This window comes from Solanum stenotomum, chromosome 8 (genome assembly GCF_019186545.1).
Source record: "Solanum stenotomum isolate F172 chromosome 8, ASM1918654v1, whole genome shotgun sequence".
Taxonomy (NCBI): Eukaryota; Viridiplantae; Streptophyta; class Magnoliopsida; order Solanales; family Solanaceae; genus Solanum; species Solanum stenotomum.
Window position 1 is genome coordinate 1,681,792 of NC_064289.1, and position 52,317 is coordinate 1,734,108.

The window sequence follows — 52,317 nt, forward strand, 5'->3', positions numbered from 1 at the left end:
TGGAGAAGACCTTAATAGGTCTTTTCTTTGCCATTTTAATCGCTATTATTGTCTCTAAACTTCGTTCCAAGCGATTTAAACTACCCCCAGGTCCAATTCCAGTCCCAGTTTTTGGAAATTGGCTTCAAGTTGGTGATGATTTGAACCATAGAAACCTTACTGACTATGCTAAAAAATTTGGTGATGTGTTCTTGCTTAGAATGGGGCAAAGGAACTTAGTTGTTGTGTCATCCCCTGAATTAGCTAAAGAAGTTTTACACACACAAGGGGTTGAATTTGGTTCAAGAACAAGAAATGTTGTTTTTGATATTTTTACAGGGAAGGGTCAAGATATGGTTTTTACAGTGTACGGTGAACACTGGAGGAAAATGAGGAGGATTATGACTGTACCCTTTTTTACTAATAAGGTGGTGCAGCAGTATAGAGGGGGGTGGGAGTCTGAGGCTGCTAGTGTGGTTGAGGATGTGAAGAAAAACCCTGAATCTGCTACAAATGGGATTGTTTTGAGGAAAAGATTGCAGCTTATGATGTATAATAACATGTTTAGGATTATGTTTGATAGAAGATTTGAGAGCGAAGATGATCCCCTTTTTGTTAAGCTTAGGGCTTTGAATGGTGAGAGGAGTAGATTGGCTCAGAGCTTTGAGTACAACTATGGTGATTTTATCCCTATTTTGAGGCCTTTCTTGAGAGGGTACTTGAAGATTTGTAAGGAAGTTAAGGAGAAGAGGTTGAAGCTATTCAAGGACTATTTTGTTGATGAAAGAAAGTAAGTTCAGTTCACTTTATCTCCTTTATGCTCAATTATTAATTTTCCTTAGTTTTATTCTCTTGATGTAAATGTGTAGGACATAGGATCAATCTAAAGAACCAATCTTTACTCAAGTCTCTTTTATAAATTAGGTGTATTGTTGGTAATGATCTTTGAATGTGAGAATCAGTGATCACATCACAAAGTGTTGTCTTATTGTCTAGGATTATAGGATCAATCTAAGGAACCAAACTTTACTCAATCCTGCATCAATGAGGGATGGTGTGACTGGACTTTTATGTGGTTTAGACAATTCTCAATGAGGGGTGATGAGATAACTTTTGGGTTTAGTTAGGTTCTATGTCTGTACTTTCTTATCATGGTATCCGAGCCAAGCTATTCTAATTCTTCGTTTACCCAATGTTGTATGTGTTGTCCATGCTCTAGATAGTAGGCCTGTGTGCAGGGGTGGTGTTGGAAGTCCCATTTGGTGTGGAATGGTGTGATTGAACTCTTCATATGGTCTTTGGGAAATTGAGCGCTTTTGAGGTTGAGTCAAGTTTGCGGTCTATTTTCGTACTCCCTCCGTTTCACAAAGAGTGACCTGGTTTGACTTGGCACGAAGTTTTAGAAAATAAAAAAGACTTTTGAATCTTGTGGTCCTAAATTAAAGTTATATCAAATGTACAAAATTGCCCTTCAATCTATGGCTTTAAACATACCATGTGGAAAGCTGAAATTAAAATGTTATAAAAAAAGGAAAGGAGGTCATTCTTTTTTAAACGGAAGGAGTACTAGATTTTGAATAAATTAATTAGACGTTAACTTGTATTATGGACCAAATTTGTTTGGTCAAAGCTGTAAATAAAAAGGATTGGAGGGAGAAATTCCTCTAGTTTAAATTTGAGTTGTTGTGGCGACTTAAATTTGCTTCAAAACATTTGATATTAGGGGTGTGTTAATTACGCGGTTTTCCTTTAAAGAGAGATAAAGGATAGTTTAGCCAAATATTGTCTGTAAGGTCTGGCTAGATGAAGTGCTTTGAGGTACAATTAGTTTTTAACATTTTTTTTTGCTTTGTGCAGGAAGCTTGCAAATACCAAGAGCATGGACAGCAATGCTCTAAAATGTGCCATTGATCACATTCTTGATGCTCAACAGAAGGGAGAGATCAACGAGGATAACGTTCTTTACATTGTTGAGAACATTAATGTTGCTGGTATGTTTCAAAATACTTTTTAATTCTCTCTGAACATACTTTGTTCTAGTTTGGTTTAATATGTGCATCTCCTTGTGAAAATGTTGAAAATAACTTTTAACGGTACTTGGTTTGGTATCCTCACGAGTTCCTTTTGGATAAGAATAACAGAATGGTGTGTTTGACTGGTAAACCAAGAATGACAAACATATTTTTTTTGTACGGTATTTGGATTTGCACCAAAGTTTAAGGAACTTATTTTATCAGTTGTTACATGATTTTTAATCATCCTAGTCAGAAACTAAGAAAAGTAATTTATAAGTGAATGCATTTGGGTGGGGAACAGCAACTAATTGCTAAAGAAAAGGAGGAATCCACCCGAGGGGCTCGCGTGTGGTTAGCTAGTTAGTGTGACAATCACTTTGCAGAGGGATGATCAGTAGCTGATCTTAGAGGATGATCAACTGCACTAGGACTGAGACATGGCTCAGATTCCTGTGAGGGGCAGCAGTGGGGAACTTTCCGGAATGGGTGAAAGCCTGACGGATCCCTGTTCCGATTTACTCTGTTTTTTAATCAATAGTAGTAGGTGAGAAGTTCCAAATAAGGGGATAGGTAACAGTTTGATATGGTTGGTGTACTTGCCAATTTTCTTGATGGGGGTTAGGTAGACAGGGTTGTTGGTGCACATTTTAAGGCATCTAACTTTCCATAAGTAATGACTTGAAACAACTCGTGTTAATTATGATCATGATAGTGGAGTAATGTACTAAAAGATCTTTAGTATCATTATTTTGTCTACAAAGAAAAGCACTGATGTAATTTTTGAAAATAAACTGTTATGGTAACATTCAAGTAGAACCGTAAATAAGTAACAAAGTGAACTGTATGATATACTATAAGGCCAAAGTCTCAAACAAAAATGGATTTAAGCGGTTTTCTGAGTTTTACTGAACTCACTGCTTTTGGTCTGTAGTGTGCATGCATATGAAAGAAGGATCTATTATATATATATGACAAAATCATACTCATTTTGAGCTCACTAATTGTAGATCTTGGAATTGCCTCTGGTCCTAAAGTAGTTTCGTCGCTTTGTCTTGTACTGAGCAATAAGTGAGCTTTATTTGAACCATTGAAGCATGTTTAGTTGTTTATATCGTTCATAAACTTCTTGGTTAGTTGATTATTCGGCTAATATGCTTAATTATTGTCATGAACAGCAATCGAAACAACATTATGGTCAATTGAGTGGGGTATCGCGGAACTAGTCAACCACCCTCACATCCAAAAGAAACTCCGTGACGAGATTGATACAGTTCTTGGACCAGGAGTGCAAGTAACTGAGCCAGACATGCCCAAGCTTCCGTACCTTCAGGCTGTGATCAAGGAGACTCTTAGACTCCGGATGGCAATTCCTCTCTTGGTCCCACACATGAACCTTCATGATGCAAAGCTTGCTGGATATGATATTCCAGCTGAGAGCAAAATCTTGGTCAATGCTTGGTGGCTAGCTAACAACCCCGCTCACTGGAAGAAACCAGAAGAGTTCAGACCCGAGAGGTTCTTCGAAGAGGAGAAGCACGTTGAGGCCAATGGCAATGACTTTAGATTTCTTCCTTTCGGTGTTGGTAGGAGGAGTTGCCCCGGAATTATCCTTGCTTTGCCAATTCTCGGCATCACTTTGGGACGTTTGGTGCAGAACTTTGAGATGTTGCCTCCTCCAGGGCAGTCGAAACTCGACACCTCGGAGAAAGGTGGACAGTTCAGTCTCCACATTTTGAAGCATTCTACCATTGTGATGAAACCAAGATCTTTCTGAAGTTTGTAACACTATCAGTAAAGGGCTTCTGAAGAAAACTGATAGAAGTATGATTGTTATTTTGATTGAAAAGTGAAAACCTTGCAAGTTTTATAGAAAACATTTTTCTTCTTGGACTAAAATTCATTATAAGATTTACATTTATCTGAAAATAATGATGTTCTCTTCATGTACAATAGCCATGGTACAAAATGAACTTTGATTTTCCCATAAGAACATTATTGAAGAATTAATTGCATTGTTTGGGCTAAAATTGTCATTCCATTCAACTTTTGGATTATACCTCCTTGGATGAGCAGGCATTGAGGAGGATCGATTTCGAATCATCCTTTTCAAACCAACTGAACCATTTTAATGAAAAAAATATGTTACTTGACGATAATGATGCTTAAAGTTTATTTAAGAAGGCATATGTCACATATTTTTCAATTATTAAAATTTTGTGTCAATCAAATATCACCGTATAAATTAAGACGGAAGGAATATTAGCTAAAGAATTGGTGAACGATGAACATGTTTGTGCCATTTGGTTAAGTTACATTATTATTCATCTAACCATGGATCTCTATATCATCTAGTAGACCTTAATCACCATTAATGCCTTGTCATTTACTTTCAATGAACAATTAATTTTTCATATGATTACTCTACTACTTTTTATTAATTCAGAAAGTCATATTTTTAAATAAATAAGTGACTTTCTAAAATATTTATAATAGTAATTAAATGATCACATGAGAACTCTAACTCAAATTTTTACATGGGTTCTTTGCATTATCATCTATTCATTACTTTTGATTATCATTTACATTGGGTTTCTCAGACCTTATAATAGTATATGCATATCATAGAGATTGAGCTCAACGAAAAAGGTGTATAAAGGAAATTTCTCACGACACCTCCTCAAATAAGTTAGGAATCGATTATATAAATTCTTATTTTTTTCATTTAACCTCCAATAATAATATCACTATAATTTTTGTATCATGAAAATTCATCATAAACTAGCATGATTTACATTGATTATCAACCTACTACAATACTCCTCCTTTATCCGAACTAAATCAATAATATAAATAACTCACGTCGATATTAATTAAGTAAAAACAAAAGATGTTGGAAAGAACAAGAATATAGGGATATGTAGGCTGAATGTTCGTTGAATGTTATACATCCGACAAATATTGCAGCATCGTAGAATGTTTGCATTCGGTGGATATATATCGAAGAGAGGCAAATTAATGTGTCCACTTTTGATAAATAAAAATTACTACCATGAATTAGTATTTTTACTAAAGATAACTAAAATATACAAAAAAATATTCACGAGAAAAATCAAATGAATTTAACATATACATAAAAAGAATCAAGAAAAATAAAGTTTCTTTGAAGCTGGCGGATTTGAATCTGCCTAGGAAAGATTTGAATTAAGTTTTGTTTGATACTATTTTTTAATCAATAATAGGTGGCATTATAAGAATTCGTTTGATTGTAAATAAATTATTATATCATGTATAAATAATAACTTACTCTAACACTATAATATAAATAATAAAATAAATAATGCAATAATTACTTGATACCTTCAATAAGATATCGAATAAAATAATTTTATATTTTATCTCAAAGTTATTACATCTTATAACCAGACAGGAAGTCGCATGTTAAGGAACCAGATGGAGTGGCAACAATAATTGATTTCGAGATTTACAAAAATGTGTCAGCCATGTAGTCCTGTCCCCACCACCCAACCCTCTTTGCCCCCTCGATTCACCTAAATCGTTTGTTTACATCTATTTTGATATGTTGTATTTGAATCGATTGAGGGTTATTTAAAAATAAATATTTTTTTTTATGGAATAAAAATAACATATATTCATATATTTTATCTTCTACAAAATTAACTTATGAAGCTATACAAAATATATTATTATAACTTGAAATTATTATACAAAACATAAACTTTAAAATTCAAATTCGCATCGTTCTATAAATTAATAGCATTTGAATTACAGTCGGTTTCCTCTATCTCCCTCTCATTTAGACTATTGTTCTTTTATATTTTGGAATTTCTCTTTTTCCCAAGGTGAGCCCCAGCTAGCTTGTTTACTCATAATAAATTGTAAACACTTATCAAGAAAATATAATTAAGATGTCATTATAATATATAGTGTAGACAAGCTAGCTGGTACATGCTTATAAATAGACTTGAAACGGACGAAAGCTTACAAAGTTATGAGCTATACATGGGAAATAGTACATGATTTTTTTATTTTTTATTTTTTTTGTCGATCTTCATAAAAGTTGATGATATATTTTGAAACAAAGTTTGACTAAAAATTAGCAAAAGTTATACTTGGAAATGATTCTAGCTAGGATAGATAATATGAGCTCATGAAAGAAGCAAAATTTTAAACGTTTAAATAAAATAAATAAAAAGAATACGCAAAAGAAAATACGATGCTCACATCAGGTGTGGGTAAGTTTCATCATGCTTACATGTTTAGAAGGTAAGAAAGACCTAATAAGTGCCCCCTTTTGGAAACAAAAATTTTTTAGCTACAAAGTTGCCTAAATTAACCTAGATGCACAAAGACAAATAAAGTAAAGTATATTCTTACCATAGATAAAAGTTATTTCCTTTGTCTCAATTTATATGACACATTTTTTATTTTTCACCAATTACAAAAAAAAAAAACACATTTTTTTATTCAATAAATATTTAATCACACTATAAAAGTGTACTCTTTTGTTTAAAAAAATTGATTTATCTTAACAATCATATGAAAAGATAGCAAAAGTGTTACCATATTTTTAAACTCTAAATTCATTAAATTACATCATATCATATAAATTGAACCGAATCGAACAAAGAAAGCATATAATCGACCAAGGGCAGAGACCCAAGTGGCAAAGAAAGTGAAAAAGCAATTTTATCATCCATATGATAGACCAATTGTAAAGTCCCAACTCCCAAGTGCCAAATTAAAAAATTATGTAGGAAAAAAAAGTTAACTTTATGACCCACTTTAAAGAATCAAAATATATAAAATTCCCCTATAACTCGTCGAAGAACAACTGGAGTATATATTATTCTCTCTTATATAGTAAAAAAAATAAAATATAGTACTACTTTGTTCGATTTATATGATTTATTTTTTTTTAATTTTTTTTTTTTAAATGACATTTTTATATTAACTAACCATTTTTTAAAAATATTCAATCAAACAAATATCTGTCGGTTATTTTAGATTACAAGTTTAAAAAATCTTTCTTTTTTAAAATTCCTATCAAATCAAAGTAACTCGTATAAAATGAGACGGAGGATTTAGTTAAGTAATATATATCTGTGTCTTCATCAAGAATCAACATCCACTTCACAATCCCTCAAAAAAATATTTTTTCTATGATGAATACTAGCTCCCATTTCCCAGGTGATCATAGATCATCTGATGGATTTGAATTCTGTCATCGCTTTGGTGGCGGTGGCGGTGGCGGTGGAGGAGGAGTTAACGATGTTCTCTGTTTTTCGAGCAGACGATCATCGGAGGAGGAGGTTGTTATTGGAAGTGGTAGTGATCGTACAGTAGTCCAAGGAGATTACTTCGATGGAGTTTTTAAGTATATACATCAGATGCTTATGGAAGATCAAGAAGATTTGGAAAATAGGCCATGTATGTTTCAAGATTGCATAGCTCTCCAAGCAGCTGAAAAATCGTTTTATGATGCGTTGAATCCACCTCCAGTTCATGGCGATTTCATTGATGATAGTGGTAATCAATTTCAAGACGATTACTGCGATGCTGTGAATCAATTTGTTGAGACAACTTTCAATTCTGATTTAGATGCTGACCAATGTTCCCTTTTTTATAATACTAATATCTGTCATGGTGTTGGTGATGGTATTAGTGTTGTCAATGGCGGTGCTGCATCGAATACAATCAATTATCATCAAGTCAATGATGTTAATCAAGGTGGGATATCAAGTTCAGATGGAAACAAAAAGCATACTCGAGATGAAAATAATGACAGTTCAAAAGGGCGAAAATCGAAGCAGTTAGCTAGTAATGGAACAGAGGAAACAGAGGATGGAAAAACAGAGGAGCACTATGATAAGGCGCTTCTTTGTCCAGGCTTGAATCCTTCCTTCTATGAAAATCGATCAAAATCAGCAACAGCATCAGATAATGCAGCATGGGATAAACAAAAGAGCTCTCATATAAAGCAGTCTAAACGTGGAAGGCCTCGTGGGAGCAAAAAAGGCGTTAAGCCGAATGAAGTAGTAGATCTTACTAGTCTCCTAACGCGTTGCGCGGAGGCTGCAGCAACCTACAACAGCAAAACATTCATAGAGGTTCTCAAGAAAATTAGGGAGCATTCTTCTCCTTTTGGTGACGCTACTTCAAGGCTGGCCTATTGCTTCGCCAATGCCCTCGAAGCTCGTTTTGCTGGCGGAGATGCAACATTGATCACAAGTAAGAAAATATCAGCTGCAGATTTCTTAAAAGCTTATCAGGTCTACATCACTGCTTGTCCATTCAAGAGGATGTCAAACATATTCGCAAACAAGTCTATCGCGAAGCTAACAAGTGAATCATCGAGGATACATATAATAGATTTTGGTATTCTATATGGATTTCAATGGCCTTGTATAATACACGGGATTTCCCTAAGGCCCGGGGGACCTCCAAAGCTTAAGATCACAGGAATCGATTTCCCTCAGCCAGGTTTTCGACCAGCTGAGAGAGTTGAGGAGACAGGACGACGTTTGAAGGACTATTGCAAGAGATTTGATGTTCCATTTGAGTATAAAGCAATAGCTAAGAAATGGGATGAGATTACACTGGAAGATTTGGACATTGACAGAGATGAAATAGTCGTGGTGAATTGTTTGTACAGGCTAAAGAATGTCCCTGATGAAACAGTAGTAACACACAACAACAAAAATCCAAGAGATGCCGTTCTCAACTTGATAAAGGAAATAAATCCTCATTACTTTGTCCATGGGATCGTTAACGCTATGTACAATGCATCTTTCTTTACTACAAGATTCCGAGAGGCTTTATTCCATTTCTCGTCCCAATTTGACATGTTTGAAGCCACGATGCCACGAGAAGATGAAGGAAGGATGACGTTTGAGCAGGAAGTATTCGGAAGAGATATAATGAACGTTATAGCTAGTGAAGGGGCGGAGAGAGTTGAGAGGCCGGAAAGTTACAAGAAATGGTCAGTGAGGAATCAGATAGCGGGGTTTAGACAACTTCCATTGGATCAAGACATCGTCAAGGAAGTAAAAACCAAGGTGAAAATGTTCTATCACACGGATTTTCTAGTGGATGAAGATAGCAATTGGATGTTGCAAGGCTGGAAAGGAAGAATCATGTATGCACTCTCAGTTTGGGAGCCTATTCATAAATAAAATCTTGCATTCATTTCTTGTAACAACATAAATCAATGGAAATTCAACAAATATATCGTCCTCTTTGACTTTCCAAATAGCAATAGTGTAACATAAACTGAAACTGACGAAATGCTAACTTGCTGTGACCACATGGCCTTAAAACTCTGACATAAGCTTCGTACGACGTAAAATATATTACAAATAAGCATAGTTGCCCCATATTCTAAAATTAAAACAGATCAAACAGCGGAGAAAGAGAGGAAAAAACTGACATTAAAACTTAAACAATATGACCAACATCAGATCTGTAGCAGAGTATACTAACATGTAAGTCACGTAACAATTGTGTCACAACATAAATTGAAACAGAGAAACAACGAATTTTAACAAATACATTTTTAACATATTGTAACAGCTGATCTGTCTTATTATTTTATTAGTTGTAAGTATATTTGTTTATGGACTTGGTTGACTTTCATTTAGACCTTCAAAACAATCCCAACTCCAAATGAAAGTCAACCAAGTCCATAAAGAAATCCTAACAAAACATTTTGCTGGGATTCATCCACACCTAACAAAGGTCTTGGGTTCGTTCCCTAGTAAAAATATCTTGATAAAGAGCGTTTTCCTTAGGTTTTACTACGGTTCAAATTCGGATTAATCGAGACCCCAAAACACAAGTGGAAAAACCTTAGAAAGAAAACAAAGCATACTTATCATGATCTATGTACTCATGAATAATAAGTGATTCACAAATGGGCTTGTTGTTACATTTAATTGCACGATTTGCTATTTAAATGGGCTAGTCTTTTATTTTTGTCCTTAGAAATCGAACTTTTATTTGGTGGGGTATAATTTCTTTAAGGCTGCGGGACGTAACTTGTGAGATACATGATGCAAAAATTTAAACTTATGTTCCGCAAAAAAGTTATTTGGCCTGAGGGACAGATATTAAAGACCGACACAGCTAGAGGAGAAAGTGCAAATGACAAAAGATGAAATAATTGTTCAGTGATATGGGCTCATCTTTTATCAGCCCATGAGCAAACCGAAGCCCACTATCCACGGCCCGTTATTATATCTTCTCTTACTTTCTGTGCCTTTTTATTTCTTTTTGGAAAAACAACACAAATGAGCCATAAAGCTCAAAATAATTATATGTTCACACCCCAATTCAAAATAATTCAAGAAATACTTATTCTCACAAAAAAATATTACTTCCTCCGTTTAAAAAAGAATGATCTCCTTTCCTTTTTAGTCAGTTTAAAAAAGAATGACCTTTTTCTTGTTTTGGTAACATTTTAATTTCAGTTTTCTATGTGGCATGTTTAGGGTCACAAGATTAAAGGGCAATTTTGTACATTTGACATAACTTTAATTTAGGACCACAAAATTTTAAAATCTTCTTTATTTTCTTAAACTTCGTGTCAAGTCAAACTAGATCATTCTTTTTGAAACGGAGGGAGTACATCCTATACCCCCTCTCTTATTCACTAAGGCTGACAATTTTTGCTTAATTGATATTAAATGAGTATCAGATATTATATTGGTATTATTAAGGCTGATAATTTCGCTTACCTGATACTAAATCTCTCTCTCTCTCTCTCTCTCTCTCTCTCTCTATATATATATATATATATATATATATATATATATACTAATTTAGCATCGCGAAATTAATTTTGGGATATATAATGTAATTATTCAGTGAGGTATGAATATAAAGGGTATATGTTTGTAATTATTTTATTTTTATGGGTATTTGCTTAGTTTCCCTTTTCCTTTACGTTGCTTCAAAATTTGATTTATTTGTCATTTCTGAATATTGTTCAATATAGTATAATAAAAAATACAAATTATTTCATATTTTGTTTTTCCTAAATAAATGTCATGGTGTCGTTAACACATTGCGATCAACGAAATATATTTTACTTATTTTCCTAAAAATATATATGAGAATGTCCGGCAGCTTTTGTTTCATTTTTATTTTCATTTTCATTGTGAACTTTTAGTTTTGCAATTTTCCTGAAGTTTTTGTTATTTCATCTTATTGACATTTGACACAAGGATTCTAGCTCAGGCAGAAAAAGATATTTGACATCTATTAAATATCTTATCTGACCAATATACTTTACGAAAGTTTTGGATAATTAAACAATTTTTTATTGTTGGGAAAATCTATTCACTCTAATTTCCTAATTAATTAATTGGAAAATTATACTATTTTTTTCTTTTCTTTTATTAGAAATTTTAATCATATAATTATTGTATAATGCATTTTTTTTAAAAATGGAAATAACGAAAGTCTCAAAGACGACTATCATATACTAGACGTGTTGGAAACTTTCAGATGATTATAATTTTATTTTTGTTATTACTATTTACCGTGTGTCTGGTATTTATTGAGGTTCAACTAAATTTGAATTTACGCATTGCATGGCTTATTTCTAGAAGCGACACTTCGAACAAAAAAAATTCATTTTCAAATGCTTAACCTTAAAATCTCTAGTTAATATACCTCTAGTTATAAGATGGAGAAATCTCAACCATCTAATCATAATCCACGTCGAAAAAGTCTTGTTTTATGTGTGCACAAAACAACATGTTCAAGTTTCCCTAACCTAGCCCTGTTGGATAATATTTCACAATGGGATAAATAAGATCATTGCAATAAAAATATCTTTTAGCGACAATAAATATTCACATTAACAAAGAGTGTTAAAGCCTTTACCAAAATTAGTTAATTGTTATTGGATTCAATATCGCTAAAGACTTTATGGACATATATAAAGAGTGCTAATTGTTGCTAAAAATACATATTTAATGGCAACTAAATTATTGTCATTAATTAATTACCGTTAAATATTTTTTTTTTACTCAATTGATAGATAGTGAATAAGTAAATTATAAAGTAGGTCTAGTCTGAAAAATTTTATTATGGTAGAGGCCCAACCAACAAAAGTTGGAAGAGGCTCCACCCATTTTTTGACATGTGGATCATGGAGCCAAACTTTTCTTTTTATACACATCTTTACTAAAGAAATTGTGAATAAGTAGAAAAATAATTACTAATTGCCTTGTAACTCTTCTTAATACACTCTATTTTAATTATCTAAAATAAATAATAATTCCGGAAAAATATTTTTAATAATATGAGACGGAGGGACCACAAGTTTGTATAGAACCTTTTCTCAATTAATAAATGCTAACATAATGTACATTCTCACTAGTCACTACGATAAATAATTTAACTAATGAAATAATTTATATTTTGTGTAAATGAAACGCAACATGATAAAATTAAACCAACAATCATTTAATGAGATTTTCGAGTTTTCAAAACAAACGATATCACTTTCTTTTTTTCCGCTCTTTTTTCATAGTCCTCCATTTCTTCACCCCATTGCTTTAGTAGCATTAAAGGGTTTATTTAATAGGTTATTANAAAAAAAAAATCGAGACCAAACCAACCCAACATTATATATATAATTTTAAAATTTTATTTTATACATAAAAATATTTACTTTGATATAATTTTTAAATATTTCTTATACATTTTCATGGTTTTTATCTTTTAATATATTATTTCAAGTTTGAAACTTAGAATTATGAATGAGCCAATAAAGATTATAGTCCACAAATGTGGGTAATTATAATAAAGCTTAAATTAAAATCAAATTAATATTAATGCAAAAAGAAAATCAATTCAACACTAAGAATGACAATCATATTGAATATTTGTTCTTTAGTTTTACATTGGTTTAGACAATTAAAATACATAATCTAATTTTAATTTCCTTTAATATTTAGTCATGTAACTAATACTTATTAAACTTAATTTTAGCATGATTTAGTACTTTTAAATTATGATCATTCTCATTATGACTTGTTAATTTGCAATATTTATTTTACGCAATTTTATTATTATTATTTTTGTTGGATATTTCAGTGTCACTAATTATATCATATTGTCATATATTTTTAAGAAACATCTTAGATAGTTATATTTTGGTAGGACTAAAGAAATATTTATATGTTTGTATAAATACTTTACCGGAAAAATCCGAAACAATCCGAAAAACCCGAAAAAAACTAGAGGTTGAAAAACCTGAGTTTTATTGGTTTGGTTTGGTTTATAAATTTATAAATCCGACACAAATGATTTGGTTTGATATTTGAAAAATCCGAACCAATCCAACCATGTACACCCCTATTTTTCACTTTCAATATAATATTTTAATTTATTTAATTGAAGTTCACACGGACCCCACAATTATCTTGCAATTCCCACTCAAACTTTACATTCTCTCTCCTTACGGTTTCATTTTTCAATCTTAACTAATGGTTTAGGCCCCATGATCCACATGTCAAAAAATGGATGAAGCCTCTTCAAACTTTTGTTGGTTGGGCCTCTACCATAATAAAAAATTTCGGTCTAGAATTAGGAATTAGTTATCATGCCATGCACATGAATGACTTTTGGCAGGCTATTAAATTGTCTTTTTCCCTAGACTTATTATTTTGCCAAATCTATTACCAATACACCATACACATGCAAGCAAAACAAAAATAATAACAAGAATAATAATATTTCATGCATAGGAAATTCATCAAACCTCATACTTGGATTTTACTAAAAAAACAAACACATTCAATTTCGTAAATATGGAGAGCACTACTAGTCTTATTGTTCTATTGGCAATAAAACAGAAAATAATGGGACCAAATATTTATTTTCTTTCCATAATTTACCAGGCTCTTAAGAAAAAAATTGAAACGAGGATAAGCACCATTTAAGGTATACCGACATATTACACGTGGCCAGCTACCTACATTGTAAAAATAAATATTTAATTTTACTCATTCAATTTAACAAATCAAAAGAATTAGAAACGCTCGTTGGAATTGATCTCTATTAAGGAATTTAACATTAGATACAACATAAGCATCTGAAGTACTAAACGGAGTAAGTATTAGTTTGATTGTAATTAGAGCAGCAAACTCAATAATAATAGTCAAATCTAGAAAGATTAGTTTAGGATATATTATATACGAGTTACTATATATTAATCAGTCTGAATTTAAATAAATTAAGTGAATTATATTTTTTATAGACTAATTTTATCACGTCAATTATGTTTTACCAAATTTAGGAGAACCTATGGAAGGTAGACATGAATCCATGTTGGTGAATGAACATGTTGCAACATAATGTAACAACACCATATGTCATTCTCCTAAATAATCGTAACGTGCGTACCATGCATGATAAACCAAACCCTAGTAAATATAGATAGAATAAATGTTACTCCTATATAAACCTAGAAATTAACATGCATACATACTTACTATTGTTATAATTTTCACAAATTAGTAAGCCATGCACCTTTCACAAAGATATATTATTATTTTATTTTTATGACAGCTATCAATTCTCGTTTCTACATTTATATATATTCTAACCTAATGAATTCATGAAGAAAAAAAAAAAAACTGTTTCATAGGCACTTGGTAGGTAAGTTATTAATTGAATCGAAATTCTTGATCAAATTCTTCATTATTATTCTAAATAATTGAGATAATTATCTAAAACTCGATCAAAACTAGTAGGTCAGCTGATCGATTGTATTTGGAAGATTATTCCTAAAATCACCTTTGTCTTACGTTTTTTATTTATTAGGAGCTAAACTTATATTGGGCTCGGTTTTGTTATCTTTGTAACTTTGTTTCTATTATATATAATTAGTCCTACCCGGACCAAGTCCAGTTAGAGAAAAAGATCGTTGGGCTTTTGATTTTAATACTGAAAAGTTAAAATTCCATTGATGTTAAAATGTTTTTAAATATTTAAAATAATAGGTAAGTTATTATATTGAAATCGAAAGTGAATGAATATAAAAGTTCCAATTCGAGCGAAGTTCAAATGAGTAAGAAAATTTTGATCGAAATCTTCACTATTTTGAATAGATGGGTCAACTATTTAAACTTGTATCATCTATTGGATGGGCCAAACGACCAAACAATCGAGTTGGGCTAATATTTATTTTGCATAACTTTTTTATCAATTTGGGACGAATAAACATGAATAGTACTGTTGTTGTAAGCTTTCCCATGACGTGAAATAAACTTTTAATTTATATATGTTAAATCCCCAAAGCATATATACCTCACTCTTTAGTATAATTGAGAATATGTTCATATAGGCTTCTAATATATATGTTAATCCCTAAAGCAGACCTCACTCATTTAGTATAATTGAGATTATGTGCATATAGGTTGAGAAATAATAAATTTTCTATACAATATATACTTTGAGATTATTTACAAATAGTTTTAAAATATAAACATTGTGAACTTCCATTATTTTTTCTAATTGTAGTTATATGATGACAAACTAAAATAATACATAATACGATCAAGTCAAAAACAATAACACAACAAACTAATAATTGACTAGTTAAAGATTCTTCAAAATATTTCAATAATTTTTTCTATGTTTGACTCATACAAATATATCTAAATTATTACTCCTCCTAGAATATAAACTAACTAGTAAACCTTAAATGCTATAATAATCTCATGATATCTAAATGTATAAAAAAAAAAAAAAACTTGCAAAGGGTTGACATTTAGGGTTCGTTTGGTAGGAAGTAAACCATGAAAAATTCATGAATATATTTTCCTTGATGCCAATTTTAGTGTTAAATTAATTAATCAGTCAAAGTTAATATAACTATTCTAACAATTTTACTATCACATTATAATCAACATTCATACATAAATAGAAGGATTGAAATTATATACAACAATAATTAAGATACAAATCTTTTTAGACTATGAATAAATTTTAATTTATTATATAATATATTAAATATCGTAATATTAATTAATACTTATTAATTAAATTTATCTATAATTATCTTATACGTCAACAAATATGACACTAGTCAATTTTATTTCATGTCATGAATATTTAAGATATCATGATTATCAGAATTGTTAATAATCAGATTTTGTTTTAACTGAACATGCACGCGGCTTGACTTATTTAGCTTAATACTAACACATTTTTTTTAAATAATTAAAAAATAAAATAAAATTCATTATATGATATTTGTCCCTTTTCAATGTGTTAAACAAACACATTTTGATATTTAAAAATTCTTTTTAACTTTTAATTTTTCAATTTTATCTTTATAATAACATGCTTGATCTTTTAGCAATATAAATACCATAATAGTGAAAAAATTCGACACACTGTATCATCATTATCTATAAACAGTCACAAAATGATATCATATATGATCCCTACAAATTAAATCTAACAAAAACTCCTACAAAAATCATTTGTGTTTTCATTTATAATCTCTTGATATTTTCATGAGTAGAATTTGAAAAAAAGTATAGCATATACACATATCTTATTATCTTTATGATAGAAAAAAACTCTTTTTTTACCCTCAATTTAAAATAAACGTAATCAAAAGCAAAATAAAAGGAAAAAAATCAATAAGAAAAATAACATAGTAATTTTTAATGTAACTTTCCAAGAGTAAACTATTAAATAATACTAACATTCACAATGAATTACAAAACCAAACTTTTCATAATTATATATAAAAATCTTTTCCACATTATATTATATCAGTAGAAATAACACTTTTTTTCCTAGATTCATTCATGTTGAAATTTACCTGACCTGGTAACTTTTTATTCAAAGTATACAATAGTAAATCTTGACTTCTTGTAAAAAATATATATTTGACGTCATAAATACCAAAAAGGCCCATGGGAATTCACGAAACTATAGGGGTCAATCGTATCACTGTCCGAAAAAATTGACCAAAAGTAAATAAAATAATTTTAAAAAATAAAAACAAGAATTAATTTGTTTTAAATTTGTATGAAAAAAAAAAGGAAATTTTTCTGTAAAGTATAGAAGAAGACCTTGCGGTGGGTGTCTGTCTTCAAGTGTCGTGCATGCATTTTGTGTATCCATTTTATTTTTCTTCTTCATCTTCTTTGCTATGTAGACTCTGCATGCACACATTCAACTTTCTCTCTCTAAAAATCTGAAAAAAATCTCTTTTTTTTTGTATTCTCTCTCTAAAATTCTTTGCAAAATTGAATCTTTATCTGCTCTGTTTTTCTATCTTCATCGGAAATCACCGACCACCACCGTTAATTTTTTATTTATTTTTTCTACAGTGTGTGTGTTTGACCCATTTTGATTCAGTTCAAGATTTTGTAAGTTATGTGCTCATGCTAAGGTTGATTTTTCATCTGGGTATTCGTTACATTTGATACTGAAGGTATTTTTTAAAGTTTTTTTTGATTATTTGATCTGGGTTTACTGTTTTCTTGATGGGTGTTTTAGGGTTTGTGTTGATTTAAAAGATTTGTTGTTAAAGGTTTGATTTTTAGGGAAAAAATGGGGTCAATGATTTGCATGAATGAGCTATGTCGTGCAACGACGTCGGTTGAGTGGAAGAAAGGATGGGGATTCAAATCCGGTGGATTTGCTAAGCTTTGCTACAACTGCGGGTAATTAATTTATCTTGTACTAAATTAATTGTAGCTTTTTTTGCTATATATCTGTGTTGATTTTCTGATGTAAAGGGTAGTCTGGGGATATGGGGTTTTTGTGGATCTCCCTGAAATAGAGGGGGGCAATTTATTTTTTCTTGTTGTAGAGAAATTTCTGTTTGTTGCATTATGGGATTGTTCCTAAATTTTGGGTTTTTAGTCAAATATCACATTTGTGGCATATTGGTTTCTCCTTCAAGAGTGAGTGCCCTCCACCTTTTGTTAGTGCATACTGTGATTACATATTACGTGTAATGGTTTGGTCTTCTATGTGTATTTCGTAAAGTATTGAAGTGTTAATTTGGAGGAAGGAGATGGAAGGTCAGAATTCAAAGGACCTTCATGTTTTCATTTTCTTATTTTCAAGCTTTTAACAAAAGAAAAATGAGTACTACTTGATGAATTAGTGGTCATTGGAAATAAAGATGAGATCTTTCAGTAGTTTTAGAAGAAAAATGAGTTTAACTTGATGATTTATTGGTCATTGGGAGTAAAGATGAGATCTTTCATTAGTTTTGGGCTTATATGTTTCCATGTTATATCTTAAAACACTAAGGCATTTATAGTTAGATGCAGCGAGTTCCAAGATAATAACTTGCGCAAAATAGTTTATCGTTTGAGGCAGTAGTACTTTCTTGCTCTGTTGTTTTTTGTTGGTCTTCCCATGTAAAATGGTATGTCAGCATCTTTGTCAACTGTTTGGTTGTTGATGACTTACTGTGGTTCTTTTTGGTTCTTGAAATCGGAAGTATAAGTTGTTATAGTTGTTACCTTACGTTATAGAAAAGAAAATCATAGTATAAGTTCTTACAGTTGGAAATTCAACTTCTTTCTTAGAGCTCCCTTGTATGACACTGTTGTTGTTCCGGACTCATATTGCTAATGTTAATTTTTTTTCTTTGCTCTTCTTTATGTAAGTGTCACAAAGTAAGAGCCTTTTCATCAGTCTTGACTTATAGTTGACTTGTAATTTGTATGGTATTTCTGCCTAGTTATTTATTAGTTAATTATGCAATCAGTAAACAAAAGTTGTGATTTCTCCTCATTTTTTATCTGTAGATCTGCTTTTGAGAATTTAGTTTTCTGTGAAACATTCCACCCGGATGAATCTGGTTGGAGGGAATGCAGAACTTGTAGAAAGGTAGGTCACTGAATCTCATGTACTATATTTGCATGGTCAACTGTACTAGACTTGCATGGTCAACTAGTGTTTTTGATTCTATCTTCATTTGGTCTGGCAGCCTATACACTGTGGGTGCATTGCCTCAAAATATTTGTATGAGTACTTGGATTACGGAGGTGTTACATGTATAAAATGTGCACGTCATTTGGATGGTCATTCCATCAGGCCAATACAGGTATCCTTATTTTTTTAAAAAAAAATTGTTTATTCATTTTTGTAGTAATTGCCATGATTTCTTCACTTCCGTTATTTCTTTTTTATATGTTTTCCCTTGAGCCGAGGGTCTATCGGAAATAACCTCTCTACCCGTCTACCTCCCAAGGTAGGAGTAGGGTTTGCATAGAGTGTATGCAGTTAGTTGTGAAGTGAACCTAAAACCTCAGTATCGTGTCTTCTGCCTCTCTCCCCCTATTCTGGATTAATGAGACTAATTTATATGCTTAGCACCATATTCATTTTCATCATTGTACTTGGATAGCTAATGCTTAACAGTAACTTGGTCAAGTATACCATATATTAACATTGTCTCATAAACTCTGTTAACTTCTATATTGTTATCTGGTTCTTCATTAGATCTCATGAGTAATTTTAAGTTGCATATTCTCTGCTAGTGAAGTAGGAAGGTTTGCTGCTTCTGTTTAACCCTATAATGTTGCAGCTTCTATAGTAAACTAAAGGATGGTTGTAGGTCGCTGCATCGGTGTGGGAGAACACTAAAGTAGAACCAAGGATGTGCCGGAGTCACATCCAAAAGTATAAACCTAATTGTAGAGATTCGCAGGTTGTATTATGAGTTCATGAAGTCCAACATGGCTTTAGAATTATGTAGAAAAGCCTTGTTGTTCCAAAATGAAAGCAAAACAATCCTTGTAAGTAGAAAAGGACAGATTAATCCGTTGGATCTTTTTATGTAAATTTGGTTACCAGCCAGCGTTTTATGCTGATGAATATGTTGTTAACATCCTTAAAAAAATCATTTTAACTTTAGAGTAGTAGATCCTTGTTGTCTTAAAGGAGTATTATATATAGGATGGACTTTATGGAAACAAAGAAATTGGATATGTTTTGAAGGGGCCTTCTCTAGAAAGTCAAATGCTTCCACACCATAGTTTTCGCTTAAATTAGAAAATGTAAATGACTTGGAAGATTTTACAACTTCTTTATGCTCTCTAAAATTTTTAGTATTATAAGCATCTTAGTGCAATTTATTTTATGAATAAAATAAATACGCTTATGGAGAAGGAGGAACTGTGAATTTCTCTCCAATACTTTTTACTGCAACAACTCAATATGAGGATGTTTGAACACGAAATATGCTGATAACCTCACTTTTAGGGAGATGAACCTAAAATAGCTTGAAGTCCTTGAGCTTTGTAAAATGGTTATGCCTCATTCACATGTTTTACTCTATTTATTTTACTTTATCGCATTTGGTTAGTTTGGGGATTAAAAAAAGAAAAATTATATGAGAGCTTTAGAGCATGTAAAAACAATAACTCAAATGTGTAAAATGAAGTAGTTTGTCAAAAATACTCCTTCATCCCAATACGAATACATACTTTGACTTGTATAGATAATAAGATAAAATGTTTAAGATTATTATACCATGATTAATAAAGAAGCGTTTATAATAATAATTTGGAATGTAAAAATTGAATAGTGGTTACAAAGATGTGAAATAATAAATTATAGTGGTAGTTTTTTACTCCTTTTAATTTAGGTGACACCATTTGGTTGGATAAGCAGTTTAAGATATCATTTGACTTGTATATTTTACAAATTAGTAATGTAAGAACAACTTAACCTAATAGTTGAAAGAAATAGATTAAGAGAGAAAAATTCACGTCTCATAAATTTGATAGGTGAATAGATTTGAATTTTAAGAACTTGTCAAAATTGTATAAAATAATATTTATTAGTGGAATGGTGTGAAATATTTTCGAATGCACCAAAATGGAAGGGATGTAATAAAAAATGGGATAGGATTACTAATTTAAATTATTAAAGGAAGAATACTTTTCATCCATGGAAAGACGTCAAACTTATTGGAATGGATAAAAAATTAAATTGGTGATTGTTGTTGGTTACTTGGTTTTAAGGTTCATCGCATTAAAGAAATGGTATTGAAAATCTAGAATTGTTCATTTACACATTAAAATTTTGGATGAAAAAAGATTTTGTTAAAGGAAATGGTCAAGAAAATTGTAAATAGAAAAAGGTACATGGGTCAAGATATTTGTATAGTTATAAAACATATGTACGTACTCTCCTTTATTTATTTCTGTTTCTCTAATCAATCAATAAATCAACCTCTTTTTATATAAACTTCGTTGTGTTTTATTGACGTTTAGTATCATATGCACATATTAACTTGTCAAATTTATTTTTTGCTCTCTCTTGGCAAGCTTACTTTGTAATTGACATAAATTCTCTATTTTTAGTTGTCATGTACTAAAAAAATTATTTTACTCATGTCGTTCACTTCTAGTTATAATAATTAGGTTCCGTCTGTGTAGAGATGTGTATGTAGTAAGAGGTAGAGAATCTCAAGTTATTGAATTATTGGAATAATACTTGCAAATAGAGCAAAGCAGATAGTGCGATTATATATTCTACTATAGAGCGATCCAACTACCGTCAAACTTCTCTATAGCAACCATCCTTTGACCTCTATACCAACATTTCACTATAATGGCCAAGATTGTTTTGGAATCGATTTTTCATGTTACATTATGTATTTTTTATAACAACACTTCACTATAGAAACAAAGAGATATCGAGGCAAACAACACCATTATAGAGAGGTTTGTAGTTGGAAATGAAGCGTTAGTAGTATTAGTAGTTGTTTGTTTTAAAGATGTGTGGATATAGTTAAAACAACAGGGTCAAAATTAGCTCTCCATTAGTGGGAGAAGAGTGAAACCAAAGGCAGTTTACTTTCATGCTGATAACCATCAATGGTGAAAATTCGGACGGCCACTGTATAATATTACTTTCAAAACTTCACATAGTAATTCTGCAAATTGAGACAGCTTTTGCACTTAAGATAAATCGTCCTATGTATCTTGTGTCTGTATTGCGTCAATGCAAGTGTCATTTCCTTGCAACACAGACACAACAGGCTGCTCTCTTTTTTCTTTTTTTCTTTTTTTTCTGTGCTTTAATATTTGATTATTTGATATTCAGACGTTCACTTGTCATACTTGATATATGCTCTTTCTGGCAAGCTTACTTGGTATATTTGAATACAGTGTCTTATCTTACTTGTCATATTTTAAGAAAACTTTCTAAATAATATTTTAAAGATATGGGTAAGTATCTAAAAATGCAGGGTCAAAATAATTTGTCTCCTTTAGGGGAGAAGAGTAAGGTTAATCGCAGTGTGGTTCCATGCTGGAGTACTAAGTAACCATCCAGAGTGAAAATTGTAACTGCCACCTTAGTATATCACTTTCTACCCTTCACATAGTAATTCGGCAAATTGATGCAGCTTTTTCACTTAGAGCAAACATTCTATGTGTTTTGGTTTTCTGGTGTTATTATAACTATATATCTGGCGTCTATATTGTTCCCATGCAACATTGAAAGACAATCCCACCGGAAAGCCAAAACCTAAACCTTGAAAGAAACAAACAAATTCAAGATATTGACAAATGAATTTTGTCTCTTTCTTTTATTTCACTTATCTAATTGGAGTTTGTTTTACGTGTGCTTTGAATGTGTATGCCCACTTCACGTGGTCTTTTACTAATTGTTGCATTCCCCGAAAGTATTCTCTTTGACAAATTTAGCTGATGGTCAGTTGATGTAATTTGAGTCTTAAATCATCTTATAAATGCTTTTGCAGATACCTGGTGATGATTTTCCTAATGGCACCTTGGGATCTAAGAGTGCACAGCCACTGGGCGTTGAGAATAAAATAGATGAGAATGACTTTGAACGAAGAAGGCTTATGCAGACCAATGAGCCTGGTCAACTCTTTCAAACGCAGAGGAATGACAAGAAACAAGATACAATGCTTCCTATTGGTAATGTTGGCACATGCTTTTCGAATTTGAATCAGCAGAACATTGGAGCTTCTCTCTTTGGCAAACCCGATAATGAGAGACCAAGTCAAGGTGTTAAAGATATGTATGAATCGATCAATCAGCCGTCTCTAAATTTCTGTTTAAGTACTCCAATTGGTACTTCAAGTTCAGGACAGCCTTTTCTTGGCGGAGATGTTGAAGGAAGGGAACAAAGCAAAACTTCTCCCTTCCAACAGGGCCAAAGGGCACGCCATATATTGCCCAAGCCCCCCAAACCTAGCCCCACCTCAGGTTCTGAATCAGTCAAAGGAATGGCTTCACAAGCACGGATTGCAAGGCCACCTGCTGAAGGGCGTGGTGGACGCAGTCAGTTACTGCCTCGATACTGGCCTCGGATTACAGACCAGGAGTTGGAGAAATTAGCTGGAGAGTATCCTTGACAACATATTATTTTTGGTTGCTGTTAGTTGTCTTTGAGTTGTGTATCACTCCTATTTTGTTTACTTTAACTGGAATTTCAGCTTAAAGTCTACTATTGTACCACTGTTTGAGAAGGTCCTAAGTGCCAGTGATGCTGGACGAATAGGCCGTCTGGTTCTTCCCAAAGCATGTGCTGAAGTAATAGTTACTTCTTCAGATTTTTATCTACTTTGTGAAGTTTAGACAATATGATATCTTGCCTGTTATCTTTATGGCCTCGAATGGTTAGCTTGTGATGCACCTTTTCTGCTTAATCAATGCCAATTCCTATGCAGGCATACTTCCCTCCAATTAACCAATCAGAGGGTCTACCTATAAGGATTCAGGATATTAAGGGTAAAGAGTGGACATTTCAATTCCGATTTTGGCCCAATAACAACAGCCGGATGTATGTTTTGGAGGGTGTTACCCCTTGTATACAGAATATGCAATTGCAAGCTGGTGATACTGGTAAATGTTCATGCTTTCATCTAATAAAAGAAATATTTTTCCATCTCTGGCAGAGTGGCTAGTTATCAGACTGTAGATACTGTCTTTCCTTTAGTTTGGTCATCAATTGATTCTGCATTTGATAGTGATTATGATTTTCAGATAGAAATACTAATTATGGTCTATTGTTGTAGTGATCTTCAGTCGAATAGATCCTGGAGGAAAGCTTGTTATGGGATTTCGGAAGGCAACAAACAATGTTGACATGCAGGTTATCTACAGAAACATTGTTTGCTATAGTTAGCGCTCTTTTCCTGATTAGTGAAGTGAGTTTATTTCCCTCTTTTTGTATGCAAAACAGGATCCTCAAACGCCTAACCTTCCCAGTGGCTATGGCTCTGGAGAAACTTCATTTTCTGGCATGGCTGATAACCTTCCGGTGAGTGTTTACTCTAGCCTTCTAGGTGTTTTTGCAAAGCAGGTATTGTCACATGCTTGCAGCATTTGAATTTGCTCTTTCCCATAATGCGAATTCTTTTTACCATCCAAAACATGAAAAGAATGGAGGCAGGACAAGTGATGATACTGTTAACCGGCAAGTGCCGATGTCAGAGAAGAAAAAGGCAAGAAACATTGGGTCCAAAAATAAGAGGCTTCTTATGCATGCTGATGATGCTATGGAACTTAGAATCACTTGGGAAGAAATACAAGAATTGCTACGGCCATCTCCAACTGCCAAGCCTAACATTGTTGTGGTTGAGGACTGTGAATTTGAGGAATATGAAGTAAGTGCAACCAAAATACAGAAACCACAAAAATTGTCTCTTTACTTCTAATGCTATATTGTTCGTTTTTCATATAGTCAATCAAGTTTAATTCTCTTTTTTTCTTCCTCAATAGGAAGCACCAGTCTTTGGAAAGAGGACAATATTTACTGCCCGATCTTCTGGGTAAGGGAAAAACTAAATGTACCGAGTGAAACTTATTTGTAGTTATCTATTATGTCAATGGATCAACTTGTGCAGACCAATGTTATCAGGAGCAAAAAAGCTCTAAGATCTGTTGGTGCTTTGTTAATAATGTTCACCTTTGCCTTTGCTGGTCATATCAAAACTACACTTACGAGAAATGTTTGGTTGCTATCTGTCTGATATTTTGTTTTTGTTGGATTTCAATGCTGATTTCTGTTGTACTGTTGCACAGGGATCAGGAGCAATGGGCTCAATGTGACAGCTGTGCTAAATGGCGTAGATTGCCTTTTCACGTTCTCCTTCCTGCAAAATGGACTTGTTCTGACAATATTTGGGACTCAAGAAGGTCTATATCTGGTTCCATTGATCTCCCACTTCGGATTCACTTTTGAGACTAGACTAGTTATATCATTTTCATTTTTTAAGATTTCACATAGCTAAAAGAAAAAGAAAATTTGCTTTTTACCCATTTAGTGGTCTCTCTCTTGGTAGGTAAACCATAAACATGGGTGTAATTCCGCTCTACCAAACTTAGTTGCTTCGTACTATGATATTGGTAGTCTGTACAAACTGAAGAAATGTTTGTGTTAGATGAATGAATCGTGTTTTTCAGATGCATTTGCTTTGTTTCATGTGGTGTCTCTGTGTTTTATGGGAATTGGCCTATACAAATTGTGTGCTATTTCATATATTAAATAGATACTCTCTGAAGAATGACCGTTTCTTACCCTTTTTCTGCAAACTTTATTACAGATGCTCTTGTGCTATTCCTGATGAGATTAGTCCGAGGGAACTGGAAGCTCTTCTTAGAGTTGGCAAGGGTATTAGATATCTTTTCTCATTATTTAACAGAAATCTTCCCTCCTATTTTTTTTACCTGCTGATTCTTTGTTAATGACACAATCTTCACAAGGATATGATCAAGAAGTAGTAAGGAAATATATATATATATATGGGCAAGAATGACAACGTGTGATTTAAATGGGTTTATTGCTGGTAGAAGATTTGAATGTGCTTTTGAGTAACAGCTTTTAAAAGGTTTCATCGCTAAAAGGTCACTTTTCACAAGGAATAAATAGTTCTATGTACAAGCTTCAAGTTGAACCATCAAATTCTGTGCATTTTGTAAATGCAAGTAATGCAAGTTTAAGGACTCACTTTTCCGTTTACTTGCATTTACAAAATACACCTTTCTGTTAGGAATTGATGGTTCATCTTGAAGGTTTAAGGTTTATTTTTAAAAAACATTTCAAAAAAGAGAGATTAAGGAATTTCTGCTAAACAGACTTTTCTCCTGATTCTAGGAAATCGACTTTTCATTTATATCTTGATGTTCATCTGCTCAAAGCACTACACTTTAGGAAATCTGTTTCACTATGGTTGGTGGGGAAGCTTTCCTTTTGGTTTTCTTTTTTTTCTATCTGTGATATTTTAATTGCGCAATCCATATCTCACGCCCCCTAACATCCTAAAGAGCTGCCAAATAAAATGTGTTACATTGATGTTCCTTCGGGATTCCAGCAAGTTCGAGAGCTTCTTTGTTGCCACCTGGTTTATGAAGGGCTTTATGATGAATGTGTCAAATTAGTTTCAAAAAATAGTAGATGCATTATAATTCTTGTATGAAACACTTTATAAATTGAAACATATGAATTATGCTTACCTTTGTTTAGATAATCTGAGTCAACTCACTATTAGTGTCTCCTCATTCCAGACCCTAAGAGGCGAAAACTTGTAGAAAACAATGAAGATTTAGAGTCTTCTGGCCTAGATGCCTTGGCAACAGTTGCTGCTAGCGACATGGGAGATAGCATTGGCGACATGGGAGAGCCTTCGGTTGGAGCCACAACAAAACATCCTCGGCATCGCCCTGGTTGCAGTTGCATTGTGTGCATTCAGCCTCCAAGTGGGAAGGGCAAGCACCATCCCACGTGTAAGTGCAATGTCTGTTTGACTGTGAAACGTCGTTTTAAAACACTCATGTTGCGTAAGAAGAAAAAGCAATCAGAACGAGAAGCAGAACTTGCACTGGCAAAAGATCAGGTCCCTCCTAAAGATGAACCAGAAACAGATGGGATGACGAGTGGAATAGAGTTGCTTCAAATGAATCATTCCGAGAACGAACACATGAATCACTCTGACAATGAAAGGAATTCAAACGGGGATCAAGTGGAGGAGTTCGGACCTGGGAAGGGACAGTTGGACCTGAACTGCCATCCGAACCGTGATGATGACATGCTGGCTGAGGCCACTGCTGGAATGAGCATGACCTCCCTTGTTAATGCTACCAACCTTCCCCTGGAGTATCTAACGCAGAACAGGCTCGAGAGCTTGGGCAACTCTTTACTGTCACAAGCTGCCAGTGAGAGTGAAGGGCACCATCCTGATAACGGATTCGTGAAAACTGCAGATGTTGAACCAGGGGGTAAAGGCGCCGAAGCGTAAATTAAGTCCCTACCTTTGGTTTGGTAATTTCTTTTGTGTTTTTTCCAGTTATATGAGCCTTTTGTTAAGATATATAGTGTTGTTCACAACGTCATTGTTGAGGTGTTATACATACTCACAGTTGAAGGAGTCTGTTGTGTCTTAAATTCCTTCACTTTTTGTGGGTTCTCATACATACCTTCTGCTGGAAAATGTACTTTGTTCTTTTACCTAATGTGTACTACTGTACTCTATCAAGGAAAAACTACTAAAGTTCAGGGAAGTTTGTGACATCGTTTGATTCTTTTTAGGTTGCACCATTATTTTATCTTTTGATTTGGCGGATCCAAAATTTGAAGTTTATGGCCTTTAATTATAGGGGTGTGCAAAATTTGGTTTAACCGATAAATTGAACAGAGAAAAACACCATTGGCTTAATGTTTTTGTAATTTTTTTATTGGGCTATTGGTTCGATTTTCGATTTTATGATTTTGGTTGATCATTCGGATCTAAATTTCAGTATTAGTTTTGACCATGGCAACTCAAACTGGTCTTTCTATTCCGTTATCTTCTCTCTTCACGACACTAATTAGTATTACCTTCTTTCTTTCCAGTTTTAGATTTGATTGTGACAGACATACAAGTTAGTGTTATTATCGCAATTTATTGTGCGTGTCTTTGAGAACAAATTCGAACAATATGTCTTACTCTTGTATTCCTGCTACTATTTCTATTTTGTGAATATCTTGTATACAAAATCCTGCTACTATTTCTATTTTATGAATATATTGTATACATGATAATATGAGCATTGTATTATTGATTATCGATCAAACCATTAAGGATCAAAAATTGCTTAATTGAAAATCAATAATAAATATCTTAGTGGTTTGATAATCAGGTTAACGTGTTCACAAATCAAAAATTGACAAATCGTATATAAAATTGGACCAAATCCGTTGATACACACCTCTTGCTCTAAATAGTATTTCTTATGTTTCAATTTATGTGACACATTTTTCTTTTTTAAGTCCGTGCAAAAATGTTACCTTTTTATAATCATATTTAACTTTTAAATTTCTCATTTATCCTGATAAAACGATTTATAGTCACATTCACTTTCACACAAATAATCAAGGATTTATAGACCACAAATTTTAGAAGTCTTCCCTAGACTTTATGTCAAGTCAAATGGTGTTACACAAATTGAGACGGAGGAAGATTAATGCAATGAATTCAGTGTACCTTGGTTTCATTAGTCTCACTCGCTCGCTTGCTGGAATGGCTGAGACTAGATTGATAGAGCACATGGCATTTGCTCGTTAAGTTTCCGACTTACTTTCTCTCTTTTCTTGCAATTGGCAATCTCAGTCAACCTAGTTCCGAGCCTTCTCTTCTACTCAATTTGCTTATTAGTGGCTTGAACATGCGGGAAAAAGACGTTTAAAGCGAAGAGAAAACCTCTCTATACCAAATTCAACAGTCTAAAGTAAAGAAGTGATTGATACTTCTTTTGTCTTAAATAATTTGTCATGTTTCTCTTTTACACGTTCCTTTAGAAAACATTAATTTGGAAGGTCTTTTCTGATTATTGTTTATTTCTTAAGCTATAAGCTCTCTTCATTAAATATTTACTCATTTGATCTACTACAATAAAAGAGACATTTAGTTGTAATAGGTCTTGCTATTAGCAGCCACAAAAACATTTAACAATAATTGAGTTAATACCATCACTAAAGCGTTTAACGATATTTGTTTTAAGTATTGATTATAAATACTTATATTTACTATTACCGTTAAATACAATTTAAAGGCGTTTATATTATTAGCACAAAATTCTTTATTTATTTTAGGGTGAGGTGTTTGTAATATTCTAGAGCAATTACTAATTTACTATCATAGAAATGAGAAAAAATATTTAGTTGTCTTAAACTTCTAAAATGACAATTTGAGACAATTACTTTTAAAAATCACAACAGATAAATTGAGTGATCAACTCACTACATTATTATGAACGAATTGCAATAATAACCATTTTAGGAACCCTATTTGAAAAATGGAAAAATTACTTAAATACACAACACTGCTTTACCTATTCTCAATATTTCCCTACTCTTTTATTAAAATACAAAAATCTCTTATTTTCCCCCAATTCAACTTAACCGGATACTTTATTAGTTTAAATATCCGCCTGTTATTAATTAAAGTATCCGCGCTGCTATATTATGCATCCGCCCGTTAATTAAGTATCTGTGTTGCTAACAACTTAATAATTTAAGTATCCATCCGTAATTAATTAAAGTATCCGCGTTGCTATAATATACATCCGCCCANTAGTTGTCTTAAACTTCTAAAATGACAATTTGAGACAATTACTTTTAAAAATCACAACAGATAAATTGAGTGATCAACTCACTACATTATTATGAATGAATTGCAATAATAACCATTTTAGGAACCCTATTTGAAAAATGGAAAAATTACTTAAATACACAACACTTCTTTACCTATTCTCAATATTTCCCTACTCTTTTATTAAAACACAAAAATCTCTTATTTTCCCCCAATTCAACTTAACCGGATACTTTATTAGTTTAAGTATCCGCCCGTTATTAATTAAAGTATCCGCGCTGCTATATTATGCATCCGCCCGTTAATTAAGTATCTGTGTTGCTAACAACTTAATAATTTAAGTATCCATCCGTAATTAATTAAAGTATCTCCGCTGCTATATTATGCATCCGCCCGTTAATTAAGTATCCGTGCTGCTAACAACTTAATAATTTAAGTATCCGTCCGTTATTAATTAAAGTATCCGCGCTGTTATATTAAGTATCCACACTGCTATATTATGTATCCGAAAAATACTAAAAAAAGGAATTTTTGGTAATTAATGAAAGAGTAGGGAAAGGAAGTAATTCTTTTCTTATATTATGTCATTTGCCTAATTTTTCCTTGAAAAATACTAGCTGAAATTTACAAGGTCATTAAAGTTTGGCGGCTTCAAAATCAACTTCAGACAACAATTGAAACCCGTCAACATTATTGAGTAAGTTAATATCAATTACTAATATTTGAAAGATTTAATGACTAAAAAATGCATCTAAACGTTAACTTTTTGGCGAGTTTTATATCTCAACTATCCATTATTCTCTTTATCAGCCTAAACCATCACTCCTTTTGTATTAAAAAGCACCTCAATGTTGAATTGCCCAAATATTTGTTCTTGTGATAGATGATAGTCACAATACATGTACAAATATTTGAAAGAGCTAATGGTAAAAAAAACACACAAGAACTATTACTTTTTCACGGATTTCATACCTCAACTATCAATTGTTCTCTTTACCTACCTAAATTCTCACTTTTACAACACACAGTGATACTAAGTACAAATGTGTGTAGGCCAACTACGCATAAATATGTGTATTAATACGAAGAGAGTTATAGATAGGTAAATAGAACAATAGAGAGTTGAGGTATGAAACTCGCCAAAACAGGTGATACTTTTGTTGTGTTTTTTAACCATTAACTAACTCAATTTGAAATCTAAAAGGCATCTGGATACATATTATCAGTTGAGCTTGAAATTTAGTAATTCACTTGTTTCACTATCCTTTAGCTTGAAATTTGTGTCCACTGATTTAAATTAGTCACAAGGACCTAAAAAGGCAACTATTTCTAGAGTATATATGAACATGCTCACAGCTTACTCCACAGAGACATGATATACAATAACATTCATCTGAAGTATTATGATCTAACAAAAATACACAGGGAGGAAGTTTGACATTTACATGATACAAAAAAAATATACAAGGCCATACCTCTGCTTAAGAAAACAAAAGGCTCTCATACAAGAGTGAAATTTCTTCAAAATAAATACCTACGATATCATGTTTCTCCACTTGTCCTTCAAGTCGCACTGAACAAAATTGTTTAGACTTCATAAGTAGGAGTAATATACGACCAGTCTATAAATAGTAGTAGTATCAGAAAACACTTACTGCTGTCCTCACTAAAAATATGTCATGATAAGTGTCTAAGATGACCTTCCAGTTTCCAGTACCATACCTACGAAAAAAAGGAAAACAATTAGAGCACTAAACCTTGTGTCGTTATTTCTTTGAAGTCAGAGGAAGTAAGAGATGCTCCATACTTCTGTACACCAGTTCTCAAAGTGTCTTCTTCCAACGAACTCCATTTCATGGGCTTTCTCCTCGTGGTGATCTTTTTAAATTCATACTTCTTCAGGGGAGAAACTTTCGTCGTCTTTGGTGTAGGTAATGTAACCCTATTCGCTTTACTTGGTGATCCTTCAGTTACCTCGTCTAAGAAATCATCCAACTGTATATAAAATTCAGCGTTTGTTTCCATTAGCACGCATAAAATTACAAATTTGTTTCCCTCTATTTGGATATTTTTCTCAAATACAGTTTGGGTGCCTAGGACAATTTTTTTCAAACAAGAATATGCTTTAATGTTTGTGGTATAATATTCCTCTTGCAAAACCAAATCTAGAGCTAATATCTGATCTAACCTCTCTAATCTCTACTATACAAAGAATCATTTCGTTACTTGGCTTGGGAAAAAGTTTTGCACATTTAGTTACAAAAAATCCTTTAGTCACTAGGCTAGTAAAGCTTTGAGGATAAACAAATACTATCTTGCATTGAAGACTTCAAGTTACTACACATTCAAGAGCATACTAAAGAGCATTGTGCATCAATACATGCCAAGAAGCAGCATTTGGCCGTGTATTTTTAAGCAGGTGGAAAAAAAAAAATCTTTTTTGATGCATATACCTCAAGTGGATTGGCAGCACTGTTTTGGTTTACTCGGTCTGGCTTGGATGCAGCATTATCATGACAATTATGCTGCGCCTCACATTTCTCCCCACTAGCTTGAACCATTCTGCTACTGGAGGCCATTGGAGGAGGGGCTTTGTCACTGCTATTCTCAGCAGGCTGATGACCCATATTATCCCTTGCCAAAGAAAGAGTCTCAGCAAAACGTAGTGCATCAGGTAGAGGATCCTTTACCATAGCACGCAGCTCCAATGAACTCAATTTAAGTGCTTTCTCTGCTTTCTGTATTTCAGCTGAAGGCGGTAAACCATCCTGACCACCTCCACCAGATGCCTCAAGTTCTGACTCAATAGAATCACTGATCCTGACACCTCCTCTGGTGCGTTTGAAAGCAACATGCTTCTTCCTGCGCAATGCACTTCCTTTGGACACTTCTGCAAGCAGAAAAACAATCATCTAGACATAAAACTCATGAAATTTATACGAGTTCAGCAAGCAAAATGTCAAAAAGTAATCTTTTACCCCTTAACAAGGATAAACTGATATTGGTATTACTAGGAAATGTCAAAAGTACTCCCTTTATATCTAATCAAGGGTGACCATATAAACTACAGAAAAAAGCACATAATTCAACATTTAACAGCAACATACAGAATTTGGTCATCATTCATTGAACTGGAGCAATAAGCAGATAATAGGTACAAAATTATCATCCAAATTTGATCATATCATAGAGTTTAATAATACATTACCTCTGTCATTTTCCCAGCAAGCTCCTTCTTTGTTCACCTCTCCAAAAAGTGCCTTCATTGTCTCATCAGACTGGTAAGTTTCCGCCACAACATCAAGAAAAGGAGACCCCATTCTCTCTTTAGCTTCTCTAACAAAAAACTTAACCGACTCAACAGCAACTATGCCTTTACTCTTCCTTATCACATTGTAAGAACACTTATCATCCCATAAAGCCGCCTCTATTTCATCCCTCCAATTCCATAACTCTTCCGATACAAACCCTACATTCTCCATTTTCTCCATTAAATTGATTCTCCGTTTCCATATCCTCCTTACTGCGTCAAAATACTTACCTTTATCACCTCCTGTCCCTTCACTATTCAAAAACTTCACCGTACACTCCACTGCCACCGCACAATACGCGGCTTTCATAACCTCTGAAGCTTCAATCCCGTCTTGATGATTTAGTTCCTCAATCAGTTCGAGAAATTCGAGGATTTTCTCATTAACTGAACCGTTAGAAATCTCAGATTCGATTTTTCGAATAAGCAGCGCCTTTTTTAAATTCGGCTTGTCGTTTGAGAGTGGAAGAACGTGAATGAGGCCGTTAAGAATGCCGTCGTCGAGCGGTTGCCGGAGGATGAATTCGAGAATCCAATAAGAAATATCAGTGTCGATATCCATTCGTAAAAGCATGAAATGGAACCCTAAAAACCCAAAATCCTTCGTAGGGTTCCTTAAAAAATCAATTTTGTCGGGTCGGGTCAGGTCAGGTGATGCTCGATTTCTTCGCCGGTTGCATAAAAGCTCCGAACAAAATACTCCGGCGATGCTCCGATTATATAAATCCTTCGTTTGAATCAATTTTCAAATAGAAGGGTTAAGTCCTGACTATGCTGTTTCGTAATTTGTGCCAAATAAAAAAAATTACTTTACACTTAGTTCCTAAATTAAAAATTATAGTATTAAATATATTTGATTTTCTGTATAGGAACAGTAAAGTAATAGAAGAATGAAAGAACATTTAGATCTTCTCATTCTTTTTGAAGATCTTTTTAATACCTTGTTTGGATGGTTGTTACCGTTGTATTGTATTATTAGTTTAAGTATGATGTTTGTTTTGATTGTTACTTAAATTATATTGTATGATATCGTTTATATTTATTGTTAGATAACAATGAAAAGACTCGTTTTATGTTGCGATTGATTTGATGTGAATATTTTCTTCTCATTTTGTCTTTATTTATTATTATTGATAATTATTGTTTGATCATTTACCTTACATTTTCATAGTAGCTTTATCCGTTCCTTACTTTTCTTATATATTTATCATTCAAATTATAAATGTGTGGCAATTGAAATGAGAATGATAAAATCAATCCAAATATTGTATTCATTAAAATAATATTGCACGATACAATACGATATATGAACAATAAGTAACAACTAGGGGAGACTCAACGTTATTGGGGGCTTAAAGCAAAATTTTAATGCGAGACCTAAAATATAAACAAACTTTATATATGTATTTATTCAAAAAATATTTTTCTTACACTATTTAGATGAAAATTATTAGTATTTAAATTGTTTTTTCAGTTATTAGTTTTTGGTAAGATTTCATCAACTCAACATTGAAAACATCATTTCAGTGAGGCAATTATTAGGGATAAGAGTCTGAAAAATATCCTAGCTTTAGTCGAATTTGTTGTTGCGATACTAAACTTTCATGATGACCTATTACCCCCCTAGACTATTTAATACCGTAATTTAAACATATATTTTTGCCCACGTGGACATAAAAAATAATGCAAAATTATAAATAATAATGTGTCCACGTGGGCACATATATGCCTTTAAAATATATTATTAAATAGTTTTGGGGGTAAAAAATACAGTATTAAATAGTCTAGGGAGGTAATAGGTCATCATGAAAGTTTAGTATCGCAACAACAAATCCGACCAAAGTTGGGATATTTTTCAGACCTTTATCCCCAATTATTATATGAATTGTTAACATAATTCAAAAGTAATAAGTTGACAAATATTAAATAAAAATAAGAGTTAGAACCATAAAACTTAACTCGAAAAGTTGATGACTTGGTATACCCTATTTTAATATGCTTGTAGTAATGTTTGAAACTAAAATTTAAAAAGAAATAAAAAAATTGTAATTCACTTCGTTCAACACTTTTCACTATTAATTGTTATTTATAACAAAGTACCAAAAATGCTTAAGTGGGTAAAACAATATATTTTCTAAAATATACTTTTTATAATAAATAATCAATTTTTTCTATAAAAATTTTAACACATATTTTATTCTTGATAAAAATTTGGAGGCCCCAAAATTTTGGGGCCTAAGGCAAAAGCCTTATTTCCCAAAGCATAGAGCCGGCCCTGGTAACAACCATCCAAATGTAAATAAATTTAATACTTGTGACAATATTTGCAAATGAATTTATAGGTACGGAATGTAAATTCATAATTTCTTTATAAAATTAGATATTGTAGGTATATAATTTCTAAAATTGACATAATATTACAATCTAACACTCATACTATAAGAAAGTTACATAATGCACTTTATTATGTTTAGAATTATTTACTTTAAAAACTAGAAATCAATTTTAACTAGTATTAATAATTTATATTTTTTAAGGTGCACTCATATTCTAGAAATTCTAATTTCATCAATATTATTATAATTGGAATGCATTTACATATTAGAAGCAATGAATGTAGTACTCTAATATGTTTGGATTCATTTTCTAGATATTTTAATTAATGTAAGAGAAACAATGAATGTAGTAGTAGTTTGGACTCATTTTCTAGATATTTTAATTAATGTAAGAGAAATGTCTACCTTCAATCACTAATATGAAATAAGTCTTTATTTTCAAGCGTTGTTAAATTATAACAATATCTATTCAATTATTATTAATAGAGAAAGGACATAAAGATAAATTTGCTCATTTTAACCGTTATGGTGAACGTTAGACTTCAATGTTCCTTATAAACCTATTAAATCTTCTTCCAATATTTTCTTTCATTTTATTATATATATTAACTTGAATTAAAACAAATTTGAAATTTTACGTATTATTGAGATTAATCGCATAACATATAATAAATTTATTTACGTGACTCGAATCACAATCTTAAGATAAGAGGTCGATGATGGTTATCATCTGAGTGCAACACTCATGTTGAAACCCATTGATTTCTCCAAATATTTCCTGTATATACCTTTTTCATAAATACAAACACAATCACATGACTCACAGAAAAAAAAAAACTAATCAAAATTTAGTTAAAAAATCTATTTATATTTTTTGAAATTTTATGTCTTATCATAACTAATAATAAAACTTACAAATAGTTTTACGACAAAAGATAGAGAATAGTTATCAAAATTACCATCAATTTCCCCAAATATTTCATTAATACATATACCCCTCTGATAGACAGAGTCACATGACCCGCAGGCGAAAAGCTAGCAGGAATTCAGTTAAGAAGTCACCAATTTAATTATTAAATTACAAAAAAGTATAAATGTTAGTGGTGCAATTTTCTCCGCTCTCTTTCTAATTCTAATAATAATAATAATAATGCTTCAACTTCTATCGAACACTTAGCGCCTTTGTCACTTTGTCCATTTTCGTGATCCGAAGCTTTACAGGTTCTTCTTCTTCCTCCATTTTTCTCTCTCCTTTTTACTTGTTCGTATAATCGTATGAAGATTGAAAAAATAATCCAATTTTATATAAAGTATCAGATCTATAATTTTGCATTTCGGTAATCTTCTTAATATATTAACATATTCTTAATTTTTTTAAAAAATTACTCTGCATTTTTTAAAAATTTGTTGTTCGTGTTTGGATCTGTATATATTTATGTTGAATAAATCTCGTTTTAAAATATATTTGAACGTTTTGTTTTCAGCTGAGCTGGTTTTGTATGATTCATGGACGCACGATTGAGATAAGGTAAAAAAAAAAACTCGGTTGTCAAATTGTGAGATGATTTTGTATTTAGGTTTATGTGTGAAATTTTATATTGATGTGTAGATTTTGAAGTTGGAATTGGAGAAGGAGCGAAAATGACAGAAAGCCAGAGGTTTCAGCTGGGGACCATTGGAGCACTGTCTTTGTCGGTGGTGTCTTCTGTGTCCATTGTAATTTGCAATAAGGCGCTTATTAGCACATTAGGTTTTACATTTGGTGAGTTTTGATAACTTTTTTTCGTAATGCAAATAATGGATGGTGTTTTGTTGTTTTTCTTTGTTCGGGTTCATTAGTGTAATGGCTAATATTACAAGTGAATTGCTTACATGCTTCGTGAAATTAGGTACCTGCTTTATAATTGGTAGTATTTAATTTACCTTAAAAGATGAATTAGCTGATACATCGAAATAGAGGATAATCAACATAGAGGATTGAAGGATAGTTGATTGATTCATTGATTGCTTTAACATGGTTCTATGAGATTCACGAAGAGCTTGTGCAGGAAAGTTTTCTAAGATTGTCTCGTTTCTTCTATTGGGATGAATGTGCTGACCCAACTAGCTTGGGATTGAGGCATAGATAGTTGTTGTTTGGGTGAATGCGATTCAGTAAACGTCAATATTCTCTGTTGAAAAATGGGTTCGACAATGTAATTAGTAGGGACCAGAACAAGCTCAAATATTTGGCTTAGTTATTTCTCTGTTTGTGCTCTTCTTTAGTCATTATGCAATTATTTCCTCTATTCCTTTAATGTAAAACAGCTCAATTTGACAGTTGGTGAATTTGGCTTATCGCATACGAGCAGTAGTAGGAGAGAACACAGAATCAAATGTACCAAAAAAGAAGGAGGAGAGAACACAAAATCATGTGCAAGTGTTTGCATATAGTTAAACAAAAATTAGAACATAATGGAAATGGAAGATACTTCTAGATGTTGTGCATTCACATCTAAAATATATTTGGTTGTCAGTTGACACCTTTTTTTTTTATAAAAAAATTGATAAGGAAATAGGGAGTTGGGAAAAGGATGATCCAATTTGGATCAGGGGATTGTTGATTTGTTGACACTTCTATTTTGGTATCTGCAAAGTCTCATAAAAGAAAATTTTCAATTCTTATATCATTCTGCTTTGAGTTTCTAACTTCTTAAATTTTCACTCAGCTACGACTTTGACAAGCTGGCATCTTTTAGTTACATTTTGTTCTCTCCATGTGGCAAGATGGATGAGATTTTTTGAGCACAAGCCTTTTGATCCAAAAGCCGTTATGGGGTTTGGAATACTGAATGGGTCCTCTATTGGACTTCTTAATCTAAGCCTGGGGTTTAATTCTGTTGGATTTTATCAGGTTTGTTCTTTTTCCTTTTTGCTGTTAATGACTATCTGGTTTAAATGGTTTTTACCTGGGATCCTGGCTGCCTTAAATGGCGATTTATCTGAATAAGATCTTCTTTTCCCCCTCCTTTATCTTTATTCTCATTCCTTGTCCCCTTTTTTCTGGACCTATATTTCAAGGTATAGCAATGTATCCACTGGGATAGCTTTTCCTCATAAATTAGTTTTCTGGTGATTACTTGTTTGGAGTAGTTAGGTTTTATAAGATCTAAACTTGAATTTGCAACTTGTTCCACTGTAACCTGAATTATTCACATCACGATGTGCTACAAAAATCTTATTATGAAATGCTTAATGATCATTATGAAATTAATTATCAACATACATAGCTAGCTGAATTGTAAGGTTCTTTTCTATTTTCATTTATTGGGGAGGGGCAGCAAACTCTTTCCCTTTTGTGGTTCTTTTTCGCTTTTGTGGTTATAAACTACTTTACTTAATGTGATGAGATTCTCTTGTTCCCTATTGGTCTCAAACATTCATCACAAACTCAATTCTAAGTTGTCTCTACAAAGCAAGCCTTTTAGTTTCTGACTAATTTTAGAATCTTAAATGCAGTTTTTTTTTCCTGATTTTCTTCATTGTTTTGCATTTTAGATGACAAAATTAGCAATCATCCCCTGTACAGTTCTTTTGGAGACTCTTTTCTACAGGAAAAAATTCAGGTAAAAGTACTCAACCTTGACTTTCTCAAAATGACTTTTTTTTTGTGATGACTGTGGTGTCCAGGCCAGCTTTTGCGCATCTCGACTAATTCCACAGGATACCAGCAAAACGATGACTTTATTATTTCCACAGAAAGTTCTTAAAAAATCATTTATGTTACACTAGGTAGATAGAAGATCACTCTACATTAACTTAACATCTATTTTTGAGAACTTTTCTCTTCCCAGCATATTAAACACAGGAATCTGTTCTCATTTTATTAAGCTTGGAACATTACATTGGAGAAGCTTTTCGTTAACATGTGGTTTGCTCGAACCGTCAAACCAGAAGTAATTTCTTGGAACAATTAAGAGTCTGAACCCTATGTCTTGTCCTTATCTAAAGTTGAATGTCAGAGGTATAACATTATTCCCATATACAATCGTTACTATACTAGATTTAGGGTCAGCCATCATCCATAGTTAAAGGTTGAGCCAGTGAAATGATTTCACTGGCTGCTAACACGGTTAAATGAGATAGTGGAAGACCAAGTTTTTTGACAAGTTGTGCTTTTGATATATGTATGTTCCTGTAAAATGTTACTGATCATTAAGATTCTTGGTGCCAAGCCATCTCTGCTTATTTTGGGTCTTTGATAATTTAAAGACCCATTCCACATTGTCTATTATTATTAATTTTCTTTTTTTGGTTTTATCACTCTTAGATAGTTTGTCCTATTTTTATGCAATGTTCTGAAACATCCTTGTCAACATGAATGGAACTCTTTTTCAAGGAAAGTCTTTCTTGTTTAATTCAACTGTTGACTACTTATTTAAGGCTGGGCTAGACGCAATTTTAAGGTTGCAAGTGACTGGTGGATTATCAGATAAATGTAATAGTAGTGGAGCAGTAAGTGAGGGAACTATCTGAAAGGTGGGTGCACATGAAGAGAAATTTTTACTCAAGTGAAGTATTTTTGTGCACAAAAAGAGCTTCTTTGGTTCCACATTTTTGACCCAAGTAACCTCTATGCATCTCTTGGTCTGGAGTGATGCTATTGCCCTATAAATTGATACTTTTATCTAAATAACATTCTGCATTCATTTACTCTTTTGCTTAAGCATTTATGAAATTACCCTTTTAGTTGTACATTTTTAGTAACGATTTGATTCCTGTCTCAACTATGATTTGCAGTAGGAATATCCAGCTTGCACTTACCGTTCTTCTCTTTGGGGTTGGAATTGCAACAGTAACTGATTTGCAGCTCAATTTACTGGGTTCTGTTTTATCTATGTTTGCAATTGTCACCACTTGTATCGCGCAGATTGTATCCTTTGCTGAATGGTCAATCAATTTTTTTCAGTTCTTTCCCTTACTGGCTCTGCTTACTTCATAAATCCCCAGTTTAGCAACCTTATTTTTGGCAAATAAGACTTCAAATTTTTATGGAAGTTGTTTTGTATGTGTTAGAAAATGATGTTTGACCTATAGTTCACTGCTATTACATCATATCTTCTCTTGCTTGAATATCTTAACCCATCTTCTTAGATGACGAATACCATCCAGAAGAAGTTCAAGGTTTCTTCAACCCAGCTCCTGTATCAGTCTTGTCCTTATCAATCAATTACTTTGTTTATAGTAGGACCATTTTTAGATTGGCTTTTGACAAATCAGAATGTATTTGCTTTCAACTACACACAAAATGTGGTGGTAAGTTAGAAAATCATTTTCAATTTTAAGCTAGATATTGGCATTTAGCACTATTTGTTAACTTCAACGTGTTGATGGCAGGCCTTTATTGTTCTATCCTGCCTTATATCCGTCTCTGTGAACTTCAGTACTTTTTTGGTAATTGGCAAGACTTCTCCAGTCACCTATCAGGTCCTTGGGCATCTAAAAACATGTCTTGTTTTGGCCTTTGGGTATGTTCTACTTCGTGATCCCTTCAGCTGGCGAAACATTCTGGGTATCGTCATTGCTATGCTTGGGATGATACTCTATTCATATTGTTGTTCCCTTGAGAGCCAGCAGAAGTCTATAGAGGCTGCATCCCTTCTGTCTCAGGTATTACACCTTTGTTTTTTGGTGTTCCACATTGTGCTAGACAAAAAAGGTATTTCATATTATCATACACCAACTTGTGCAATATCTTGATTTGCAAGATGATTGTTAACGATGCCCAATATGCCCAATACTACCTCCCTTCATTTCACCTCATTACACTAGTACTAGATTTGCAATATTTCTTCTGAAATCGTTTAGTTAGTGGCATAAGTCGTTAGAGGGGCAGATCTAGAAGAAAGTTGTCATTAAATCCTTGTGCTCCCTTTACTGCCTCATTGTGTGTCACCTCATTACACTGCACTTCTAGACGGAAAGAAAACGAAACTTGCAAAATGGTTTAATTAGTTAGTGGCATGGGCCATGGGAGAGGCAGATCTGGAAGAAAAGTAAACTCTAAAACCTTATGCTCCCTTCATTTTAAACCACTACTCTTCTAGTGCTTATACCGAATGGTCACAGTTCCAGAAGCTGGTGGGGACTTGTGTTTTACTATCATCTTTCCTTTATGCATTTAGAACATAGATTTACTAATTCTCTCTGTTGTTTCTGTGGTTGAAGGTAAACGAAAGTGAAACTGATCCTCTAATAAATGTTGAAAAAGGCTCTGGCAATTTACCAGATAGTGTTGTTGCTCAGGCCCCTAGCTGGAATTCTAGCAAGGATCAGCACGTATAAAGCTTCTAACGGTTGGCTAATGGCTAGCCGTTTGATCAGAGTATAGGTAGACGTTTTCAGCAATGAAGATGTGTCTGCAAAGTTTTCCATACGTCACACAATGTGTTACAACTTACAACATTTGAAAAGAATATAGCTTTCTATTTTGCATTGCAGTTGGTAGATTTGAAGTACAAGGATAGCTGTCGCAACATAGCATTTTTGTTATCGAGCCTTGTACTAGTTAGACACACTTATATACTATACAAATTTGCCTAGTTGAGTATTATGTTCCTCAGTAGCTCTCAGATTATTTCTTTCTTGGATTAGTTTATGTTCATATGAAGCAAATGAAGATGTTGAATTCGAATTGATTAGATTTCTTTGTTCATTTTGCTCAAGTCTTTAATTATTTTAGTTCTTGTCTCTTCCCATATATGAGAGTTTGACATAGTAACTTTCAATATTTAATTGAGATGATGTAAATTTTCTCTTTACCTTTTCCCCTATTTAAGGTGATTACATAAAATTGCCTAAATAAAATTGAATAAGGTAAGTTGAAGGAGTAGCAGGGGGGATGAGAAAGGCTAAGACAGGCAGAATTGTCTACATTTTATAGTACCATTTATATAATAATATATATAATTTTAGAAGGCCGAAGGTTTCTATGTTCAAATTCATAAGTTAAAATTTAGAAATTAAATTTTGAAATTTTAACTGTGTCACTTGAGATAGAGGGAGTAATAACTATTCAAGTATCAACATTCAATAGTAATTTTTTATTTCTCACTCGATAAATGATATCCAAGTTTCTTTTTTGTATTTTTACCTCTTCTAGGAGCTCCCTTTTGCTTCTTTAGTGATTCGAATTCATAACTTAAAGTCGAGGCGAAAGATGTTTACCACTTAGATAATCCCTTTCGGTTTTATTTAAGCATTTGTTTAATGTGTGCCCTATTAGAAAACAACCCAACGACAAAAAAAATAAAAACATTCCTTTCATTTTAATTTAATTTACATGACATTATTTATTGAAACATAAATTTTCAGAAAATAAAGAATATTTTTTCAAATTGTACAAGGAGAATATTAAAATTATATTATTTTTTTAAAAAAATTACGACGGACTAAAATTGTAATTTTACATCCAGCGCCGGCGAAGTAAAGCAGTCAGATGCTTTCTCCGCCACCTCTTCTCCTTCAGCAATCTCCGGCTTTTGACCCGACCCGTTTTTTTATATCTATTTTCCCCTACACCCGCTTTTTCTCATAATCAACAATGGATAAACAAGGGAGCTCGAAGATGAATATCGCGATAATCCATCCTGATCTCGGAATCGGTAAATTATTATCTACACATATTTATATTTCTTTCATAGATCTGTTTATCATTGCAATTTGTTGAATCCTTGATCAAATGAGTTATTTGTAGAAGATCATAAATTTTAAAAAAATGGGTATAATAATTTTTTGCGTCAATGAGAGATCTATGGGCTAATAGAAGCATATTTTATAATGTTTAGGTGGAGCTGAAAGGCTAATTGTTGATGCTGCTATGGAACTTGCTTCTTTAGGGCACAAAGTTCACATTTTTACTTCACATCATGATAAAAATCGATGTTTTGAGGAGACTCTGTCTGGTTAGAAATCTTACTTTCTATACTCAAGTCATATGCTAAACAAACATCCATTGTGCCCTTACTGATGTGAATACCACTTTACAGGTGTGTTTGATATTACAGTTTATGGTGCATTTCTTCCTCGACATATCTTTTATCGGCTTCATGCAGTATGTGCATACTTGCGGTGCATGTTTGTTGCTCTCTGCTTGTTGTTTATGTGGCCTTCATTTGATATAATTCTAGCAGATCAAGTCTCTGTTGTCGTTCCGATATTGAAGTTAAAGAAGTCTGCTAAGGTATTTTGATGGATTTGATGAAATCAACTGCTATGTAATGATCATTGAGATATATATGAAGTTTATACCTCATGCAGGTTGTATTCTATTGCCATTTTCCAGATCTTTTGCTGGCGCAACGTACAACTATTCTTAGGAGGATATATCGGAAACCTATTGACTTCATAGAAGAAATAACAACAGGTTTTTGTTGACATTTTGCCTTCTGTCCGTGGTGTTTGTTCATCTGTTATCGACGTTTTACTTGTTTTTTCATATCTGTTCAAACATCTGCTTCTTCTTTGATTGCTTGGTTAAACTATAGGAATGGCAGATTTGATTCTGGTTAACAGCAGGTTTACAGCATCTACTTTTGCATCAACCTTCAAGAACCTAGATGCACGTGGGATTAAACCAGCTGTTTTGTACCCAGCGGTCAATGTTGATCAGTTTGAGAAACCTGATGCCATCAAGTAAGAGACACCTTTCCATCTCTTGGTACCTTCTAGTTCGAGGTCTGATTGCAATAACACAACAAATTTCAATATTTGTTTCTTTAATTTTCAAATGCATCTGCCCTGGAGTTCCTGCCCTTCCATGCGCTCTTAAAAAAGAAGGAGGGGGGAGGGATAGTAGGGAGGTGGAGAGAAGGTTACTCCATAGAGCTCAAAGAAACACAACTAATATATCAGATGATAGTATCATTTCAGTTATTCCTTTGTCCCTTGGAGGGGCATCTGATAAAATTGGAGCAATACAGTGATAACTTTAGTTATTCATTTCTTTTAGGCTGAACTTTCTATCCATCAATCGATTTGAAAGAAAAAAGAACATAGAATTGGCAATATCTGCCTTTGCCATGGTTCACGCCCATGAAGTTCATGATCATCAAGGAGTTAACATGAATGATATTTCCTTGACTGTTGCAGGTAAGTTTCTTCAATTCTTCAAGTTCAATGTATGCTGCATTATCCACCAACTTTTTCTTGTTCTCTGTTTTGCTTACGTCATCTCTTTTATTTGCTGTTGGTATTCATCTTGTATGGTTGATTTGTAGTGCAAAAGTTTCTGATATTCTGTTAGAGGTTTTGCGGAGTTTATCGAGAGCCAATAAGATATATGAACCTGTCTGATCTCATGTACATGATAAGGATATTTAGTGCCCTGAAACTATATAAAAATCAGATGCTACTAGTTATTGATCAAGTTAGCTATAGGACTTTTTTGGGTGCTTGTCTCCCTTTGATGATAAGCCCTCTTTTTTTATTTTTATGTGCCCTTAATACCTAGAATAGATGGATTTGAAGTATGCTTCAATAAACGAGTCCTAGATACCTGTTGTCTACCATCAGTGGCTGAATATATACTCAAAAGAAATCTTCTTGCATGCTAATAGAGTTCTTCCTGCTTTTATTTCAGGAGGCTTTGATAATCGCCTTAGAGAGAATGTCGAGTATCTAGAAGAACTGAAAAAGTTGGCAGAAAGGGAAGGTGTTTCTCAGCGGGTCAGATTCATCACATCTTGCTCTACTGCTGAGAGAAATGCACTCCTTGGCCAATGCCTATGTGTTCTTTATACACCAAAGGTATGTCTGATTCTAATATCTCTTCAATGAGGAAAAGAAACATTTGTTCTTGAGAGTGACTTGTTGGAGGAATGTTTGTCTTACCTTGGAGTATGCTGTTAGAAGGAGCATCTCCGTCTTTTCCCATATTTTTTTCACCTTGAAAGTAGGATGACATTTTCTTTCCTTTTTTGGAAGAGTAGGATGAACATTTTGGCATTGTTCCTTTGGAAGCAATGGCAGCCTATAAACCTGTTATTGCCTGCAATAGTGGGGGTCCAGTGGAGACAGTAAAGCATGGCGTGACGGGCTTCCTCTGTGACCCTAGCCCACGAGAGTTTGCTTCAGCAATGTCTAATTTTATTCAGGATCCTCACATGTCTGAAAAAATGGGGCAAGATGCTCGTCAACACGTTGCTGAGTCATTCTCTACCAAGATTTTTGGCCAGCATTTGAATAGATATCTTGTTGATATTGCTCGAGGTAAGAAGGAATGAGTATCCTTTCAGACTGTTACCTTAATAGCAAGTTGTCCTATTAGGAAGTTGTAGTTAAATTAACTCCTAATAGCGTGTAGCGGGAGTTAGTGCACCGGGCTGTCCCTTTTTAGTTTAGATTAACTCATGGTGATAGTACTACACTGATTGTGATACAAAAGTTGGACATTCTTTTTTCTTATTAATGCTTATAAAAAGTTACAGAATGCTTGTTAAAAATAGAAGGTTATGAGTTGTGGAAGTGGTTTCTCAGCCGTTCTTTTTAGGTTGATTTCTCGGATAGTCACTCAACTAATACTTATTATTTCAGAAAATCACTTTTCTTGTTGATTCTAATTTTCTTCAACGGAAAATGATATTTTGAGATAATAACTACTATTATTAGTTGAGTGATCGAGAAATCAACTCCATTCTTTTTTCAGAAAGAACTAACGTATAAATTAGTGTTTAGTTTTACATTGATCGACGTTGGAATATCAAATTTACTGATCAAGCAATCAAACTTGATTAAAAATGAGTCTCCAATGAGATAATTAAAGTAGGGAAAGAGGATGAAATTGCTTGTTCCTTCTTTATTGCTTAATAATAATGAAAAAAATAATTGTCTAATGCAACTTAATAATCATTTCATCATTGATTATGCACTATGATAATTGACAAGCCTTTCGTATTTTGCCAAATGTTACAATTACGTTTCAATCCAAGTAATTTGAAGTATGCAATATGAAATCAATAAAGTAGTCGAGATTGTTGGAAAGACATTCTTTTTTCTTATTAATGCCTATAAAAAGTTACGGGAATACTTGTTAAAAATACAAGGTTATGGTTTGTGGAAGTGGTTTCTCGGCTATTCTTTTTAAGTTGATTTCTCGGATAGTCACTCAACTAATAATACTTATTATTTCAGAAAATCACTTTTCTTGTTGAATCTAATTTTCTTCAACAGAGAAAATGATATTCTGAGATAATAACTACTATTACTAGTTGGGTCATGAGTGATCGAGAAATCAACTCCATTCTGTTTTCAGAAAGTATTGACGTATAAATTAGTGTTTAGTTTTATATTGATCGACGTTGGAATATCAAATTTATTGATCAAACAATCAAACTTGATTAAAAATGAGTCTCCAATGAGAAAATTAAAGTAGGGAAAGAGGATGAAATTGCTTCGTCCTTCTTTATGGCTTAATAATAAGAGAAAATGGTCTAAAAATCTCTCCAACCTATACCCGAAATCCCAACTACACACTCCAATTTCATGAGTGTCCTATCACCCCCCTGGACTATTTAAAAATGAAATAAATGACTCCTTAAATGTTGAGTTGGCACAGAGAGTGCATTCAGTGAGAAGCTTAAATAGTATTATATATTATTTATTTATTTTTATAAGCAAAATGACACCGTTTTAATGGAGGAAAGATTTCCCTTTCAATTTGGAGAAGACGAATCAGCAGTTCCAACTCCATTTTTGATGGATGATAAATTTTATATTTGTTAGAGAAACTCATCGAACAAGCCGGCAATGACGAGAAAATAATCACTAGAAAAGATGAATTCGCCGACAAATTCAAAAATTCATACTTGAGCTTCGAAGCTCTTTAACAATGGTTGTCCATAGATTTGTATTTCGCCTTTCATTCGTCAATTTTTTTAGTTCAAATCAATTGATTTAGATGTTTTCAAACTCAAGAACTCAACAATGAAATTCTCATAAAGGATTCAATTTAGTCTCTACAAATTAGTAATTGCAAATGAGATTTTCAGATTTAACTTTAAACCCAGAAACCCACATTTCTTTTTTGATTTTGATAGCTTTGTACGTCAATGGGGTTTTCTAGTTTTTGGCTCAAATCTTCACACCAAATTCGAAATCAATTAACAAGTAATGTGTAGATTTCATACACCAAACTTAATCACACTCACAGATTCGCACAAATCCGATGAACACGATGGAGAACAATACGTTTTTTCTTCAAATTTTCAGAAATTAATAAAGCCAAGAAAACAACTGAATGATTTTGAGGCAAGTATTATAGCAATCTAAAATTTGATGGATCAATTTGTGTATATATATCGTTTACAAGCTTTAAAAGAAAAAAGAAAAAAGAAAATAGAATAAAGATAAAGAAGGAACCAAGAATATATAAAAAAAAATCATTGACAGCTGGTTGTGCGTGTCCATCACTGCAAGTTATGAATGTGGGTGTTCAATTTTAGGGTGCTATTTATTCCATTAAAAAATAGTTCAATGTATTATGAAGAACTCTAACTCTACAATGTGTAGTTGGAATTTCGGATATAGATTGGAGGGGTTTTAGACCATTTTCTCTAATAATAATGAAAAATAATAATTGGCTAATGCAACTTAAGAATTATTTCATCTTTAATTATGCACTATGATAATTGACAAGCCTTTCGTATTTTGCCAAATGTTACAATTACGTTTCAATCCAAGTAATTTGAAGTATGCAATATGAAATCAATAAAGTAGTCGAGAATCAAGATTTTAAATTTTAATCGAATAAAAGCATTCAAAATGTCCTAGTTGATAGAAGGTAACATATATTTCATAAAATTAATCGAGATGAATGTAAGTTGATCCAAAAAAAGAGTTACTATTAAACAGCTTATTATATGGTCCCCCTTGCAATTTTTCAAGATTCCTTTACTTATCCTTTTCATACTTAAAAAGGATTTGTCACTTTGTTGTATTACGTAAAAAGACATTATCCAAACAAACAGAATTATTTTGTATACCGTATGTCCTAGAAAGTATACACGCTTAAATCGTGACCCAATAAATTTGTGGTCTACGTTATTTAAACTTATAAAATACGATTTTTTTTACATTATCAGGTTATTTTAAAATATTTTATGAATATATTTTTATTAGAAGCATGGATATATTTTTGTGACAAGTGGCTTGTTACATCGAGTAAAATTATGTTATTTAATCAACAATCGACTCAAACCGACTTATGAACATCTGTAAAGATGACATATAATCTTTAAAACTTGCGTGTGACCCACTGTGTAACAGAATTATGAAAAACGACGAATATGATACTCTGTATAAGTTTGGCTTTTCCTTAAACATGTAGGAATGATATCTCTATCTCACTGTATATGTGAAAAAAAAATAAGCTTTTTTGTCGCGTGACTTTTAATAACATTCAATAAAAAAAATTAACGTTTACCGTATAAATTATGTATATGTACTTTTTACACTATCGATGAATAAAAGATAAATTGACTTAAAACTCATGTTTTTAGTAAAATTAATAATTTTTTTAGCGTTTACTGTATAAATGATGTAAATATACTTTTTACACCACCGATAAGTAAACGGCAAAATTGACTCAAAACTCATGTTTTTAATAAATTAATAATTTTTTTAACGTTTACTGTATAAATGATGTAAATATACTTTTTACACTATCGATAAGTAAACAAAAAAATTGGCTAAAAACTTATGTTTTTAATAAAATTAATAATTTTTTTAACGTTTACTGTATAAATGATGTAAATATACTTTTTACACTATCAATAAGTAAACGACAAAATTGACTCAAAACTCATGTTTTTAGTAAAATTAATATTTTTTTAACGTTTACTGTTATAAATGATGTAAATATACTTTTTACACTATCGATAAGTAAACGACAAAATTGACTCAAAACTCATGTTTTTAATAAAACTAGTTTTTCGACACGTGCGTTGCACGTGATTACCAATTCAAAAAATATATGTTATTGTAAATAGTATTGCTTATTTAAGCGAAGATGTGAACAATATGCTTTGCATAAAATAATATTGCAGATTCTTTTGTGAATGTTAAATGTGGATTAATAATTTTTTTAACTTTTACCGTATAAATTATGTAAATATACTTTTTACACTATCGATAACTAAACGACAAAATTGACTCAAAACTCATGTTTTTAGTAAAATTAATCAATTTTTTAATGTTTACTGTATAAATTATGTAAATATACTTTTTACACTATCGATGAATAAAAGATAAATTGACTTAAAACTCACGTTTTTAGTAAAATTAATATTTTTTTAACGTTTACTGTATAAATGATGTAAATATACTTTTTACACTACCTATAAGTAAACGACAAAATTGACTCAAAACTCATGTTTTTAATAAAATTAATAATTTTTTTAACGTTTACTGTATAAATGATGTAAATGTACTTTTTACACTATCGATAAGTAAACGACAAAATTGACTAAAAACTTATGTTTTTAATAAAATTAATAATTTTTTAACGTTTACTGTATAAATGATGTAAATATACTTTTTACACTATCAATAAGTAAACGACAAAATTGACTCAAAACTCATGTTTTTAATAAAATTAATATTTTTTTAACGTTTACTGTATAAATGATGTAAATATACTTTTTACACTATCGATAAGTAAACGACAAAATTGACTCAAAACTCATGTTTTTAATAAAACTAATTTTTCGACACGTGCGTTGCACGTGATTACCAATTCAGAAAATATATGTTATAGTAAATAGTATTGCTTATTTAAGCGAAGATGTGAACAATAAGCTTTGCACAAAATAATATTGCAAATTCTTTTGTGAATGTTAAATGTGGATTAATAATTTTTTTAACGTTTACCTTATAAATGATGTAAATATACTTTTTACACTATTGATAAGTAAACGACAAAATTGATTCAAAACTCATGTTTTTAGTGTTTACCGTATAAATGATGTAAATATACTTTTTACACTATCGATAAGTAAACAACAAAATTGACTCGAAACTCATGTTTTTAATAAAATTAATATTTTTTTAGCTTTTACCGTAGAAATTATCTAAATATACTTTTTACACTATTGATGAGTAAACGACAAAATTGACTCAAAATTCATGTTTTTAATAAAATTAATTTTTTTTTAACGTTTACCTTATAAGTGATGTAACTATACTTTTTACACTATCGATGAGTAAACGACAAAAATAACTCAAAACTCATGTTTTTAATAAAATTAATATTTTTTTAACGTTTACTGTATAAATTATGTAAATATATATTTTTTACATTATCGATAAATAAAAGACAAATCGACTCAAAACTTATGTTGCGACTTGCGACAAGCAAGTTGGTATTCACATGGTGGCACTTGATATGTTACACATGGTTGATCTTTTTACTTGCTATGTTACACATTTAGGTGATAAATCATTTGTTTTTTCATTAGCTAAATGATAATTAATTAATTATTTTATTTTGGTGGATTATTTTGAAATTATCGTGGACATTCATCATTTCTATTTTTTGAGTGTGCATGCATCAAATAAATTCACTCATGTGCAATAATTTTTGTACTAGGCAAATTCAATGTGACAAATTAGATCGAGAAAACATTGATATAAGAAATTGATGTGTGACTTTCTTTATTAAGTACTATCTATGTACCAATCCTTACGGGTCTTTTTATGGTATTTTATTCTTTCTCAATTGCTTAATCATAGTACGAGGATATTATATTAATGTTAAAATGAGATGCATGTGACAAATGAAAGCCATTTTATTCTCTCTCAAATTGTTAATTAAATCATAGTACACGAATATATTAATTAATGCTAAAATGAGATGCATGTGAAAAATGATTAAAGTTCTAAGTCTAAATACCAAGATGGTCCAGACCAAAAATCAGAATTTTGAAATTCATGTTTGTCTAGTCGTATTAGAAGAAGAAAAAAAATTAATGTCAACAATGAAATTAAATAATTTTGACTCATCTCGATTTCACAAATGTTGAAACACTGCGATAACAACAATAGCAATTATGGCACGATCCCTAACACGTTAAAATCAACTATATAAATTGGTATGTATAATACTATTCAATTTAAACTCATCTATATCAATATTGTATAAATTAAAATTATAGAAAATAAATTATAAAAATAATAGAAGTTTTTTTCTAATATATTTTCTATGGACGTATAATATAAGATTTTGAAAATGTTTTTTTTTTTTCATAAAAGATATTTTTAAAGCAATGTTTGGTTATATATTGGAATGGACTTTTCGTTTTGACTTTTTTTTCAAATTTGATCAATTGGAGACGTGGTTTTTTAAAAATGAAATGCATGTTCAAATACAATTTCAATCGTTGAAAATTATTTTTCAACTTTAAAAACACTTTTAATTTTTCCAAGTATTAGTCAAATCTATATTCAAACGCCTACTTAAAGTAAAATTATAAATGCTAAAACATTTATTTTTTTATTTATCCTATCCAATAAAGGAAAAATAATATTCTCCTAACTAATTATTCATAGGAATAAATCGAGGAAGAAGAGTTCCAGATTCTCTTTCTTTTTATTTTAGGATTTTTCCATAAAAGGGAATTTGTTTAAAGTGGGGGTACAGTAGAGTCAAATCTATAAATTAAAGTCTTAATGTATAAAGTATTTTTAAATTAATGTTATCAATATATTATTTGACACAAAAAATAATAATTTTTTTATGAATTTCGTTTGACTTGAATATAGTAATTAAAAAATTCAATTTAGGAAAAAAAGTAATTGATATATAAACATCCCATATTTGCATAAAATCATGAAAAAAAATAATCAAATATCTCTATACTAGTTAACATCTAATTATTTGCTCTAAAAATTCTTTCCAAATAGTCTTAAATCTTCTCACAAGACAAACAAATATGATGTTTTCAATCAATGGTTATTAATCGAAAGTAAGTTTGTATTACGTATTATTACTAATACCATGACTTGTTTTTACTTTGC

At 32.1% G+C, this 52,317-nt stretch overlaps 6 protein-coding genes across 13 annotated transcripts in view; 5 read left to right on the forward strand and 1 right to left on the reverse strand.

Moving 5' to 3' along the window:
* Nucleotides 1–3,984, forward strand: part of LOC125875133 (trans-cinnamate 4-monooxygenase C4H2) — a 10,693-nt gene extending 6,709 nt beyond the window's left edge. The window contains exons 2-4 of one of the 7 annotated variants that reach the window (XM_049556226.1): nucleotides 731–769; nucleotides 1,837–1,970; nucleotides 3,170–3,984. In XM_049556226.1, the coding sequence (XP_049412183.1) occupies nucleotides 731–769; nucleotides 1,837–1,970; nucleotides 3,170–3,768 (772 nt within the window). In that variant the 3' untranslated portion in view covers nucleotides 3,769–3,984. The remainder of the gene's footprint in view (nucleotides 1–730; nucleotides 770–1,836; nucleotides 1,971–3,169) is intronic. The other 6 variants (XM_049556222.1, XM_049556219.1, XM_049556220.1 and 3 more) reach the window with 6 other exon arrangements.
* Nucleotides 3,985–7,138: 3,154 nt separating this feature from the next.
* On the forward strand, nucleotides 7,139–9,232 carry LOC125873158 (scarecrow-like protein 14). Its single transcript, XM_049554039.1, has one exon. It carries the CDS (start codon nucleotides 7,175–7,177, stop codon nucleotides 9,185–9,187), a length of 2,013 nt encoding a protein of 670 aa, XP_049409996.1. The 5' UTR covers nucleotides 7,139–7,174; the 3' UTR covers nucleotides 9,188–9,232.
* A 7,914-nt stretch (nucleotides 9,233–17,146) lies between these two features.
* On the forward strand, nucleotides 17,147–27,548 carry LOC125872945 (B3 domain-containing transcription repressor VAL1-like). Its single transcript, XM_049553762.1, has 14 exons — nucleotides 17,147–17,481; nucleotides 17,581–17,713; nucleotides 18,815–18,896; nucleotides 18,997–19,113; nucleotides 22,786–23,396; nucleotides 23,488–23,584; nucleotides 23,722–23,896; nucleotides 24,070–24,146; nucleotides 24,237–24,314; nucleotides 24,436–24,660; nucleotides 24,776–24,825; nucleotides 25,079–25,192; nucleotides 25,600–25,667; nucleotides 26,561–27,548. The coding sequence occupies exons 2-14, from the start codon at nucleotides 17,601–17,603 to the stop codon at nucleotides 27,289–27,291; spliced, it is 2,538 nt and encodes an 845-aa protein (XP_049409719.1). The 5' UTR covers nucleotides 17,147–17,481; nucleotides 17,581–17,600; the 3' UTR covers nucleotides 27,292–27,548.
* Nucleotides 27,549–30,983: 3,435 nt separating this feature from the next.
* LOC125874728 (uncharacterized) lies at nucleotides 30,984–33,729 on the reverse strand. The gene is made up of 5 exons (XM_049555737.1): nucleotides 32,831–33,729; nucleotides 32,076–32,512; nucleotides 31,430–31,617; nucleotides 31,278–31,344; nucleotides 30,984–31,195 (listed from the first exon to the last, which is right to left on the reverse strand). Exons 1-5 carry the CDS (start codon nucleotides 33,504–33,506, stop codon nucleotides 31,157–31,159), a joined length of 1,407 nt encoding a protein of 468 aa, XP_049411694.1. The 5' UTR covers nucleotides 33,507–33,729; the 3' UTR covers nucleotides 30,984–31,156.
* Nucleotides 33,730–36,346: 2,617 nt separating this feature from the next.
* Nucleotides 36,347–41,962, forward strand: LOC125874238 (UDP-xylose transporter 3-like). 2 transcript variants are annotated; one of them, XM_049555081.1, is made up of 9 exons: nucleotides 36,347–36,489; nucleotides 36,753–36,796; nucleotides 36,878–37,030; nucleotides 37,977–38,161; nucleotides 38,806–38,873; nucleotides 40,048–40,180; nucleotides 40,402–40,563; nucleotides 40,645–40,917; nucleotides 41,476–41,962. In XM_049555081.1, the coding sequence occupies exons 3-9, from the start codon at nucleotides 36,910–36,912 to the stop codon at nucleotides 41,590–41,592; spliced, it is 1,059 nt and encodes a 352-aa protein (XP_049411038.1). In that variant the 5' UTR covers nucleotides 36,347–36,489; nucleotides 36,753–36,796; nucleotides 36,878–36,909; the 3' UTR covers nucleotides 41,593–41,962. The 2 variants fall into 2 exon arrangements, with proteins under 2 accessions (XP_049411038.1, XP_049411039.1); XM_049555082.1 differs by lacking the exon at nucleotides 36,347–36,489 and adding an exon at nucleotides 36,555–36,605.
* A 733-nt stretch (nucleotides 41,963–42,695) lies between these two features.
* LOC125874482 (uncharacterized) lies at nucleotides 42,696–45,731 on the forward strand. The gene is made up of 8 exons (XM_049555376.1): nucleotides 42,696–42,911; nucleotides 43,095–43,211; nucleotides 43,296–43,489; nucleotides 43,567–43,672; nucleotides 43,794–43,941; nucleotides 44,258–44,397; nucleotides 44,888–45,054; nucleotides 45,237–45,731. The coding sequence occupies exons 1-8, from the start codon at nucleotides 42,851–42,853 to the stop codon at nucleotides 45,528–45,530; spliced, it is 1,227 nt and encodes a 408-aa protein (XP_049411333.1). The 5' UTR covers nucleotides 42,696–42,850; the 3' UTR covers nucleotides 45,531–45,731.
* Nucleotides 45,732–52,317: the final 6,586 nt, after the last annotated feature.

What these genes read in the sequence shown, in the direction of transcription:
- LOC125874482 (XM_049555376.1), top strand. Translation starts at nt 42,851, where the DNA reads ATGGATAAACAAGGGAGCTCGAAGATGAATATCGCGATAATCCATCCT. An exon ending in CCATCCTGATCTCGGAATCG is followed by an intron (nt 42,912 to 43,094) that starts GTAAATTATTAT and finishes TATAATGTTTAG; the next exon opens with GTGGAGCTGAAAGGCTAATT. An exon ending in CATAGAAGAAATAACAACAG is followed by an intron (nt 43,673 to 43,793) that starts GTTTTTGTTGAC and finishes GTTAAACTATAG; the next exon opens with GAATGGCAGATTTGATTCTG.
- LOC125874728 (XM_049555737.1), bottom strand. Translation starts at nt 33,506, where the DNA reads ATGCTTTTACGAATGGATATCGACACTGATATTTCTTATTGGATTCTC. An exon ending in GTGCTGCCAATCCACTTGAG is followed by an intron (nt 31,618 to 32,075) that starts GTATATGCATCA and finishes TTTTATATACAG; the next exon opens with TTGGATGATTTCTTAGACGA. An exon ending in TTGAGAACTGGTGTACAGAA is followed by an intron (nt 31,345 to 31,429) that starts GTATGGAGCATC and finishes TTTTTTTCGTAG; the next exon opens with GTATGGTACTGGAAACTGGA.
- LOC125873158 (XM_049554039.1), top strand. Translation starts at nt 7,175, where the DNA reads ATGATGAATACTAGCTCCCATTTCCCAGGTGATCATAGATCATCTGAT.
- LOC125872945 (XM_049553762.1), top strand. Translation starts at nt 17,601, where the DNA reads ATGGGGTCAATGATTTGCATGAATGAGCTATGTCGTGCAACGACGTCG. An exon ending in AATGCAGAACTTGTAGAAAG is followed by an intron (nt 18,897 to 18,996) that starts GTAGGTCACTGA and finishes TTGGTCTGGCAG; the next exon opens with CCTATACACTGTGGGTGCAT. An exon ending in TTCCCAAAGCATGTGCTGAA is followed by an intron (nt 23,585 to 23,721) that starts GTAATAGTTACT and finishes ATTCCTATGCAG; the next exon opens with GCATACTTCCCTCCAATTAA.
- LOC125874238 (XM_049555081.1), top strand. Translation starts at nt 36,910, where the DNA reads ATGACAGAAAGCCAGAGGTTTCAGCTGGGGACCATTGGAGCACTGTCT. An exon ending in CACATTAGGTTTTACATTTG is followed by an intron (nt 37,031 to 37,976) that starts GTGAGTTTTGAT and finishes ATTTTCACTCAG; the next exon opens with CTACGACTTTGACAAGCTGG. An exon ending in ACTACACACAAAATGTGGTG is followed by an intron (nt 40,564 to 40,644) that starts GTAAGTTAGAAA and finishes TGTTGATGGCAG; the next exon opens with GCCTTTATTGTTCTATCCTG.